At 37.3% G+C, this 72,089-nt stretch overlaps 1 long non-coding RNA gene across 1 annotated transcript; it reads left to right on the top strand.

The window, feature by feature from the left end:
* The first annotated feature begins 56,127 nt into the window (after positions 1–56,127).
* LOC113330545 lies at positions 56,128–57,919 on the top strand. The gene is made up of 2 exons (XR_003350310.1): positions 56,128–56,221; positions 57,618–57,919. It is a non-coding gene; the product is annotated as an uncharacterized LOC113330545 (long non-coding RNA).
* Positions 57,920–72,089: the final 14,170 nt, after the last annotated feature.

The following is a 72,089-nucleotide window of genomic DNA, read 5'->3' as shown; positions in this document are numbered from 1 at the left end:
TCCTGGATCAGACAGAGACACCGAAAAATTTGGGAAACAATTAAAATAAATGGACCTTCACATAAGGTGGACTCAATAATTCCTAATAATGAATCAGTGAATTTATTGTGTCTACAATCCCTGACACATAAGAGTACAAAATTATTTAATCCTGTCCTTGTCAATGGTTTTACGGCTATTTGGATTAAGCCTATATGAAGATAATTAAATATTTTTTGCTTATGATCTTCTATCATTCTAGGAGAGAAAAGCTCAAAATTATCATTCGAATCAATTATAGATATTGTCTTTTCTACAGTTTTATTTGCGTAATCGCTTCTGAATTGAAAAGATCCTTTTTATATACTTCATTAACTGGAACTTTAGGAATATTCCAATTTTGTAATTGTTTTTCAATGTCATGCATTATGACCTCTTCTGAATTAAGGGTTATTTTATTTTTCAAACTATTTTTCTTTGAAAACGATCTGACAAAGCTAGCCATAATTAGGGTTTATAAAGCTGTAAACGGTCAACAGGAATCAATGCTCTAATTTTTTAAAGAGATTTTATTTAACTACGAGCTCACTGCGACTAATATTTAGCACTTTATCTCCCCTTTTACATGGCTCTGATACCAAAACGTTCCCAGGTTTTATACAATCTTTATATTGAAACAGAACATATATATATAAAACTTCAAAACAGAATATATTATTAAAACTAATAAATAAAAATAGTGATTAAAAGATAATTTAGAAAATGATTAATAGAAAATTAAAAGGAATCTTCATAATTAAAAGAAATTTAAAACATAGATAACGGGTAGAGATACTTACAAAGTAGTCTTTTATTCCTTAATAGATAGCACACCAAACAACTTCAAACTCACACTTAGAACATGAAAACACTCACAAACTATCACTCTCAAAGCAGGAAACACTCAGAAACTTTCACTCTCAAACTTATAGACAATGACTCTTGAGAACTAAAAACTTGCCCTTTCCCTTTCCCTTAACGGGTATTTATATAGGGGAAAGTTTGCAAGAAACAAAAGAGATAAGATTTTCTTTTTTGAGAATCCTATCTATAATTACAACAACCTATAAGTGGTAGACAAGTGGAAGACATATCTAAGGTGGAAATCTTAGATAAGATTTACCTTTTTTCTTTTTTGGAAAATATTAAACCTTTTCACTTTTACTATTTTGAAGCAAATACGTGTCCTTGATGAATAGTGGTGTCGATTCTGCTTCCTGCTGGTGAAAAGTTGACCATTTTTTTTTTTTGCCGGAAAATAATTAGAATTTTCCTATCTTCTTCGAACCATTTAAACCCTAAATCATTCCAAAGCAATCATCACCATTTGCATTTAGGTCTTCTGTATTTTCCGATTTTATCTCTTCTTCCTCAAAGGTTTTTGACGAGGACGGTTGGGAACCCAAATCTTCGTTATCAAGTGCCTCCAAAATCTGCTTCTTAAATTCTTCCTTTGACAATTCCCCGTGCCTATGCTTTAGTGCGAGTATGTGGGTTGAGAATTCCATCGGCATTGAGGTGGTTGATGCCGATACCATAAGCTGAGCTGCAACAAACTGCATGTTAAATGTAGATGGTTGTAGATGTGCTGCATTATATCTATCCCACCATTTGATATATAATTGCCTTTCTAAATAAGGGATATAATCCCAATCAGGATCATTATCTTGTGGAATCGAATAATTCCATCTTAGAATCCATGGGATTTCATACAGTATAAAGAACCACTGCATTAATCTTCTTATATCATAAGATTGGCTATTAGCCTTGATAAACTTATTTAACATATCTACAATATATGCAGGTAAAATCTCCGGGCATGGCCCCAGCTACTTAGCCATGCTCTGAACCAATTTGGTAGCTCTTTGATTGTATTGAGTTTAAAACCAATATACCAGGAATGAGAGAATCTCTGAGTTTGATAGCAAAAATATGTGTCCATGCTTTAATATAATCAGTATAAGAATATGATCCGGTTTGATATGGGGGTGATCATTGAATTTTTTTAACCCATGAGGGTTCATTCCCCAATCTCGGTATGATAATACCTTAAGAATAACAAGCTTGGAGAACGCAGGAGGACCATTACCATTACTGTTGGCCGTGTTATGTGTTAAAAGGATAGATCCTGTCTCTATGAGTATTGTTTCATAAAACTCTATAGTTTTACCATAATGTGGTAAAATATGCTCTTTTAAGTACATGCTTGCAACTTCTGCAGGATCTCTGTTAGCATGTTCTGTTTCTACCGCTAAAAGCGGTATTGATGTGGACATTATAAATGCCGACTTTTCTTCTGAAGAAGAATATTGTTTTCCCTTATTTGGGTTTCCTTTAATCATAATAGGATTACTTTTGTTCCTTTTATTAGGAGATGGGTAAGAAAATTGAGGAGCCTTTCCCCTAGTTATCTGGCAGTCCATGCTTCCCCTGCAAAAATTCACGAGTCAAGAAATCAGGTAGAGAATTAGTTTCACCTTTTATATATTCAATTTTGAAATCAAACGCTGATAAAATGGCTTGCCATCTTGCAAAAATTTGCCGAGAGGCTAAATTTTTAACATCCTTTACCAATACTTCCTTAGCTGCCTGACAATCCACTCTAATAAGAAATTCCTGGTTTAACAAATCACTTTCAAATTTAGTAACACAATGAATTATTGCCAATATTTCTTTTTTAATGGTTGAGTAATTTTGTTGTGCCGATTTCCATACACCTGAGGTATATCTTACTAATTGCTCTTTATTATGAATCCTTTGTTTAAGGATTCCTCCATATCCGACATCTGAAGCATCAGTCTCAACTATTTTGTAGGCTGTTGGATTCGCTATAGTTAGGCATGGCAATTCTTTAGCTTTAGCTTTGATTTTTATAACAGCAGTTGTATGCTCACTGCTCCAATTAGCAGGGTTTTTCCGTAATCTTGCATATAGAGGTTTGCTATCCTTAGCTAAATCCTTATAAAAATCTGCTATATAATTTAAGCTTCCTAAGAATCTTTGTAATTGTTTTTTATCCTTGATTTCATCAGGAAATTTATCAGCAAAGGATATAGCCCGTTCTATAGGTATTATAGTACCTTTATTAATATTGTGACCAAGGAATCTAACCTGGGTTTGAAATATTTCATCTTTTTTGCAGATACCACTAATCCGGCCTGTTTTACTATTTTGAGGAATATTGATAAGTGTTTAAAATGTTGCTCAATTGATTCAGAATATATTAATACATCATCAATGTATACAATTGTAAAAGTTGAATAAGAATTAAATATGTTATTCATAATATGTTGAAATTCTGATGGAGCATTTTTTAAACCAAATGGCATAACATTCCATTCATAATGTCCAAAGGGAACCGTAAATGCAGTTTTATACTTGTCTTTTTCTGCGATTTGAATTTGCCAATATCCTGACTTTAAGTCAAATTTTGAAAATATGACAGCATTATGTAATCTATCTAAAAGATCTTTTTTATTGGAATTGGATACCTAATCCATCTTAATGCTTTATTCAAAGGCTTATAGTTGATGACTAATCTCGGAACTCCTCTTTCTAATTCAGCTGCTTTTTCTACATAAAATGCAGGACAACTCCAAGGAGAGTAACTTTTTCTAATCAAACCTTTATCTAGTAAATCTTGAATTTCAGATTTACATATTTCTAATAATCTATTGTTCATTTGAATTGGTCTGGCTTTTGTTGGAATCATTTTTTCAGAAAAATCTGGTTCATAAGGTAATTCTACTATATGTTGTTTTCTTTCCCAGAATGCATTTGGGATTTCAGCACAAACTTCTTTCACTAGAAGATCATTAAAATCATTGATTTGTTTTTGGAGTTTTGGGCAATTTAGTTTCTCTTCTATTTGCTTATATTGAATCTCCTCTTTTAAGAAGAACAAAAAATTTTCTTTGTGCTTGATTTTTTCTTGAACCTGGTTAATAATTTTTGCCTAGGTTCAGAGACAAATTCAAATAATATTTTATGTCCCTGAATGAGGGCTTCAATGCCCGTATTGTTAATACTTAACGGGTATAACATATTCAAGAATGGAGTCCCTAATATGCAGGATTGAGATAAATTCTTTACCATGATAAATGGTGTCGCTAGACAAATACCATTATTACACACCGCAGCATCAGATAATTTGTAATTAATTATCAATTTGTTTCCATCTGCAGTATTAAGAACTTGGGTTGTTTTGCTAAAATACTTTGTGGGAACTAATCCTTCATTTAAGCAGTTTAGATCTGCACCCGAATCTATGAGTGCCATAGTTTCAAAACGGTATTCTTTTCCTATGATTAGGGTGACTAAGGTGTACCACTTTTGAGTGATTACTTTATCTATTATATTAATGAATTGCATGTTTTCGATATCCTGGTTATTAGTAGGTGATTCTGGTTTATCTATATGTGTAGTAATATGAGCCTGGTAGTTTTGTAAAATTTCATCAAAAGAGTTTTCTTCTTGTGAGTCATACTCACAGTCTACTGGTTTATGAAGTTCCAATATCTGGACTCTTTGCTTAAGACTTCTTAATTCTTCTTTAACCTGATTAACTTCTGCCTAAGATCATTGACTGATGGTTCTTTTTTAATGTGATGATTTTCTACTCTTGCCATTATTTCCTTAAAACTATAAGGTTTGTAAGAAGTTTCGATTTTCTCTTGTTTTGGTGCTCTTTTAGCTACTTCAATATATTTTTCTAAAGCTATTCGCTTTGATTCTGGATTTTCAATTTTATCAATTAACTCTAATATAAAATTTTCTTCATTGGTGAGGACATTAATTCCTAGACTAGATATTTGTTTATGAAAACAATTTTTACAAGAACAACCATCTGTACATTCATCATCCTCCAATCCTGAAATTGTCCCTGAATCATTTTCTGAGGAGGATGATTCATCCTCTTCAGATAGATCGGAGTCCATTAAGAGGACTTGTTAATTGACGTTTGAGACCTTCGTCTAGATTAAGCTCATTTATTTTTTTTTTGTACGACACTTATTACTATAATGCCCAATTTTTCCACACTTGTAACAGACCGGAAGTGACTTATTAGTCTTTTTATTTAATTGTTGTGTCTTATTGTTGTTTTTCCTAAATTGGGTCGTTTAGATTTCAATGGATACCTATTAGGATACTAGTAGTCTTAGGATTGTTATGGGAAGGTGGTCGAGTACCTTTCTTCCTAGATAATAACGCGGATGGTGTATTAGTGTATCCAAATTGCTCACAAAAATCACCTAACTCTTGCTTTAGATAATTTATTCTTTTGTATTTGTCTATGTAGCTTTATGTCTGAGCATAAAGCTAAACCTTCACATACAATTTCGGAAGATAGTTGGCCAAAAGTATATTCGCCATACTCAATACGTTGTTGAATATTTTTTGATTTTAGTCTATTTCTAACCCTTTCAGCAAACAGAGGGGTAATCCTGAGACGAATTTCTCTTTCCAAAAATCAGAATTAGAGGAACAATCTTCTCTGCTAAACAATTTTGAGAAGAATACATCCTTGTACCATCTATAATGGGAGAGGGTAAGACATTTAAGATTAATAAGTAATTCCCTAGATATTTCCATTTGTTGGCTATTACTTCCTACAAAGTGCAGGCCAATGGTATAAAGTAGGGTACTAACAATATCTTCCTGAGAGTATTCAGTACCATCTTCTAGCTTGATTGGTTTTTTTGCCATATAAATGCTATATTTTGCCTGGTCGGACATATGGAAGTCCCACCATCCTTTAAGTTGGCCAGTAAAGCCAGTAACTATGGATTCAGCAATTTGTTTTTCTGGGTTTTTAATGAGTCTAGAAGCTGAAGCATACATCGACATTTGTCTTATGATATTTACTATTTGGTATTCTTTCATACCATCTATGTTCCACTCAACTATGGATCTTCCATCAAACGAAGTCTGATTCCAATTATAATCCTCTTCCAGTTGTAAATCTACCGGTGTTGGTCTAGGGTAATAATTTCTAGTAGGAACTGTCGGTGTATATTTATTTTTTCCAAAAGATATTTTATTAATGTCATCAGAGTTGTTGTTAATATTACCTATCTATAAGGTTATGAATACCTTATATAACTGTATGGCCTTTATAAGGTATTCATAACCTTATATATATATATATATATATATATATATATATATAATTACATTTAAATTTTGTTGTTAATTTTGTTCAATAAGGCCATAGGGAATTAGAAATCTATAAGGAAGTTTCAAGCAAGAAATCGAAGAGAAGAGTTAATTGTCAAGGTTCTACGAAGTTCAAGAGTTTATCATTAACAGTTGAAGCCGAAGAATTTCTATTGATCTCTATGAGAGAGTCAAAAAGAGATGCATATTGGTTGCTTTGTTAGTCCGCTTTCCATCTGGCACAAGATCTTTCTAACACTGGTTCAACTCATCACACGTAATTTGTCCAGCTGTGTAGCAGATGTCCCTCTCATCTTTATCTCTCTCTTAATCTTATCCAGCTGTAAAGCGGATGCATCTCATAATGTTTATCTAGCTGTGTAGCGGATATCTCTTTATCTAGCTATGTCTCCCCTTTTCTTTATTCAACTTTTGAGCGGATACCTTTAATTTCTATAGCATTCTAGTTACTTGGAGATTGGTTGAGAATATGTATGTCCTCATAGCTCTTTGAATACTTGTAACTAATTTGGAGTAAAAGATTTTGTGGGTACACCTCTGGTAAACCCTCCCGAGACTATAACTCGGCCATTAGGGCCACCTAGGGGTTTAAAGGCTTGTTTCACATGCTAAGTGCAACCGTGATACCTGCGACAGTGAGTTAGGATTCTTATTTTCATTTTAGTTTTGCTCGAGGACTAGAAAAATATAGGTTTGGGGGTATTTGATAGACACATATTTGTGTCTTAATTAATCCTGATAATATATATTGTTGGTGCTCATTTTTGTACTAATTAGGGTTATTATTATTTTTTGTAGGTAAATGAATAAAATGGGCTCTGGCGAGAAAAACAACTAAAATTGAGCTTACATGCAGAATATATGAGTTACTGGATACCGTGAAGAAAATGGACCCAAACTTGAATGTCAACATCATTTTCTCATAATATTTCTTACTAAAAATGAAAGTGGAAGAATGTTAAATGCGAACTTCATTCACAAAGATGCTTGAATGGGACACATGCACATGCGTCAGAGAATTATGGAAGAAGATTAATTAAACATAAAGATAATAAAACAGTATTTTCGTGGGTCCCGCGGAAATATCATTTCTTTCCTTTGGAGATCAATGTCCATGCATGTGACATTATGAGCCATATAAACAAATAAATGAGAATATTTTGTGGAGTAAAATCAAATATATTATGTGTGGCATAGATGATGTGGCATATTCTTATTGGGTTGATGATGTAATAATGGGAATTAAAATGGAAGTTAGGATTCTTCTGACCCTATATATACCGTGTTATACAATCAGAAGAGGACGCCGGTGTTCCGAAAAAAGAGTTGTAATTTAGTTTTTGTTTTTATTTTTATTTTTTCTTCTTTGTAATGGCTAGATAATCTTTCTACTAGGGCTAAGATTAAGCCCTTTGATGTACGGCGGATAATTCTACAATACTTTTTATAATAATTCTCTTGGTCCTAATTCTCGTTTAGTAACGATAATAACTCTCTTCATGTGTCCTGATCATGTTTTAATCACGATTTTATTTTCTTCTTAGAGATCAACATTTTAAATGAAGAGAGTGGTCAATATTTTGAGAAATATAATTGAATGTAACGATATATCTTCCGAGGGGTACAAATCGGTCATAAATTGTCTCGAGTAATATTTTGAGGAGTTTCGTAGAGAGTTATAGCCGAATCATCTAGAATACATAATAGTGGTGATGGTCGAAGCCCTGGGTTTTTCTTTATCTTATTATTATAACTTTAATTAATTTTTATCTTATATATTCTCTTTCTCACTTTGTTTAATTAGAAATTAAAGGTAACAAATTTAGTCCTTGTGGAACTAACCGCATTGTACACTGTCTTATCGGCATCCGTACGCTTGCGGCATAAATAAAATCCCATCAACCGACAAGTCCTTAGAATGACATAAAACCAAAGCCTTTTCTTATTGAAATTTAAAACTTAGTGGGTACAAGTGGGGTAAATAATATCATCTGGCCAGGTGATTGCAATATTTTGGTAAATCATATCTTCTGGCTCGGAAATGTATGAAAGAAATAATTGTTTCCATACTTTACGAGGTAGTTGCAGTGCATTACTTTGAAGCCCATACTTCCTGTCAAGATACACGAGGTAGGAATGCACCAGTATTCATGGCCAAAGAATATAACTAAACTGGTACACAATCTAAGGGAGCTTGTATAAGCCGCTTGCATCATAGAAATGATGTATGACGGTGATAGATTGAGCCTGGATGATGCACCCGTGGCATGAACAAGATCAGTGCAAGCTTTCAACAACGCCAAAGTGAAATAAGAAAGCTAGAAATATGCTTGAAATGGCCTACATGCAAGTCCAAGACATGTCTTATGCTTGTACATGACTCGAAATTCAGTTATGCTGCGAAATACATTAGCATATCCTGCTTTGTGGCCTTGCACGCTTTGCGAAACAATATTAAATTGGAACGATATGTAAGCTACATGTAATGCATCATGTTTTTGAACCATGCTTGGAAGCGCAAATCGACGTGTAATTGTCTGATCAATTTTGAAGTTTACGGTCCGGTCACTGCATCACGAGTGGCGCTTTGGAGTGTTCCGCCAGCAGGGCTTGCCGGTGGAGGCATAATTTTACAATTTGTTATTGATCCCTTGTGGCAAGGATCGATCCTAAAACCGAGTCCAAGTCAGGATTGATCTTGACAAAATCTGACTTATTTCTACATTTTTGATATGTTTGTTATCTTTGGGTTTCTGCAGACATCGATATGTACACGGGTTAGAATAGGAATGTTCAGAAGTTTCGACATAGTAAATTGAACATGCGTTAAAATCTAATATCTTATTGTTCAAGTATATTACTTTGATACTCAAGGCAAGATCCTTGGGACCGATTTTCAATACCTATTTTGGTGTCGAATTAAATGCATACCAAATTTCAGAGGTTTGCATATCCCTAGTTGTTATATTAGTAATATATATGAATGTGTGATGACTCATATTAGTTATCATCTATCAGATATATCGGTTTAATAATTGGAATACAATTGGTAATTTCTAATTTCGGAAAGAAACATTCACTGTATATCTTAAGGATTTTTAAAATCATAAGATATTTAGCGATATCAGTGCACATTATGAAAATCGATAATTGTTTTTAACTTCACAATTACATTTATGGAGGAAAAAAATCAATTTGAAACAAAGAGGGAACACGCTACGACAATTCATGTCATTCCCTTGGAAAAATAATTTTATATATTCCCCTCTAACGATAGGAAGATTGTCTCATCAAATGAGAACTCGAAATTATAGTTATTAAGAGATCTCCTGCCAAAGGTTTCAAAATGCGGATAATTTTCGGGAATCCGTATGCAACAAAACTACTTAATCGTTTTGATGACCCATTATAATACAATGTGGAGTCGTAATGTCACATATATAACACAACCAAAAATGCGTAAGAACACAAGTGTCAGACTTATAACCAGTTACCAACTGGTACACAAAAATGGTTGACGAATTGTGGGTTCTAAAACGAATAAGTGAATATGCGTGTAATATTGCATATCCCCCAAGTATTTATAGGAAGGTTGTTATGCATAACCTATCCTTGAACACCATTTATAACCTTTGATGGTACCCTCTGCGAGACCATGGAGTATAGGATCTTATACACTGATCCTATTAAATATGCAATATTCATCAAGTACATTTGATGTAAATATCTAGCATTGACAACTTTGATGATCCCTTAAACTGTATAATATGTGCTAGGATGGTCTCAATCCTTCGAAAAAAAGCATAATTTCTTGTGAACAATAGTTAATTCAACCCTTCGAAAAAAAGCATAATTTCTTGTGAACAATGGTTTCAAAAAAAGCACAATTTCTTGTGAACAATAGTTAATTCAACCCTTCGAATTATCACCAGAGCCATAAATCACTTAAATGGACCGCATTCTGCATGGATATATCCATAAATATCACCTTGTTTCTTTTCAAATAATGGATTGTTTACCATTTGCATCTTAGGATGGTCTCAATCCTGTTTACTGAAGAAAATTTTGTCAAATGAGTGACATGCTTTATTATTTTAAATCATAATTGGAGAGGAGGTGGTGGTTTTAGTACTTTAGAAACCGTTGATTATGAGAATTGCCATCACTTTGCATTCTTCCAGTCTTTGTAATTCTCATTTTATTGTTCGCTCAAAGAGTTCTTTCAAAACGGAACATCATGTGGTAACCAAAGTGTCGTCATGGTTATGTCAAAACCTGAATAAGTCAGCACCCAACATTATATTACCAGTGACAAAATGCATTCAATTATCCAAGTATTATTAGTGATTTATAGTTTAATAGACTGATTGGCTCATTATTTTCTCTAAAATGTTATTCCTTTCACATTTATTAGAGGTAATTTATAGATGCATTCCCATTCTCACAGAGTCTTCGTACGATAACCGTTTGCACAAATTTCGTAGGAACTTAACAAAGTGTGGTTAACTCTTAGTTCTTACAGTGCTCATGTAACTTTCAATTTTTATACAAATTGGGTAATAGAGACCGAGCATTTCTTCGCTCGGTTATACCTGTAATGATCCAATAATTGCACGATATTATATAAGGAAACAATTCAACAAGCAGTTTAATATATTTTCTTAAAAGCTTCGTGTAAAAAGTGGTGTGGCCTTATTACGTAAATTTTTTTTTATCTCATTTACTTTAGAGTGTTACATTTCATGAAGATGGTATACTTTTCATCATAATGTACGAAAGATCCTTATAACTCAAGTAGTTTTGAGTATATCTCAAGTGCTTTAGAGTATTTCAATCTCATGGAAATGATAGACTTTTCATTCCATGGGTACAGACAATGAATTTAATTTTTCGCAAAAAAAAAAACAAACTTTATTTTACTTTTAGAAAAAATACTTATTAAACCATCACATAATCAATAGTCCGGGATCAAATCAGCTGAATTTTACAAAATTCAGTTCAATAAAGATAATAAAAATATAAAATTTGGTAAGTGTATTAACTGACAAATTTCTAATTGCCATTGAAGTTGACAAGCAGGAGTATTATCTCCTTTTAGCATATAGTGATTTTGTTGTCACTCTTGTCCTATTTTCACTTTCCACTTTTCACCTAAATAGGATTAGCAGTAGTTACCAACGACACTGGACTAGCAATAGTTTCCAACGAGACTGGGCTGGCGGCAGTTATTGGTGTACCGCTTATCACGTGGTAGTTAGCCTATATTGGTGTCAAAATATTAGAGTACACATAATGCACAAAAATATCAACTCTTTAAATCATATAAACTTGAGAAACTTTAACCTATCTCATCCCTTTTTTCTCCAATGAATCACATCAAAAACCTTCTGCAATGACGGTTATCCTCAGCTTTCTCGAGACAAACTTTGGTATTATGACCACAATACTTAATACTTTCATTTATCTAATACATCTAATCTTTTGGAGAACCATTTATTTTATGCCTATCGGGTAGACATAAGATTAATTCCCTGTAGATGGTGGATTTTCAACAAGGGTTAAAATCATAAAACCGTAATTGTAATCCTGATCCAGCAATCAGATGAGTATTGAGGCTCATGTCTGTCATCGAAGCATGAAAGCTCATGCCGCATGAATTTCTGACTGAGAATATTGTCTCTCAGAGTATATATGGATGTGCAGTCTCTCAGCTGAGTCAACGGCGTATCTCATGAATACTGAGCAATTTCAGTAACTACTTCTATATAGAATCGAAATATTGAACGGCTCCTAGACAACTTGCCTGCTAGTATAGAGCAACAACGTCTTCAGGACGCAAAAATGTTTTCCCTGACTATATAAAAGAAATACGACGCTTCAACAAGCTCATATCTCTCAATTCTCATATAATTAATGCTCCTAGACAACATGCCTGCTAGTATAGAGCTATCAATTAATTATTTCTAATCGTTAACTGAATATTCAGAAATATCCTACGATTCTTCATAATATTTCGTCACTTCAATTTGTGGTTCTTCCCAGCAGAATTCCACGGGTTAGTGATAAATATTCAACATACGGGGATCTGAGCAGCTATCGAGTAAGCCCGACTAAAATGGTGCAAGTGTATTCAACAATAATGCACAAACGAGCATTCCAAAACACGAAGGAACGATAAACCTATGCAAAATAGGATGAAAAATAATAATAATAAAATATTGGAAAAGGCGTTGGGGACTGGCCTCACTGGCCAGCAGGTCACGCTGTGGCCAGTCCCACGCCCAATTCTATATTTTATCATGTTTTATTATTTTTCCCCGATCTCATGAAAATCCCTTCATTTTAACAAATCTCCTTCGTCTCAAGGAAACTCCCTAATCTCATGTTGTTTCCTCGTATCAAAGAAATAATAAAAATTAGGAAAGATGTCATGAGACCGGGCCCACTAGCCGGCCGGCTATGCCTTAGCCGTTGCTGGTCCCACACCTCATGGTTCCTTATTATTTTTTTATTTCTCTCATCCCATGAAAATTCCCTGATTTCATGATATTTCCCTCAACTCATCAAAATTATGTAAAATTAGGGAGAAAACTCACGGGACCGGGTTCATTGGCCGGTCGGCCGGCCATACCCTAGCCGTGGCCGGTCCCACACGCCCATGTCTTATTATTTTAATATTATTTTTTCCCTCATCTCATGGAAACTCCTTCACTTCAAGGAAACTCCCTATAGTTTCAGCAAACTCCTTGATTTCATGATATTTCCCTAAAATCATGAAAATAATATAAAATTAGGGAATGTGTCATGGGACTATGCTCATTGGCCGGCCGGCCATGCCTTGGCCATAAACGGTCCCACACTTCATGTCTTCTTATTTTATTATTATTATTTCCATAATCTCATGGAAATTCCCTAACCTCATGAAATTCCTCAGTTTCATGGTATTTCCTTCACATCAAGGAAAATACTTAAAATTACATAAAATTGAGAAAGGTGTTGCGGGACCGAGCTTGGTAGCCGGCTCGGTCATGCCCTAGCCACAGCTGGTCCCACACCTTACAATCCCCTATTTTATTAATTATTTTTTATCATCTCATGAAGATTCCCCAGTTTCAGCAAAACCCTGAATCCTTCGTATTTTCTCAAAATGTTGCTCAAACGCGCATCAGAAAATATCGAAACTCTCAGGACTGAGACACAGAAATTTTGGTGGCGTGGGCATGTCTCTTTGAATGACAAAGGACGGCCCTAGGGCTTGCAAATATCCGATCCCGCATGTTTTAATAATTTTGACCTAATTTCCCCAATTGCTCATATTGGGTCCAAACTTTTCTCAAACAACTTGCAGTTTGCTCAAACGACCATCAGTTGGTCCCACGATCACCAAGAGCCGGTCCCAATGCCCCTTGGTCGGTCCCTCATCTCTCCATAATCAGGTTTTACCACCTAACGCTCACACGAGCATTATTTTAATAAGTGATTAAACCAGCATTTAATCATTCTTTCACCAACTGGTCTTCAGGAGACTTTGGTATTTTGCTCATTTGAGCATCCGGGCGTTACATGGTCGACTTGTCATCCCATGTATCTGGTCCCTCCTTCACTCTGTGGTTGATTTTCAATAAATCATCAATTGATCAAAATTAGGGTTTCGGATCCAGAGCTCTGCAAAAAATAATTCTGAGCAGATTCAAACACCAATAATTTTACGTCGATCACGTGATCGACACTTTTATTATTATGCTCAACCTAGCTGTCAGTATCTTAAATTAATATTTTATTTGGTCATGCCACCAATAATTCATCAAATGAGCAACATTTGCTCAGACGAGCAATATTTTCTCAGACTAAGGAATATTGGTTCAACTATCAATATTCAACAATTCAACAACGTTTGCTCACCTTAAGTTATCAACATTTATTCGACAATATACCTTTGTCTCAGCAGACATGTTCAGTTCGTGAGTCTCAGAACATTTGCAAATCACATTCGACTCAACAATACAAGGACTCATCGTCCCATAAAGTCAACAACTGACTCCACAATCATGAGATGTCAATCGTGTCACATGGGGGATATTAACTAGGGTTTTGGTCTGGCAGTCTACGACACGTGTGTTCATACACACGATGAGAATGTGAGCAAGTCGTGCAATTATTTGGAGGAGTTAGGAAAGTAGTAGGTGGAAAATTAACCAAGTCTCCGCACAATGAGCAACTGGTTTTGACACGATTTCCCACTTCCCCACTCTTTGACTTCAACAACTGTCACACTTCATGGGATCAAGGTGTTTACAATTCTGGCAATATAAATAAATCTCTGAATCATGATTGAAAAATAAGAAAAAATATCTGGTCAAGCAGACAAACAAGATATTAAGAACCCAGCATTCGATCAATCAGAATTTATCTTATTTTCTTCACGTAGAATACACAACAAACCTACAATCTTTGATCACCGTTGATCCCACACATTTCTCAGCTTCCCTCCTACAGATCGACCCATCCTCTCTTACGATCGAATTGACTTTGGAACGGCCATTGTCTTGTTTTAGGCCGGAGTCCTACAGATTGATATCTCGAACTTAAAGCACTCCCTTCTTGCAGTACATCTGTGTGAGGTTGAGCATTTTCTCGATTCAAGGAGTCTTCTCCGCACGGTCATCTCCTCAATCCCGTAAAAACCAGCAAATTGTTTTCCCCGTCTACAAATTGGCGACCACAGTGGGAGATTAATATCTCGGTTGCAAGATCAATTCACAAAGATGGCTGGTCTTAGGTCTGGGTTAGTTACAGGTTCCAACACAAATGACGCTAGCACTAGCAACGATAACAATGAGGATATCCCGGAAACCATTCCCTCCTCTAACACTGACGGTGGTGATGTTATTCCTCCTCTTTCCAACATGGAATATCATCCCTTGTTCGGCCGACACCCTGAGGAAGTCAGGGGAAATCCACATACCATGGCTGATCTCATCAAGGTGCAAGAGACTCTTGCAAAGAACCAAACTGACATGGCTGCAACACAGAAGGAGCTATTCAATTATCTCAACACTCTCACTGAAAAGATGTCAGGAAAAACTCAGGAGAAAGGAAAGGGCAAAGAAGCAGCTTAAACTGTCGATCCATAGGTTGTTCCAGTCCATGTAGTTAACGATGATGGAGCCTAAAAACTGCGGAGAAATTGACATCAAAAGAACCTGCCGGTTTCATCACTCGTGAAGAGCTGGAACGCTTTATGGAGGACCGTGGGAAAAGCACCACGCCAAATGTCCATCGTCACCAACCTCCATACCCTGATTTTACGCAAAGGATCCCTCTTCCGAAAGGTTATACCTCTCCGACCTTCACTTTGTATGATGGAACAGGAAATGCTCGAGAGCATGTCTGTCGATTTCTCGAAGCATTGGGTGAACACGAACATAACCATGGTGTTCGCCTCAGGGAATTTTCAAAGACTTGGCAGGGCATACACCTGGTACAACAACATCACACCAGGAACTATCAACAATTAGGGAGAAATTATTAACGCCTTTTACAGAAAGTACTTCTTTGTGTCAGAGCAAATTACTCTCTCTGATCTTGGAAAAATGTTTCAGAGAAGCAATGAGCATCCCAATAACTACGTGAAAATATTCAGGGTTCAAGCCTTGGACTGTCATGATACAAACACGGAGAAACAACTTGTAGACTTGTGTATCAACGTCATGATCCCGGTCTACAGAGCTTTATTGGAAAATCTTCGTTTCCAGACCTTCTCAGAACTACATGAAGCGGCGAAGAGATCGGCAACTACTGCACCCGCTTTACTGGAAAGAACAAGAGCTACAAAAGTTGAAGAGCCGCGAGATACTCGGGGTAGCAGACGTCTTGTAAGGACTCTCAAGCTCGTCAACGCTATTAGACTAGTCAAGAGACGTATTAGCTGATAATAACTCGATTAGTTTAACATGAATGTTAATTAATAGGAATTAATCTAACAACGATTTAGATACAAAACTAGCACCGTTGGATAGATCTCGAAAAGTTACGCAGAATGGAGTACTCGAACATGTGAATCGGATATGGGACGAAGAAGAAAACCTCAAGACAATATGAAGGGTATAATCGTCATTTCCGGAAAAACGCTTTTGATGCAAGAAGGAAACATTGTGGCTTTCCCTTATCATATTCTTGGGTGACTTTAACAACCTCGGTCGGCCTTATCTTCACCACATTGAAAGAGAAACTCATTTTCCCTTCTTCTTTCCCTTTCTTCTTCTTTCATTTTCTTTCTTCTTCTTCTTCTTCATTCTTCTTCTGCCCTTCTCTACTTTTCTTCTCCGGCGATTCTGAGAGTTTCCTGGGTATGTGAGATCGATCATCGTAGGAGTTACACTATGGGTTGATGGTTGGTGGTGGTGATTGTTGTTTACTGTTTTGGGAAAAGAAGGAGTTGGTACTATAATAATATGAAATTAGGGTTTTTTAGATTAAGACTCGAATTGGTAAGAAGTTGTTAAGTAATTGAGTTGCTAATGGTTAAATAACGAGGGGTTTGATGTTTGATTGAAGTGGTGAGTTTATTTTGAAGTGGAATTGAGGAGTTAGGGTTTCATTAGATGAACCAAAGAAGGATTGGAAGATGAAATTGAGGCTTTAGAAGATTAATTGGAGATGGGTTTTGTTGAATTAAAGAATTAGGATGTTGGTTTGTGTTCGAATCAGAGAAGCTTTGATTTGGGAATTATTTTAGGGTTCTTCTGAGAATAAATGATGGGGATGAAGATTGTGAGTTGACAGCTAGGGTTCAATTCCGTTAATAAGAAGATGTTGTAGCTATTATTGGTGTTGATTCAAGACTCGGGAGAAAAGGGTAAGTTGAACTTAAGATTTCAGAATTCATTTGTCTTTATGTTATGTATATTTGAGTTTGAGAATTGAAGTTCCTTGGTTGGGTCTGTTGTGTATGTTTAGTTTGGTCTCTTATTGAATTGATGAGATGAGTTAGCTATGGTGGTGATGATGTTGATGCTACAGGAGAGGAGATGTGTATTGGTGGTAGAGCTATAATTGTAATTGAGTTGGTGATTTAGGAATGAATATTACAGTTTGTAATGAAGGTTTAGAATTGAAGTTGTTATGGTTTGGGTGTTTGAGTAGATAATGTATGAATGGGGGTCACAGGTAGTGGTGGTGTTATTATTGCTACTATGGTGTTGTGGAATTGGGGGAAGGAGTTGGAAGTATGTTAGTAGAGTATATGTGTAGATGTATGTTAATATTTTAGAGATGATAATTTTGCAGTGGCAGTTTAGTTGTGTTGGTGGTTTGAGATGATGGTTGTCTGTGTATGTAAGATTGCAGGTGTTGTGAAGAGAATTGTTGGTGAATTGTGATAGTTTCAGGTAAAGCCGTAATATAATCGAGAAGGATTAAATGGGATGGTGGATGTAGATTAAGCTTGTGTTTCCACTTGCAGATGTGGATGATATGCCTGAAATGTAAGATATGAACTTCCTGAAGTAATGATAATGTTGCCATTGAAGTTCAGATTGAGTTACATGGAGGTAGGTTGTAGCTAAGGTTAGTGGTAGTGTTGTATGGGATTCTCAGATGAAATCTGGTGATGATTTTGTTAGTTAGAGATGTTTTCTTGGATGTAGTAGTATGGCTTGAGGGAAGTCTCTATGAAGGCTTGTAACTGCAATTGCAGGTAAGCTGAATTGTGATTAAGAATGTACTTGTGAAGTTATTTGTATTCAATGTACTGTTCTATTGAATTGATGTTGAAATGTTAAGATGGTAGATGAAGGTGTAAGAATTAGAGAGTGATCTGTAACATAGTATGCTTAGTTAATCTTGTCTGACTGAATTGATTCAGTCTGACCTAGTTTGTGTTTTTGTCTGACTCAGTTTGTCTGAGTGAGTTAACTCAGTAACCAGAATTTGACCATATTCATGTTTGACTACGTTGACCTTTGACTTGACTTTGACCCGAACTTGGACGTTGACTGTTAGTTGAACCCTGTGACGGTTATTTTGACCGTTGTAGACTGTTAACTGATCAGTTTGACCAGGCCTTAGTTTATGGAGATGGTTTGTTGGGCTTGGGCTTATAGTTAGTTTTCTATTTTGGTTTATTGGACCTTTATGGTCTAATTTAGCTTTCATTCCCTTCTACAAAGTTGTAGATATTCATAAGACTTAACTATGGACTATAGAATCAATCTAATTGGATTAGTAAGCTCTTAGTCATGTTAAATATAGAGAATAAGATACCCTAATGGGAATAGAACCATTAGACAGTATTGTATGATTCTTGTGTGAGCCATTTTGGATAGAATCTTAGAGTTCTTGTGTGATTAACAGTTTCGATTCAAAGGATGAACCAGTGGATCGTGGATCTCGAGGTAGGAGAGGCTTGTCATCAAAAGAGGTGGGGATACATTTGACTCTTTTGTAACCATTGTTGTTTCTTTTACAAAAGTTTATGCTTAACAAACTCATGCATTGTCTAGTGTGCATTCCATGTTTTGTTTAAATTGCATTACTATACTTCTGTTGATTTTGTTAATCTTTCCATGGTTTGGAAAGGACTTGTAATGTTTGTTTGTCATATGAATTGTTATGGGAAATACGAATTTCCACTTGTGGTATATAGGATACGCTCCTTCACATTTATATCTACATGAATTCAGCTTTTATGCTTATATCGGTCGACAGTTTGCGAGTTCGGAATTGTCGACATCCATACTTACGATTAGGTGTGGATTTGCGAGTTCGGAATTGCACAACCATAGTATACATTGTTTGAAGAAGGAGTTTGTCCATATACATGTTTGTTTACTTCTGTGAGGATATACTCTTTCACATTTATATCTACATGAATTCATCTTTTATGCTTATATCGGTCGGCAGTTTGCGAGTTCGGAATTGTCGACATCCATATTTACAATTAGGTGTGGATTTGCGAGTTCGGAATCGCACAACCATAGTATACATTGTTTGAAGAAAGAGTTTGTCCATATTCGTGTTTGTGTATCTCAGTGACTTGGTCACTATTTAATGTCTGAGAAAACATTATTGTTTTTCTTAATCTTTTTTATGATTACTTAGAAGTTAAATGTTAATTATTCCCACTTTCAGTTTTCAGAGACAAATCAGAGTTGCGCAGCGAAAGCCACAAGTGTTGACTCTGTTAATTAGTTAACTTCTGCTATGTTTATTATGTTGTTTATTGTATCTGTAAACCAATTGACTATTGTATATGTATCATTTGAGGGAAGTTCATGTATATATATTTTGAGCGGGGTTAGTTTTGGGATAAGTTTTATAGAAGATTTCTTAATTGAATGTTTAAGTATTTGAATTAGATTCGTGGTGCCTCTTTATTTAGCTAATCTCTTGGATTAGTCAGCTGCTAGCTTAGGGGGGGCTACACGTCTGATCAACAAGCAGTACAACCTCCATCCTTCCACAAACGATGTTGTAGAAGAGAGCAAACGGAAAGCCGAACTGTCGCGCAAACATATCTCAGCTCCTTCAAAAGCACAAAGAAAGGATAAGCAAGATGCACAAACCCCTGACCAACGCGTAGGAGTCCCTGATCAAGAATCACCTGACTTTCCCTTTTCCACTAGAGAGGTGATCGAACTCCTGGATGTCTGGATCCAAGATGGTGCAATCAAGTTGTCATATGTCAAGAAAGAGCCAACTGAAGAAGACATGGAAAGTCCTCGCTACTGCCGCTTCCACGGGTTCGTCAATCATCCCACAAGTGACTGCAGAGTTTTGAAGCGCATATTCAGGGAAAAGGTTGAATCAGGAGATCTTAACTTGGGGGATGAAGGAGTACACAGATACCATCTCCCAGTCAAGACTTTCTCCATCTCCGAACAACCGGTCAAAGAAGCAGTTCAGTCATTGATCGAGCATGTCTGCGAATTGATTTATTTGTCTAAGGCGCAAAGGGGAGACATGTTCATGTTTTTGAACCATATAGTATCTGGGAAACGTCTATCGGTTCCAGAAGTACCTCCTGAACCTCCAGTCACTGACAAATAAATGTATGACTGGGGACTTCTCACCACAATGTATATTAAAGGAAATAAATTCAAGAGAGCATTCGTTAATGTTGGCACTGCCATCAACATCATTCATTTGAAAACTCTCAGAGCTGCTGGCATTACTCGACAAGAAGCTACTCATGTTCCTATGACAGTCAGGGATCACGAGGGGAAGCCCAGGGACGCATATGGCTATACCACCCTCAAGATCAAGGAAAGCTCGGTCTGCACTGAGACCAAGTTTTACATAATCCGGGAAGGTCCAGGATATAACATGATCATCGGACGAACTTGGATTCATGATGGAAAGATGGCTCTATCGCCTTCATCGCACCCTACTATTGAAGGAGACTCTGATTCAGAAGAAATAGAAGATACCCCACTATTTGAGCATCTGGAGGAAGTTAAAACCTTGATGGAGCTTAGACAGAAATCTGGAGAAAGTGCACACACCTTTGTCAAAAGGTTCCGTACTCAGGCAAGTCTTATTCCTCTTCATGCGCCAATATTACTAATGTTCAAATATTCTAATCTGATCCGGGGACTTCTCCCCACTAACAACTTAGCAATTACAAAAAGCTACGATTGGATAGCCTCACCTCAAAAATATTACACCAAATTGTTGAGCACAGAGCCTCTTCAAATTGATCATTCTATCAAAATATTTATTGCTGAAGATATGGCTAAGCATGACAGACAATACGCTGGATACTCCCCATGCATGAATGTCCATATGTACCGCAACCATGGAATCCCATCACACGAGGAATTCCGAATCAGCAGAAGATATTCAAGGCGCAGTCGACCAAACCTAACAAATTTCATGAAGGGGACCTAGTTCTCAAAGCAACTCAGCGCAACCTTCACTCTGCAAGAAAATCCAATTGGTAAGGACCATTTATGGTTGCTAAGTCCATAAACGGATGATACTACAGGTTGACCAACACAGATGGCAGGACCCTGCCAGAGATCCACGAGAATTGGCTTAAGGCGTTTGACGCTTGAAATTATTGGACATTTGAGATACTGGGCGTTTGAGCATTCATGACGTCTGGGATTTGGCATTTAGGATTTTATTTCATTGTATTTCAATTTATCCACAATGTTTGCAATACCTGCATTCAGTATTTGACTTCAGCAATTTATCAAAATTCAGTTCATTTTACTTAAAGAAAATCTCTATCAAATCCAAAAGAAGATCCTCAATCATCTACAGATCCAAATCCAATCAATATCAAAACCAAAATAAAACCTCACATCTCTCAGAAGTTCAGAAGTTCAAGAGATTATGAAAAAGGAAATCAAAGAAAATCAGCAAAGAAAGATTTTCGCTCATCTGCGTCCTTCAAGACTTGCAAAGCTGCTTTCTCCAGGTTCAGCTCCTCCGTCGGCTTAGCAATCTTGTCTTCTTTCTCCATCACAGCATCATTGGGAAAGGGTATGTTATTCTCACACGAGTTCTTGATAGCAGTCATTTTATTACGAAGCCACTTCACGATGAAGCCAAGTCTTTCAGAATTCTCCAAGTTGAACTCCCAATCGAAGAGTACATCTGGAGTCACAGTGTTTCTGGCCCTAGCGCATGTATCGCTTACAACACGCAAGATGACACTTACTTGCATTGTTAAATCATAAGCGTGTCCAGGGTCTCTGGTAACAATAATGTAACTAAACTTCCTCCATATCTTCTCGTACAAGCCTGCATATCCAATAGGAACGCTGAATCCGCCAACTAGTTCATGATATGGGAGTGATGCATCAAATGGAGGATCAAAAGAAACTCCTGCCCTTGGATATTCATGCACCACTATACAGTTCTCAATTACTGTATCAACTTCTATGGTCATAGCAACAGTTCCTTCAGTCTCCCCTACTTGTGGCTCGGTTTCTTCTACTACTGAAGTAGCAACAATCGAGGTTTCCATAACTTCAGTGACAACTTTATCATGTCCTTGAAGTGCAGGGATGGTTGTCTCTTCAGCAATAACTCCAGGGCTGCTTGAGTTATCATTATTGATTTCAGTATCCTCAACTTCAGTATTTGGTACCTAATACGAAGATTACATGAGGTTAGAGTAATTTAGACATGGAAACCAAATGAGATCATAAACTACAGCATATAATCAGTCCAAAATCATAAAAGTTCATCATTATGCATTCAATACATGAACATATAGCGTGAAAGTCATAAAAACACGTTTTGTGACATGCTCATCTGAAGAGATTTTACTCTGCCCTGTACAAGACGACGAACTGGGAGAAATCTACAAGGAATCTAAGGATGATTCATATACCATTCTCTTAGTATGGATTTCCTCTACAACATATCCAAATTTCATAACAATTGCATAAACAAACAAGGAGATGTGGTCAAAACATTGGACAACATACAGTCTGAAAAAGTTCTGAAAGTTTCCTGGAAGTCTACTGTTTCGCCTTTTTCAGGTCCTAAACATGCTCAAACCTTTAAAAGCTTCCTTTAATAAACCTTGGAAATTTTCCGTGCTTGAAGATACATATGCAGACCGTGAAAATCCGACTTCAGATGAAGATTTTATGGCGTTTTTGCTAAAAGACTGAGTTCTGAATTTTCTGGTGACGTATTTCAGCAAAGTTTTTAGTATATGCACATGTATTCTCGTTCATAAATCAAAAATTTTATGCTTCTATGGATAAAATTAAAGGGAAATACTTACTTGGATGGTCTCTGAAACATTCAAAGAATCAGAATCGCCCGTGTCAACATCAAGAGTCTCATTACTTCCATTCGGTTTTGAACCCTGAGAATTTTCTTCATCTCTACCCTCCGAGGATGAATGAGCATCAGCACTCTCCACTTCTATAGTGACATCCTCCTGGATATATGCTAAAATAATTATCATTTTATCTACGAAGCATCATATTTGATTATATAAAGAAGTACTCACGTCACTCTCTTCTTCAGCACTCAAGTCAGAAACCGTCTGCCCAACAACATAGAATTGAAGACCATCAATACTTGATGGCACAAAATTCTGTAACCAAATAACGAATATTGGTTTTACGATCCTAATAACACGGATAGGAAAGGGTCACAGCGGAAAAATATTGACAACTCACCAAATAAACAACTGGGGACTTTATGGTATTAGGCAGCAGCTTGCAATTCTTTTTCATGCCCTCTCCACCGTGAGTAACTGTTTCTGCTTCTAAGAAGTTTACTTCAATTCGAGGTTTCACAGTACGACCATCCTGAAAAAGGAAATTGATGTGATAATCAAGAGCAAGTATTTCAATTTTATGAAGATTATGCAAAATATATATACCGGTGAACACCCTGGAGATGTCTTTCGCTTGTCACCGCCCAGAAATATGTTTCAATCTTGGTCGAGAAGCAATATCTCAGCATAAGGAGGCTCTTTCACTAAAGGTTGGGCAACCATTACGAAATCGTCTAAACGCTCAATCTGTTGATACCAGAAGTCTATGTAACCCGGAGTCACGTATGTAATTCATTCAGAACAAGGGAACCAGTAAGAGCTTCCTTCCACATGTGTGCGATCTAAACAGATCTTGAGTTGTTCCACTGATGGTTTCCTCCTTCAAAAAGTTGGAAAACATTGATTCATACCCATTTTCCGAGCTGATCTATCGATGTTGTATTCTTCTACTGAAAAATCTCCATACATTTCTGATATCAAATTACCTGGGGTACAACTCAACATGAAGGATCTCTCACCAACACTCAAGTAAGCATCAGATTTCAAAGTCATACTTTCTTCAGTATTGAAGGTTCAACTGAGAAACATAAGAAGGAATTGACACCCAGGGGAAAAAATTAAACTCAGATTCATTGTCTAACACGCCAATAATACGTGTCTTGGATTGAGGTTGCTTTGAAGACCAGCTCATAATCCTGGCATTATCCTTCTCAGGAAAAATACGGCGAGAATCAGCAGCATTCATCCCTTATAAGATATTACGGGGAATGGGTGCATAATTCTTGAAGTGTTCCCACATCAAGGCCTGGAGAAACATCGTATTGGCGTAGCACTCAATCTTCATAAAGCCGTTCGAAACACTGGAGTCTATAACCAAGGAGTCCAGGTTAGAGTACAAAGAACCCAAGAATAAACTACCTATTAGAAGTTGTTCACCTTGAGTCATCTTAATGGAAAAAGGGATTACAAATGGCTTTAGCAAAGTTCCGATGTCTTCAAACACGTCCCTGGATAGACATAAACACAAGAAAACAACAATAGATAACATACCGTCAGGGTTGTCAAGAGGGGTATCTCGTGGCCACCAGTGTGTTAACCAGTGAGCATAACAACCTTTTCCAGGCGCCTTATTAATTTTCTCCATCTCGACTGTCAAGATGTTGGAAACAACTGTCTCCTCTGCTGAAAGCTTTTCAGGAAAGTTACCCGTGATTGGGAGATGCAACAACGCAACTATATCCTCCAAAGTAATGGTAAACTCTCTCCATCTGCATATGAAGGTATGAGTTGGAATGCACCAGCGAGCAAGTAGAGCTACAATACCTCGCGCATCATGAAAAATGAACAAGTCTCCAGATGTTTGGATAACCCTGGTCACCTGTGCTCTATCCAACATGGCTCTAACACGAGGAAAACCCAGCATGTGTCTAGCCCACCCAGAGAATTTTTCTAAAGGTCGTCGGGAAAGCTTGAATTCTATAATGGACGCAATAAAAAGTCCTCGTTCAAGACAAAATCGAATAGATTCTCGAGGAGTCACCAATTTCTTCTGAACAACCTCTCTGGGATTTATCAGAAGGAGAAATGCTAGAGTTTTGAGACGTTTTTTAGTTCCCTGCTGAACCGCGAATAATGCATCATTTATATTTGGAACGTTTTTGATCCCCAAGAGTTTCTTCTTCTTCTTCACCAACGGAAGTCTCGTCCATGCATGTATCGTCTCTGAAGGCATCATTTTCTTGGGAGTCGGACATCCTTGCGAAGTAGCTGTAATGTGCAAAAAATATTCTACTTCAGTATATCATTATACAAGATGCAAACTTCGACAATATGATGGAGTTATACAATCCGATGACAAAATGTTCATGCAAGCATCTACAAAATGGTAACTCTTAACTCGTACCTTTTTACCATTCCACTAGCAATAGTAATTTTAATGCAAGAGTTAGCACTTCAAAAGTTGCCCGTTTCTTCGAATATACAAAAGACGAGCAAAATTCAAGTTTTCATAAAATCATGAACACTTACATCATACGAACATTAGTCATCGGATTATGAAAACTAGACAAATATTTCATCATAAATAATTGTTTGCTGTTAATATTGCTCAAAGTCAGGCTTTGATTTTTGAAAATATATATATATATATATATATATATATATATATATATATATATATATATATATATATATATATATATATATATATATATATATATAAATAAAAACGTGATTAACTCACGTAAATTTTTTTTGACGTGATCACAGGCTCACGTGATTTTATCAAAAAAAAAATCTTTGTGGAGGCTCCACAATTTCATAAAAAAAAAAAAAAATCTCATTTCTTTCGTACAATCGTCTTTCTTTGAAATGAAGGTTTATTTAAATTTTGTGAAAAGTTCACACCTCTTAAGATAAAGTTTTGGTTTACATGAAATCTCATAAACAAAATTTTATCACTGGACACGGGTCTATTTCAAAATAAAAAATCTCTCGAGCTAGGGATTATTGATAGTTTCTTGAACTAACGATCGAACGAAACATACGTTTAATAAAACAAGGGTTTTTATACAAAACTCACACTCATATATGCACATGTATATAACTTCAACATAATCAAAGCATGAACAACTCATGAAAAATAACAAAATAGATTGACGTACCTGGTCGGCGCCGTAGTTGGCCGGAATTCGGTCGGCGATGGGTGGTGACGGTCGGCTCCGGCGTACGAAAACTTTTTCCCCTGACATGAGGGGATGAAGAATTGATGACGGTGGTGGTCGGTCTAGGTGAAATAAAAAAAAGGGATTAATCCTTTTTATATCAAATTTTATTTCCAAAACCTAATTTCACATGGATTTCCTTTTCGGGCCCGACCCATGAATCTTAAGTCGACCAAGGTTCCATCATTAAATCAGCGTTTCAACACCAATTTACGCTCATTAGACGATGCTCTGTCATGCCACTGAGATCTTTGTTCACGCCGTGTTTCGCTCGCGCGATCGAAAGTCTGGTAACATCTTATCCTACGATTAAGTTCAATTACTTGTTTCATTCATAACCGGAAAATCACCATTCAGTGATGACTGAGGAACTTGACTATCCCTCACTAAGCAGGGGACTTAATGTAGATGGTGTATTTTCAACAAGGGTTAAAATCGTAAAACCATAATTGTATTGCTCCTGATCCAGCAATCAGATGAGTATTGAGGCTCATTTCTCTCATCGAAGCATGAAAGCTGATGCCGCATGAATCTCTGATTGAGAATACTATCTCTCAGAGTATATACGGATGTGCAGTCTCTCAACTGATGCAACGGCGTATCTCATGAATACTGAGCAATTTCAGTAATTATTTCTATATAGAATCGAAAGATTGGACGACTCCTAGAAAACTTGCCTGCTAGTATAGAGCAACAACGTCTTCAGGACCCAACAATGTTTTCCCTGACTATATAAAAGAAATATAACGCTTCAACAAGCTCATATCTCTCAATTCTCAGATAATTAATGCTCCTAGACAGCATGCCTGCCAGTATATAGCTTTCAATTAATTATTTTTAATCATTAACTGAATATTCGGAAATATCCTACGATTCTTCATAATATTTCGTCACTTCAATTCATGGTCTTCCCAGCAGAATTCCAACGGGTTAGTGATAAATATTCAACATGCGGGCATCTGAGCAGCTATCGAGTAAGCCCGACTAAAACGGTGCAAGTGTGTTCAGCAATAATGCACAAACGAGCACCTGAATGCACAAACGAGCATTCCAAAACACGAAGGAACTATGAACCTATGCCGAATAGGATGAAAAATAATAATAATAAAATATTGGCACAGGTGCTGAGGACTGGGCTCACCGGCCGGCCGGCCGGTCACGTCGTGGCCAGTCCCACGCCCAATTTTATATTTTATCATGTTTTACTATTTTTCCCTAATCTCATGAAAATCCTTTCATTTGAACAAATCTCTGTAGATGGGGAAAAACGATTTGCTGGTTTTTATGGAATTGAGGAGATGACCGTGTGGAGACTCCTTGAACCGAGAAAATGCTCAACCTCACACAGATGCACTGCAAGAAGGGAGTGCTTTAAGTTCAAGAGATCAATCTGTAGGACTCCGGCCTAAACCAATACAATGGCCGTTCCAGAGTCAGTTCGGTCACAAGAGAGGATGGGTTGATCTGTATGAGGGAAGCTGAGAAATGTGTGAGATCAATGGTGATCGAGATTGTAGGTGTTTTGTGTATTCTGCGTAAGAAGGTTCTGAATGATTGAATTTACTCAGTTGAGAGTGATTGCTGAGACGATGAGTTCGTGTAGACGAAAGATTGTCTGTGCGAACTTTTCGAGAATTTTTGTCTGTTTCAATCATGATTCAGAGGCCTTTTATATTGCTGAATTGAAAACACCATGATCCCATGAAGTGTGACAGTTGTTGGAGTCAAAGAGTGGGGAAGTGGAAAACGTGTTGAAAACCAGTTGCTCGTCGTGCAGAGACTTGGTTAACTTTCCACCCACTACTTTGCTAACTCCTCCAACTGATTGTACGACTTGCTCACATTCTCATCGTGTTTATGAACACACGTTTCGTAGACCTCCAGACCAAAACCCTAGTTGATATCCCCCCATGTGACACGATTGATATCTCATGAATGTGGAGTCTGCAAGACAGACGTGTATTTAGTTAGTCAGTTGCTGACTTTATGGGACTATGAGTCCTTGTATTGCTGAGTTGAACATAATTTGCAAATGTTCTGAGACTCATGAATCGAATATGTCTGCTGAGACAGAAAATATCATTGTCGAATAAATATTGATAACCTGAGCAAATTGTGCTGCTGAATCGCTGAATATTGATAGTTGAACAAATATTCCTTAGTCTGAGCAAATATTGCTCATCTAATGAATTATTTAATATTGGTAGTTGAACCAAAATTCTTCAGCGTGAACAAATATTATCCATTTTAGCGAATGTTGCTCATTTGATGAATTGTTGAATATTAATAATTAAACCAATATTCTTTGGTGTGAGTAGATATTGCTTATTTGAACAAATGTTTCTCGTCTGAGAAAATGTTGATTTAATATGCTGGCATCTGAGCCGAGCATAAAAATGTTGACCACGGGATCAACGTAAAATTGTTAATGTTTGAATCTACTCATAATTATGTTTTTTGCAGAGCTCTGGATTCGAAACCCTAATTTTGATCAATTGCTGAATTGATGATTTATTGAAAACCGTTCATGATATGAAGGAGGGACCGGCTACATGGGATGATGAGTCGACCGTGTAGCTCCCAGATGCTCAAGTGAGCAAAATACCAAAGTCTCTTGAAGACCAGTTGGTGAAAAGATGATTAAATGCTGGTTTAATCATTTATTAAAATAGTGCTCGCGTGAGCGTCAGGTAGTAAAACCTGATTATGGAGAGATGGGGGACCGACCAAGGAGGCATGAGACCGGCACTTGGTGATCATGGGACCAGCAGATGGTCGTTTGAGCAAACTCCAAGTTGTTTGGGAAGAGTTTGGACCCAATATGAGCAATTGAGCAAATTAGGTCAAAATTGTTAAAACACGTGGGACCGGCTCTTTGCAAGCCTCAGGGCCAGTCTTGGTCGGTCAAGGAGATATGCCCGTATCACCATAATGTTCGTGTCTCAGTCCTGAGAGTTTCTTTATTTTCTTATGCGGGTTTGAGCAACATTTTGAGAAAATATGAAGGATTCAGGGTTTTGCTGAAACTGGGGAATCTTCATGAGATGATAAAAAATAATTAATAAAATAGGGGATTGCAAGGTGTGGGACCGGCCACGTCTAGGTCATGACCGGCCAGCTAGCAAGCTCGGTCTCGCAGCACCTTTCCCAATTTTATGTATTTTCCCTTATGTGAGGGAAATATCATGAAACTGAGGAATTTCATGAAGTTAAGGAACTTCCATGATATTATGGAAATAATAATAATAAAATAGGGAGTCATGAAGTGTGAGACCGACTATGGCCAAGGCATGGCCATCCGACAAAGAGCCCGTCCCAAGGCACTTTTCCCAATTTTAAAAATATGATAAAATATAAAATTGGGTGTGGGACTGGCCACGGCAGGACCGGCCGGCCGGTGGGCCCAGTCCCCAGCGCCTCTATTAATATTTTATTATTTATTATTTTCTTCCTATTTTGCACAGGTTCATCGTTCCTTCGTTATTTGGAATGCTCGTTTGTGCATTCAGGTGCTCGTTTGTGCATTATTGCTGAGTACACTTGCACCATTTTGGTCGGGGCTTACTCGAGAGCTGCTCAGATGCCCGTATGTTGAATATTTATCACTAACCCGTGGAATTCTGCTGGGAAGAACCACAAATTGAAGTGACGAAATATTACGGAAAATCGTAGAATATTGTTGAATATTCAATTAACGATTATTGATAATTAATTGATGGGTCTATACTAGCAGGCATGCGGTCTAGGAGCATTAATTATCTGAGAATTGAGAGATATGATCTTGTTGAAACGTCATATTTCTCTTATATATTCATGGAAAACCTTGTTGCATCATGAAGACGTTATTGCTCTATACTAGCAGGCACGCTGTCTACGAGCCGTCCAATCTTTCGATTATATATAGAAACAATTACTGAAATTGCTCAGTATTCATGATATGTGTCGTTGCCTCAGCTGAGAGACTACACATCTTCATATACTCTGAGAGACAACATTCTCAGTCAGATATTTTACGGCATGAGATTTCATGCTTTAATGAGAGACATGAGCCTCAATACTCATCTGATTGCTGGATCAGGAGCATGTATAATTATGGTTTTACGATTTTAACCCTTGTCAAAAATCCACCATCTATAATCTCCTTTGTCTCAAGAAACTCCCTAATCTCATGTTGTTTCCTCGTATCAAAGAAATAATACAAATTAAAGAAAGGTGTCGTGGGACTGGGCCCACTAGCCGGCCGGCCATGCCTTAGCCGCGGCCGGTCCCACACCCCATGGTTCCTTATTATTTTGTTATTTCTCTCATCCCATGAAAATTCCCTGATTTCATGATATTTCCCTCAACTCATGAAAATTATGTAAAATTAGGGAGAAAACTCACGGGATCGGGTTCATTGGTCGGCCAGCAGGCCATACCCTAGCCGTAGACGGTCCCACACGCCCATGTCTTATTACTTTAATATTATTTGTTTCCCTCATCTCACGGAAACTCCCTAGTTTCAGCAAACTCCTTGATTTCATGATATTTCCCTAAAATCATGAAAATAATATAAAATTAGGGAAAGTGTCATGGGGCCGTACTCATTGGCTGGACGGCCATGCCTTGGCCATAGCCGGTCCCACACTTCATGACTCCCTATTTTATTATTATTATTTCCATAATCTCATGGAAATTCCCTAACCTCATGAAATTCTTTAGTTTCATAGTATTTCCTTCACATCAGGGAAAATACTTAAAATTACATAAAATTGGGAAAGGTGTTGCGGGACCGAGCTTGGTAACCGACCGATCATGCCCTAGCCACAGCTGGTCCCACATCTTACAATCCCCTATTTTATTAATTATTTTTCATCATCTCATGAAGATTCCCCAGTTTCAGCAAAACTCTGAATCCTTCATATTTTCTCAAAATGTTGCTCAAACGCCCATCAGAAATATCGAAACTCCCAGGACTGAGACATAGACATTATGGTGGCATGGGCATGTCTCCTTGACCGACCAAGGCCGACCCTAGGGCTTGCAAATAGCCGGTCCCGCATGTTTTAATAATTTTGACCTAATTTGCTCAATTGCTCATATTGGGTCCAAAATCTTTTCAAACAACTTGGAGTTTGCTCAAACGACCATCAGTTGGTCCCATGATCACCAAGAGCCGGTCCCAATGCCCCTTGGTGGGTCCCCCTGATAGACACATTTTTGTGTCTAATTTGTCCCGATTCTATATATTGACATTGCCCATTTTTGTACTTATTATGGTGTTTTATGTGTGTGTAGGTATTTTTGGCCAATAAACATTTTTGGAAAAATCGGCTCTAAAAGTTGATAAAGTCATCCGAAGGAAGCGATTTTGGCACCCACACTCTGGATAGGGGCACCCCCTCTTCAAAATTCAAATTATCAAAAATGGCGGGAAAACTTGGCAAACACGCTGTTGAATTTGGACGTGAATTTTCGGGCAGTTTCAAAGAGATTCAATGGCCGAAATTGGTTTGTATGAACTCTAGAAGACATTACAAGCCCAGTACAATCAATTGGACCCGGAAAATTGGGCTGGAATACCCGTGAGAAGCAAAGAAAGGGAAAACAGAGTACGTGTTCTATGTTGGGTTTTTAGAATATTTTTGAGAGATTTCTGGAGGACTTTGACGCTGGATTAACATGTACATGGTCCTATTCAAGATTATGGAAGAGTTTGGTAGCTATTTTATAGCTAACATCACGTGAAAAAGCTCAACAGAAGCGATTATCGTTTCAACTGCATGAGAAGAAGAAAAAGAATAATCGCATATTTAGTCGAGATTTATGGATCTGTTGGGCTATATAAGTGTTGGTTTACATGAAAGAAAAGTTTAGAGATAAATAGGAGAGAGTTCAGAGCCGAAACGAGGAAGATATCATTGATTGTTGCTGTTGTTGCTGCTGTTCAAGGAGGAAGACGAAGAACGAAGAACAAACGCTTCTGGAGCGTCGTTCTTCAATAGTACCTACAACAGAATATTGTGTCGTTATTTTGCTGCAGTTCAGAAGTATCGCTTACAGGCAGTCTTATTCGAACATTGTAACAGTGACGCTGTAACATTTATACAACGTTGCAAAAATTCTGTTAAACACCATATCATCAATAAAAACATCTATTAAGCCATTTTGATCAAGTTTTTGATATGAGGAGCTAAACCCCTTATCCAAGGCGACGGAGGAAGCCATTGTTTCATATTTATTGGTATAATTCTAACTTTATTATTTATTTGCAATATTTTTACATGCTTATATGCATGGAATTTATATTGGATAATTGATTTTTATTGAATAATTGTGATTCGTATTGATGGAGCATGCTTAGTTTAAGACTTTTGATGTTTCATGCTTGGTGTTTACATTTATTACTTCAAAATTCTACAAAAGGCATAAAATTAGAATCACCCTAAAAGAAAAATTGCATGAATATTAATTATTAGAATTTATCAAATAATGGGTCAATGGTGGAATCCAAGTCTTGGTGTTTTTCTCTATAACTTTGAACAACTCTTTTTATTTGCTTGTTTAATTTAAATCTAAAAATTAGTTTTTTCACAAGTCTGAAAAGACCCCTTTTTACCACTACAACTACAATCACTATTGATTTCACATCAAATTTTTGGCGCCGCCGACGGGGATTTGTGTTTAGGTAGCATTTTTTTTAGATTTATTATTTTTTTATTTTTTGTTTATTTTTATTTGTTCCTTTTTACGTTTCTTTTTGTCTTTGATTTACAGGTTTGAAGTGAACACTAAGGACTTGGAGAAAAAAAAGCTTAAAGCGTAAAGAGAAGACAAAAACAAGAATTTTTTTTTTAGGATTTAGTTTTATTATTATTATTTTTTAGAATTGTATTAGGAAATATTTTGTAATTTACTTTTTGTTTTTGCACTTTATTTTTGTGGACTGTGGACTTTAAACTTTGGACATTTTTATTTTTATTTTATACCCTACGGAAGGGTAGTTTAAATACAAACTGTTTGCAGGGAAGGACGACGATTACGATATCGTCTCGGCCCCTCGGGTTCGCACACTGACAACGGAGTCAGTGGCCCGAGTCGACTTCAACGGTTCATCGCCCGTCTAGTACGGGAGGTAAGTCCAATCGAAACACTCGCGAATCCCCTGCAAGCGAGTTACTGTATTCCTTAAGGTGATAATTGTTTGAGGACGAACCGGACTGTTTTTATATTCCTAGTAAAGGGCAAGGCCTGGCCAAAACAAGATAAGGGTTCGGATTTCATCACCGTTCCCTTCTTGCCCGCCTTAGGAAAACGAAACCTAAAGCGAACCTAAGCCTAAAATTTGGACTAGAAAGAGACCTATAGGGTATCGAGCTTAACAAGACAATCATTCGAAAAATATTGGTTACTCTTTTAAGCACACCTCGAAGTTCTTGACGGTTTCTCCGAGTTGAATGCGTGACTGCGCCGCATTGGATCGGTGAGGTTTTGGGTATCAAAGCTCCACTGAGCTTCCCTCGCCTCGATTCAACTTGCTTTAACTCGGATTGATTCCAGAGGGGTTTGCTTAAACTGTAACGAATTCCCTTTCGAAGGATTAGAAGCTGGTCTAGAAACAATCTAAGTGGAGCCATCATGCTTGTTGTTTGCTAGAAATCTTTAGGTTTGCTGTGGTAAAGTCGAGTCAGCCTGTTGTGTGATTGCTAAAACCTTCCTGTTAGGATTTTTATTTCTTTTTGAATTCTTTTTAGTGTATACCCGATTTTGTTAATAGGGCTTGGAAAAGATATACTCTAGGTCGATTGATTAGCGAAAAACCTAGTAGTTCTTTTGATTTAAGCAGGGAGCTCGAAGACTCTTCTTTGGAGAGAAGGACCTTACCGATGAATTCTTGAAACTTAAGATGTTTCCCTTTTCCTTGAGAGATAAAGCCAAGACCTGGCTGAACAACCTACTGTCTGAATCTATAGAAACATGGCAGGAACTTATCGCTGCCTTCTATATGAAGTTCTACCCTAAGCATAAAACTGCAGCTGTTAGGCAGAACATTAGTACTAGTGTGCAACAAGAGGGAGATTCTCTTTATAGATTTTTAGAGAGATTCAATGATCTTCTATCCCAGTTTCCTCACCATGGATTTGATAAGATGAAACTTGTATGGATTATTTATAATGGTTTGGACTATTCGACCAAAGCTATGGTCGAATCCATGTGCGCTGTTGAGTTCACTAGTAAAAATGCTGAAGATGCTTTTACCTTCTTAGGAGCTATCGCTGAAAAATCCCAACAATGGGAGTCTTATGTTGAACCCCCTAAAAGACTCTTGGTCAATATAAATAGCACCAATGTGGTAGATACAAGTTTTTGTTCAGATGCTAAGTTAGTTGCTTTATCTAGAAGGTTAGAAGCTTTGGAATTGAATCAGCCTAAAAATAGGTCCCTTGTTGAACCTAATAGAGCCGCCCAAGTCTCTAGTTGTGGAATAGAGCCCGATAACTCATTCTAGGAAGGTCAGGTTAGTGAAGAGCAAGCTCATGTTGTATATAACAATGCTAGGTTTGAAAACCGTCAGAAGTTTGACCCCTACTCAGAGACCTACAACCCTGGTTGGAGAAACCATCCTAATTTCTCTTGGTCTAAGGGCCAGAATCAAGGCCAGTCTAGTAATTCTCAGCCTCCCCCAGGTTTTGGTTATACTAAGAACTCTTCAGGTCATACCCAGAACCCATCTGAGAATAGAATAGCTAGCTTATAGGAAACCCTTAGTATATTAAGGAAGAGCCAGGAGATGCTATCACAAAGCCAGGAAATGTTAGTAAAAAGCCAGGGTAATTTTCAAGAGGAAACCAAACAGAATTTTAAGAATAGTGCCCAGTCTTTTGCTAAATTAGAGTTTCAAGTCGGCCAAATAGCTAAGTTTATCAATGAGAGAGAAGAAGGAAGGTTCCCTAGTCATACTGATCCTAACCCTAGAGGAGAGAAATCGTACAATCATGTGAACTCCGTTACAACCCTTAGGACTGGAAAGAAAGTTGATAATAAGGTCGACATACCTGAAAGTGAACATGCTGTAGTTCACCCTTATGATCTAGAAAATGAGGAGACTGATAGAGTCTCCAAAGAGACCAATGAGGGTCCTGTTGAGCCCGGACTTTGTTCCCAGAGCCCCTTCCCCACTGCTAGTTCCGACTAAGAGGGAGTCCAACTTTAATGATATATTGGAGGTTTTTAAGCAGGTTAATATCAACCTTCCATTATTAGATGCAATTAGGCAGATTCCCTCTTATGCCAAGTTCCTTAAGGACTTGTGTACGCGAAAGCGTAAGCTCAGTGTCCAGAAGAAAGCCTTCATAGCTAGTCATGTGAGTTCTATTATTCAGAATACCACTACTCCTAAGTATAAAGACCCAGGGTCCCCTACCATTGCTTGTACAATAGGTAAGTACCGTGTTGAGAAAGCTTTGCTTGACTTAGGAGCCAGTGTGAATTTACTTCCATATCATGTGTACCTTAAGCTAGGACTTGGTGAGATGAAACCTACCAAGATGACACTTCAGTTAGCTGATAGGTCCGTTAAAATTCCTCGTGGTGTGATCGAGGATGTTCTCATAGAGGTTGACAAGTTTATTTATCCAGTGGATTTTGTTATCCTAGATACCCAACCTGTCCCTGACCCAGAGAACCAAATACCAGTGATTTTAGGTCGCCCGTTTTTAGCTACATCCAATGCGATCATTAACTGTCGAAATGGTATTATGAATTTGTCTTTTGGTAATATGACTATTGAGCTGAACATTTTTAATATTAGTAAGCTACCCTCTGAACTAGATGACTCGAATATAGAAGAGGTGAACATGATAGGAACATTAGTCGAGGAGTCATTACCAAACACTTTGTTAGAAGATCCATTAGAGAAATGCCTAGCTCACTTTGGGATTGATTTTGATGATAATAATGTGATTAATGAGGTGAATGCTTTGTTAGATTCAACCCCTTTGTTAGATACTAGTAATGGATGGAAACCTAAGTTCGAACCACTACCAGTTTCTAAGTCTACCCTAGTTCCTTCTTTAGAAGAGCCTCCTAAGTTGGACCTAAAACCATTGCCAGATACCCTGAAGTATGTGTTTTTAGGCCCGTCTGAGACTTTACCTGTGATTGTTTCTTCCGACTTGGATAGAGATCAGGAAAGTAGGCTAGTAACCGTCCTTCAAAACAACAAGGAAGCTTTAGGGTGGACCATAGCAGACATTAAGGGTATAAGTCCTACTGTTTGTATGCATCAGATCTATTTAGAGGAAGACACCAAACCTTCTAGGGAGATGCAACGTCGACTAAACCCCAATATGAAAGAAGTAGTTCGAACTGAGGTTCTTAAGCTATTAGATGCAGGCATTATCTACCCTATTTCAGACAGTAAGTGGGTCAGCCCCGTTCAGGTTGTTCCCAAGAAATCTGGTATTACTGTAGTCCAGAATGATAACAATGAGTTAATCCCGACCCGAGTGACCACGGGTTGGCGTGTTTGTATTGACTATAGGAAATTGAACAAGGTCACTAGGAAGGACCACTTTCCCCTTCCCTTCATCGACCAGATGCTAGAGAGATTAGCTGGACATAGTCACTACTGCTTTTTAGATGGCTACTCTGGATATAATCAGATCGTTATTGCCCCAGAAGACCAGAGGAGAAAACCACTTTTACCTGTCCCTTTGGTACCTTTGCGTATAGACGCATGCCTTTCGGGCTATGTAATGCCCCTGCGACTTTTCAGCGTTGCATGATGAGCATATTTTCTGACATGGTAGAACGGTTCTTAGAGGTCTTTATGGATGATTTTTCAGTGTTTGGTTCGTCTTTCGATGAGTGCTTGCATCATTTGTCATTAGTTTTGACTAGGTGTAAGGAAAAGAATTTAGTGCTTAATTGGGAGAAATGTCACTTTATGGTTCGTTCAGGAATTGTTCTAGGGCATATTGTATCTTCAAAGGGTATAGAGGTGGATAGAGCCAAAGTTGACCTTATTAAAACTTTAGGTCCCAAAAACCGTAAGAGATATTAGGTCATTCTTAGGGCATGCTGGTTTTTATCGTCGTTTCATTAAGGATTTTAGCTTGATGTCTAGACCTCTTTGCAATTTGCTTGCAAAAGATGTTAAGTTTGTCTTTGATGATGCTTGTTTAGAGGCTTTTGAGAAGCTTAAGTCATTACTCACTACCGCCCCCATAGTCCAGGCACCCAACTGGAACCTACCCTTTGAGATCATGTGTGATGCTTCAGATTATGCTATTGGTGTTGTGCTAGGTCAGCGAGAAAATAAGTTACTTCATGTGATTTACTATGCTAGCAAAACTCTGAATGATGCCCAGTTGAACTATACCACTACCGAGAAGGAACTATTAGCCATTGTGTTTGCCTTAGACAAGTTTAGACCCTATCTCTTAGGTTCTAAGATCATCATATATACTGATCATGCTGCTTTAAAATATCTTTTGTCTAAGAAGGATACTAAACCTAGATTGATTAGGTGGATTCTGTTGTTGCAAGAGTTTTCTCCAGACATTAGAGACAAAAAGGGTGCCGAAAATGTTGTAGCAGATCACTTGTCTAGGCTAGTTGTTAGTTCCCCAGATGATTCCCTTCCTATAAGGGATAGCTTTCCTGATGAACAATTGTTCTTTGTTACCCAATTACCTTGGTATGCGAATATAGTGAACTATCTTGTTACTGGTCGAATGCCCCAACATTGGGGTAAACAAGATCGTTCTAGATTTTTAGCTGAGGTTAAGCACTTCTTTTGGGATGATCCTTATTTGTTTAAGTATTGTCCAGACCAGATTATTAGGAGATGTATACCTGAGAGTGACCAGTCCAGTATTATTCCTTTTGTCATGATCATGCTTGTGGGGGTCACTTTAGTGCTAAGAAAACTGCTGCTAAGATATTGCAGTGTGGATTCTATTGGCCTTCGTTGTTTAAAGACTCCCACAGTTACTGCGTTACTTGTGAACGATGCCAGAAATTAGGAACCATTTCCCGTAGGAACATGATGCCCTTGAACCCTATTTTAATTGTTGAGGTCTTTGATGTGTGGGGTATTGACTTTATGGGTCCGTTTCCTAATTTTTGGTAACCTATACATCCTTGTCGCCGTAGACTATGTCTCTAAGTGGATTGAGGCGGTTGCGTGTAAAACCAATGACCATAGGGTTGTGATTGAGTTCTTGAAAAATAATATACTTACACGTTTTGGTACACCGCGAGCTATAATTAGTGATGGAGGGTCGCACTTTTGTAATGGGACTTTTAGGCTTCTGATGAAGAAATATGGTATTACACATAAGGTAGCTACCCCGTATCATCCACAGACTAGTGGTCAGGTAGAGGTTTCCAATAGGGAGATAAAACGTATATTAGAGAAAACAGTTAATCCTAATCGGAAAGACTGGTCGTCTAGGCTTACTGATGCCTTATGGGCTTACCGTACTGCGTTTAAGACCCCATTGGAATGTCGCCTTATCGGCTTGTTTATGGCAAGGCATGTCACTTACCTTGAGTTAGAACATAGAGCTTATTGGGCTGTTAAGCAGCTAAATTTTTCACTTGAAGGCAGGAGCCCATAGGAAACTCCAGCTCAATGAGTTGGACGAGATTCGTATAGATGCTTACGATAGTGCGAAGGAGTATAAGAACAAAATGAAACTTGTGCATGATAGAAACATATTACGGAAGTCATTTTCTCCAGGTCAAAAAGTTCTTCTGTATGATACGTTTGCATCTATTCCCCGGGAAACTGCGCTCGGTGGACCGGTCCTTTTGTGGTCCGTACTGTTTTTCCTCATGGAGCTGTTGAGATCGAGACACTGGATGGTAGTAGTTCTTCAAGGTTAACGGTCAGATTGAAGCCCTTTTTAGAGCCTTTTCCTACAGGTGATGTTGAGGAGGTCCCTCTGGAGGACCCTGTTTACCCTTGATTGACCATCGAGGCGATTTGTATGTTGTATAATTTTTGTATTCAGTTTTTGGTTTCACTTCACTCAGGTACTATCTTTCCGAACTCTCTCTTTACTATTTCCTCATGTTACTTATTGGTACTGTTCTTTCATGAGAAACATTGAGGACAATGTTAGATTTAAGTTTGGGGGTGGGGAAGAAACTTTTTGTTAGCTTTTAGTTGCAATAAATAAACTCCAGAGCCTAGAAATTTATGCCTATTGAGGATTGCACTAACTAATCTAAGTGGATGGAAGCATTGATTGTAGGAGTTTGAGGAACCAATCTGATTAGATGGAAACATCTAAAGAGTCTATTCATAAAAGCACAGAGCTCAGGTGTTAGAAATAACATGATAGTTTCACCATATCTCGTTGAGTCCTTTTCACTTCTATTTTATTTTATTTTGTTTTTAAACTATGTTTCTCTAAGTGATAGGTGGGCCCACGATTCAAGTTGTTACCAATGCTAGGGTGAATTAGAGTGATTGAGATACCAAAAAAAAAAAAGTTGAAAAAAAAAAGTTGAAAAAAAAAAAAAAAAAAAAAAATTGAGAAGAAGACCAGACCATTTGACCAAAAGGAATAAATTCAATAAAGTCGACCACTGGTACCCTTGTATATGCCAGTTGTGTTGACCTAGAGTTAGGTTATCGACCACTGGTACCCTTGTATATGCCAGTGTGTTGATATTAGTCAACTGTATCTCAATCCATTAGGATAGGTTCATTTTGGCGGAGGCCTTCAGACAGATATGGGAAACGCCGTTCACTTAGTAAACATCAAAACCATATATGTTTTTCTATATCCATCTTCTTGATCTATCCATGTGATTAGTTTTGACTCCGAATATGATGTCCATAGTGCAACTATCTGAGTAGAGATCTGTCACTTTATATGAATTTTAGTATGCTTGAGTGCAAACTCGTGTACAGTAATTGGAATTTCGCATCAGGTTACTTCTTCATGTAGTCAATAAGTATGCCAACCAAGGAGATTCTTTAGTGCCTTCCAAGGTTCTGCGTAGATAGCTAGGGTCTGGAATAAAGATTTTGTGGGTATATCTCTGGTAAGCCCTCCCGAGACTATAACTCGGCCACTAGGGCCACCTAGGGGTTTAAAGGCTTATTGCATACGCTAAATTCAATCGACGATGCCTGCGACAGTGATTTAGGATTTTATTTTGTAGTTTTGATTTGCTCGGGACTAGCAAATAATAAGTTTGGGGGTATTTGATAGACACATTTTTGTGTCTAATTTGTCCCGATTCTATATATTGTCATTGCCCATTTTTGTACTTATTATGGTGTTTTATGTGTGTGTAGGTATTTTTGGCCAATAAACATTTTTGGAAAAATCTGCTCTAAAAGTTGATAAAGGCATCCAAAGAAAGCGATTTTGGCACCCACACTCTGGATAGGGGCACCCCCTCTTCAAAATTCAAATTATCAAAACTGGCGGGAAAACTTGGCAAACACGTTGTTGAATTTGGACGTGAATTTTCGGGCAGTTTCAAAGAGATTCAATGACCTAAATTGGTTTGTATGAACTCTAGAAGACATTACAAGCCCAGTACAATCAATTGGACCCGGAAAATTGGGCTGGAATACCCGTGAGAAGCAAAGAAAGGAAAACAGAGTACGTGTTCTCTGTTGGGTTTTTAGAATATTTTTGAGATATTTCTGGAGGACTTTGACGCTGGATTAACATGTACATGGTCCTATTCAAGATTATGGAAGAGTTTGGTAGCTATTTTGTAGCTAACAGCACGTGAAAAAGATCAACAGAAGCGATTATCGTTTCAACTGCATGAGAAGAAGAAAAAGAATAATCGCATATTTAGTCGAGATTTATGGATCTGTTGGGCTATATAAGTGTTGGTTTACATGAAAGAAAAGTTTAGAAAAGTTTAGAGAGAAATAGGAGAGAGTCCAGAGCCGAAACGAGGAAGATATCATTGATTGTTGCTGCTGCTGTTCAAGGAGGAAGACGAAGAATGAAGAACAGACGCTTCTGGAGCGTCGTTCTTCAATAGTACCTACAGCAGAATACTGTGTCGTTATTTTGCTGCAGTTCAGAAGTATCGTTTACAGGCAGTCTTATTCGAACATTGTAACAGTGACGCTGTAACATTTATACAGTGTTGCAAAAATTCTGTTAAACACCATATCATCAATAAAAACATCTATTAAGCCATTTTGATCAAGTTTTTGATATGAGGAGCTAAACCCCTTAGCCAAGGCGACGGAGGAAGCCATTGTTTCATATTTATTGGTATAATTCTAACTTTATTATTTATTTGAATATTTTTACATGATTATTTGCATGGAATTTATATTGGATAATTGATTTTTATTGAATAATTGTGATTCGTTTTGATGGATCATGCTTAGTTTAAGACTTTTGATGTTTCATGCTTGGTGTTTACATTTAATTTACTTCAAAAATCTACAAAAGGCATAAAATTAGAATCACCCTAAAAGAAAAATTGCATGAATATTAATTATTAGAATTTATCAAATAATGGGTCAATGGTGGAATCCAAGTCTTGGTGTTTTTCTCTATAACTTTGAACAACTCTTTTTATTTGCTTGTTTAATTTAAATCTAAAAATTGTTTTTTTCACAAGTCTGGAAAGACCCCTTTTTACCACTACAACTACAATCACTATTGATTTCACATCACCCTCATCTCTCTATAATCAGGTTTTACCACCTAACGCTCACACGAGCATTATTTTAATAAGTGATTAAACCAGCCTTTAATCTTTCTTTCACCAACTGGTCTTCAGGAGACTTTGGTATTTTGCTCATTTGAGCATCTGGGCGTTACGTGGTCGACTTGTCATCCAATGTAGCCGGTCCCTCCTTTCCTCTGTGGTTGATTTTCAATAAATCATCAATTATTCAAAATTTGGGTTTCGGATCCAGAGCTCTACAAAAACATAATTCTGAGCAGATTCAAACACCAATAATTTTACGTCGATCCCGCGATCGACACTTTTATTAATATGCTCGGCCTAGGTGTCAGTATCTTATATTAATATTTTATTTGTTTCTGCCATCAACAATTCATCAAATGAGCAACATTTGCTCAGAGCTTTTGATCGTCGACGCCGTCTGACCACCGTCCGGCCATATTCCGACCGGCACTGACTAGGTAATTTTTTATTTTTTTTTGCTTATTTCATGAGTTGCTTATGCTTTAATTATGTTAAAATTCTATTTTATGAGTGGGAGTTTTGTTGAAAACCCTTGTTTTAGAAAACGTATGTTCGTTCGATCATTAGTTTAAGAGACTAGCAATAATTTCTAGCTTGAGAGAGATTTCTCTTTTGAAATAGACCTGTGTCCAGTGATAAAAAAAAATTTATGAGCTTTCATGGAAACCAAAATTTCATCTTAAAAGATGTGAGCTTTTCACAAGACCGAAATAAACCTTCGTTTCAAAGAAAAATGCTCATACGAAGGAAAAGAGATTTTTTTTTATATGTGGAACCGTGACATATAATAAAATATAATGCCATATATTTATTTACGTGAGTTTGCTCACGTTAGATAAAAAAAATTGAAATTTACATGAGTTATTCACGTTAATTATTATTTTGTAAAATCAAAACATGGGTTTTGAGTAACCCTCGAAATTAGACAATTTATTTATGATGAAATATTGTCTTGGTGTAAGTTTCATAGCTCAGTTGTGGATGTTTATACTATGAAAATTATGCTCATGATTTTATGAAAAATCGGGTTTCAATTTTCAAATGATAAGGCTTTATTGGTTATTGTAGGTTTCAAAGAACGAACTAATTTTGGAGTGTTAACTCTTATATCACAATCACTGCTAGTGGAGTTGTAAAGAGGTAAGAGTTAAGGATTACCATTTTTGTAGATGCCTGCATGAATATTTTGTTGTCAGATTGTGTATCTTCATCATATTGTCGAAGTTTGCGTCTTATATAACAATATTCTGAAATAATGTTTGCACACATTACATCTACTTCGCAAAGATGTCTGGCTCCCAGGAAAATGATGCCTCCAGAGACGATATATGTATGGATGAGACTTCCGCTGGTGAAGAAGAAGAAGAAACTCCTGGGATCAAAAACGTTCCAAATATAGATGATGCATTTTTCGCGGTTCAGCAGGGAACTGAAAAACGTCTTCAATCTCCAGCATTTCGCCATCTGATAAATCCCAGAGAGGTTGTTCGGAATAAACTAGTGACTCCTCGAGCAGCTATTCGATTTTGTCTTGAACGAGGACTTTTTCTTGCGTCGATTATAGAATTCAAGCTTTCTCGACAACCTTTAGAAAAATTCTCTGGATGGGCGAGACATATGCTGGTTTTTCCTCGTGTTAGAGCCATATTGGATAGAGCACAGGTAACCAGGGCTATCCAAGCATATGGAGATTTGTTCATTTTCCATGATGCGCGAGGTATTGTAGCTCTACTTGCTCGTTGGTGCATTCCAACTCATACCTTCATATGCAGATGGGGAGTTTACCATTACTTTGGAGGATGTAGTTGCTCTGTTGCATCTCCCCATCACCGGTAACTTCCCTGAAGAGCTTTCAGCAGAGGAGACAGCAGTTTCCAACATCTTGACAGTTGATATGGAGAGAATTAATAAAGCATCTGGCAAAGGTTGTCACGCCCACTGGTTAACACACTGGTGGCCACGAGATACCCCTCTTGACGATCTTGACGGTATGTTATCTATTGATGCTTTCTTGTGTTTATGGCTGTCCAGGGACGTGTTTGAAGACATCGGAACTTTGCTAAAGCCATTTATAATCCCTTTTTCCATTAAAATGGCTCAAGGTGAACAGCTTCCCATAGGTAGTCTATTCTTGGGTTCTTTGTACTCTAAACTGGACTCCTTGGTTATAGACTCCAGCGTTTCGAATGTCTTTATGAAGATTGAATGCTACGCCAATACGATGTTTCTCCATGCCTTTATGTGGGAACGCTTCAAGAATTATGCACCTATTCCTCGTAATATCTTGTAAGGGCTGAACGCTGCTTATTCTCGTCGTATTTTTCATGAGAAGGATAATGCCAGGATTATGCGTTGGTCTACAAAGCAACCTCAATCCAATACACGTCTCATCGATGTGTTAGACAATGAATCTGAGTTTAATTTCCGCCCCTGGGTGCTAATCCCTTCTTATGTTTCTCATTTGAAAACTTTCAATACTCAGGAAAGTATGACTTTGAAATCTGGTGTTGACTTGAACGATGGCGAAAGATCCTTCATGTTGAGTTGTACTCCAGGTCACTTGATATCCGCAATATATGGAGACTTTTCAGTAGAAGAATACAACATTGATAGAGCAGCTCGTCAGATGGGCATGGATCAATGCGTCCCAACTTTTCGAAGGAGGAAACCACCAGTGGAACAACTTAAAACCTGTTTAGATCGCACACGTGTGGAAGGAGGTTCTTACTGGTTCCCTGATTCTGAACGAATTACATATGTAACTCCAGGTTACATAGACTTCTGGGATCAGCAGATTGAGCGTTCACACGATTTCGTAATGGTTGGCCAACCTTTGGTGAAAGAGCCTCCTTCTGCTGATATGATTACTTCTCGACCGAGATTGAAACACATCTCCGGCGGCGATAAGCGAAAGATATCTCCAGGATGTTCACCAGTATGTATCTTTTTGCACATTCTTCATAAAATTAAAATAATTGCCTTTGATTATCACCTCAATTTCTTTTTTGCAGGACGGTCGTGCTGTGAGACCTCGTCTTGAAGTGAATTTCTCTGAAGCAGAAACAGTCATTCATGGTGGGGAAGGTAGGAGCAATAATTGTAAGCTGCTGCGTAACACCATAAAGTCCCCGGTTGTTTCCTTGGTGAGTTGTCAATACTTTTCCGCCGTGACTTTTTCCCTATCTGTATTATTAGGATCGTAAACCAACATTTGTTATTTGGTTACAGAACTTTGCTCCATCAAGTATTGACGGTCTTCAATTTTCTGCTGCTGGGCAGACAATTTTTGATTTGAGCGTTGAAGAAGAAAATGATGTGAGTATTCCTCTACATAGCCGCATATGATGCTTCATATATAAAATGCTAATTGTTTGAAAATATGTCCAGGAGGATGTCTTCATGGAAGAGGAGAGCACTGACGCCCGTTCATCCTCGGAGAATAGAGATGAAGCAAATTCCCAAGGTTCGAAACCGAATGGAAGTAATGAGCCTCTTGATGCTTACACCGGCAATTCCAATTCCTTAAATACTTCGGAGACTCCCCAAGTAAGTATATCTCCTGTAACCTCTTCATAGAAGTATGGAATTTCTGATTTGTGAATGAATGAATGAGAATCCATGTGCATATACGAAAAACTTTGTCGAAATTCGTTGTTAGAAAATTCAGAACTTAGTCTTTTAGCAAAAACGACATAAAATCTTCGTATGAAGTCGGATTTCGCGGTCTGCATATGTATCTTTAAGCCCAGAAAATTTCCAAGCTTTATCAAAGAAGTTTTTCAAGTTTTGGGCATGTTTAGGTCCTTAAAAAGGCAAAGCAGTAAACATCCAGGAGACTTTCAGAACTTTTTCAGACTGTATGTTGTCCAATGTTTTGACCATATCTCCTTGCTCGTTCATCGAATTGTTATGAAATTTTGATATGTTGTAGAGAACATCCATACGAAGAGAATGGTATATAAATCATCCTCAGATTCCTTGTATATTTCTCCTAGTTAGTCATATTGTACAGGGAAGAGTAAAATCTCTTTAGATGAGCTTGCCGCAAAGCGCATTTTTATGACTTTCACGCTACTTGCTCGAGTATTGAGTGCATAATGATGAAACTTGATGATGTTGGACTGATTGTATGCTATATTTTATGATCCTATTTGGTTTCCATGTCTATATTGTTCTAACCTCATGTAACCTTCGTATTAGGTACCAAACACCGAAGTTGAGGATACTGAAATCAATAATGATAACGCGAGAAACCCTAGAGTTATTGATGAAGACATAACCATCTATGCACTTCAAGGCCATGAGAGTGTTGTTACTGAAGTTATGGAAACCTCGATTGTTGCTACTCCAATAGTAGAAGAAACCGAGCCACAAGTAGAGGAGACTGAAGAAACTGCTGCCATGACCGTAGAAGTTGCTCCATCAATTGAGAACCGTATAGTGGTGAATGAATATCCAAGTGAGGGAGTTGTTTTTGATCCTCCATTTGATGCATCGCTTCCATATCATGAATTAGTTGGTGGATTCAGCGTTCCTATTGGATATGCAGGCTTCTACGAGAAGATATGGAGGAAGTTTGGTCATATATTGTTACCAAAGACCATGGACGTGCTTATGCTTTAACAATGCAAGTAAGTGTCATCTTGCATGTTGTAAGTGATATATGCGCTAGGGCAGAAATACTGTGACTCCAGATGTACTCTTTGATTGGGAGTTCAACTTGGAGAATTCTGAAAGACTTGGCTTCAACGTGAAGTGGCTTCAACGTGAAGTGGCTTCGTAAGAAAATAGATGCAATCAAGAAATCTTGTGAGAATAACATACCCTTTTCCAATGATGATGTGATGGAGAAGTAGGAAAATATTGCTAAGCTGACCGAGGTGCTGAACCTGGAGAAGGCGGCTTTGCAAATCTTGAAAGATGCAGAGGAGCAAAAGTCTTTCTTTGATCTCTTTTCATAATCTCTTGACCTTCTGAGAGATGTGAGGTTTTATTTTGGTTTTGATGTTGATTGGTTTTGGATTGGTAGATGATTGAGGATTTTCTTTTGAATTTGATAGAGATTTTCTTGAAGTAAAATGAATCGAATTTTGATTAACTGCTGAATTCAAATACTGAATGCAAGTATTGGAAACGTTTTGGAGAAATTGAAATACAGTGAAAGAAAATCCTAAATGCTAAATCCCAGACGTCATGAATGTTCAAACGCCCAGTACCTCAAATGCCCAATAATTTCAGGCATCAAATGCCTTGAGACAATTCCCGTGGATCACTGGCAGGGTCCTGCCATCTATGTTGATCAATTTGTAGTAGCCTACAATTATGGATCTTGCAACCATGAAAGGTCCTTCCCAATTGGAGATCCTTGCAGAATGGAGATCACACTTAGTTGCCTTAAAAACTAAATCTACTTCCTTGAATTTGTTAGGCTTGGTCGTCCGCGCCTTGAATAACTTCTGCTGATTTGGAATTCCTCGTGTGATGGAATTCCATGGTTGCGGCACATATAGACACTCGTGCAGAGGGGAGTATCCAGCGTACTGTCTGTCATGTTTAGCCATGTCTTCAGCAATAAATCTTTTGAGAGAATGCTCAGTTTGAAGAAACTCTGTATTCAACCATTTGGTGTAATATTGTTGTGGTGAAGCTATCCACTCGTAGCTCTTTGCGACAGCTAAGTTTTTGGTGGGAAGACGTCCTCGAACCAGAGCAACATAATTAAACATTGGTAGTATATGCGCATGAAGAGGAATCAGACTTGCCTGAGTGAACCTTTTGATGAAAGAGTGTGCACTTTCTCCAGGTTTTTGTGCTAATTCCACCAAGGCTTTAACTTCCTCCAGATGTTCGAATGATGGAGTATCTTCAATTTCTTCTGAGTCGGAGCTTTCTTCAATCGAAGGCATTAGAGTCAGTTTTCCGGTGTGAATCCAAGGTCGTCCAAGAATCATGTCATATCCGGGATTTTCCCGGATTATATAAAACTTGGCCTCACTGCAGACCGAATTTCTTCTGGCCTTGAGAGTGATGTGGCCGTATGCATCTCTGAGTGTTCCTTAGTGATCTCTGATTGACATGGGAGCATGTGTAGCTTCTTGTCGAGTAATGCCAGCGGATCTGAGAGTTTTCAAAGGAATGATGTTGATGGAAGTGCCAACATCAACAAATGTTCTTTTGAATTTGTTTCCTTTAATATGCACTGTGGTGAGCAGTCCCCACTCATACATTTCGTTATCAGTGGCAGGAGGTTCAGGAGGTACTTATGGAATTGGTAGACATTTCCCAGACACTATGTGGTTCATATCCATGAACATGTCTCCCCTCTGCGCCTTCGACAAATAGATCAATTCGCATACATGTTCGATCAACGACTGAACTGCTTCTTTGACTGGTTGTTCAAAGATGGAGAAAGTCCTGACTGGGAGAGGATCTCTGTGTACTCCTTCAGTCCCCAAATTAAGCTATACCGATTCAACCTTTTATCTGAATATGCGCTTTAAGACTCGGCAGTGACTTGTGGGATGATTGACGAACCTGTGGTAGCGGCAGTAATGAGGACTTTCCATGTCTTGTTCAGTTGGTTCTTTCTTAACATATGGCAACTTGATAGCACCATCTTGGATCCAAGCATCCAGGAGTTCGATCACCTCTTCAATGGAAAGGGGAAAGTCAGGTGTGTTTTGCGCTGGTCAGGGGCTTGTGCATCTTGCTTATCCTTTCTTTGTGCTTTTGAAGGAGCTGAGGTATGCTTGCGTGGTGGTTCGGCTTTTTGTTTGCCCCTTATGCGACAGCGTTTGTGGAAGGCTGGAGGTTGTACTGCTTGTTGATAAGACGTCTGCTACCTCTAGCGTCTCGCGGTTCTTCAGCCTTTGTAGCTTTTGTTCTTTCTAGTAAAGCGGGTGCAGTAGTTGCCGATCTCTTCGCCGCTTCATGAAGCTCTGAGAAGGTATGGAAACGAAGATTTTCCAATAAAGCTCTGTAGACCGGGATCATGTCGTTGATACACAAGTCTACAAGTTTTTGCTCCGTGACATTTGGATCTTGACAGTCCAGGGCCTGGACTCTGTATCTTTTCACGTAGTCATTGGGATGTTCATTGTTCCTCTGAAACATTCTTCCAAGATCAGAGAGAGTAACTTGCTCTGACACAAAGAAGTACTTTCTGCAGAAATCATTAATCATTTCTCCCCAGTTGTTGATAGTTCTTGGTGCGATGTTGTTGTACCAGGTGTATGCTCCGCCTTTCAAGGATTTTGAAAATTCTTTGAGGCGAACAACATGGTTATGCTCATGTTCGCCCAAGGCTTCCAGTAACCGAGAAACATGCTCTCAAGCATTGCATGTTTCATCATATAAAGTGAAGGTTGGAGAGGTATAACCTTTTGGAAGAGGAATCCTTTGCGTAGCATCAGGGTATGGAGGTTGGTGACGATGGGTATGTGACGTCTTGTCTTTTCCATGGTTCTCCAAGAGGCGTTCCAAATCTTCCCGAGTAATGAAATTTGATGATTCCTTTGTTGATGGATCATCTGCAGCTTTGCGGACTTCGCTGTCATCCACCATATGAATTGGAACTACTTCAGGATCAACATCTGAGGATGTTTCTTTTTATTTTCCTTTTCCTCGAGTCTTCTCCGACATCTTGTCAGTGACAGTCTTGAGATAATTGAATAGTTCCTTCTGTGTTGCAGCCATATCAGTTTGATTCTTTGCAAGAGTCTTTTGCACCTTGATGAGATCAGCCATGGTAGGTGGTGGATTCCCCCTGACTTCCTCAGGGTGTCGGCCGAACAGGGGGGACCTTCCATGTTAGCGTGAGGAGGAATAACATCACCGTCAGTGTTAGAGGCCGGAATGGTTTCCGGGATATCCTCATTGTTATTGTTGTTACTGCTAGCGTCATTTGTGTTGGAACCTGTAACTAACCCAGACCTAAGACCAGCCATCTTTGTGAATACCGAGATTGCAACCGAGAGAATGATCTCCCACTGTGGTCGCCAATCTGTAGATGAGGAAAAAAAATGCTGGTTTTTACGGAATTAAGGAGATGACCGTGTGGAGACTCCTTGAACCGAGCAAATGCTCAACCTCACACAGATGCACTGCAGGAAGGGAGTGCTTTAAGTTCGAGAAATCAATATGTAGGACTCCGGCCTAAACCAAGACAACGGTCGTTCCAGAGTCAATTCGGTCACAAGAGAGGATGGGCTGATCTGTAGGAAGAAAGCTGAGAAATGTGTGAGATCAATGGTGATCGAGATTGTAGGTGTGTTATGTATTCTGCGTAAGAAGGTTCTGAATGATTGAATTTACTCAGTTGAGAGTGATTGCTCAGACGATGAGTTCGTGTAGACGAAAGATTGTCTGTGTGAACTTGTCGAGAAATTCTTGTCTGTTTCAATCATGATTCAGAGGCCTTTTATATTACTGAATTGAAAACACCATGATCCCATGAAGTGTGACAGTTGTCGTATTCAAAGAGTGGGGAAGTGGAAAATCGTGTTGAAAACCAGTTTCTCATCGTGCGGAGACTTGGTTAACTTTCCACCCACTACTTTGCTAACTGCTCCAACTGATTGCACGACTTGCTCACAGTCTCATTATGTGTATGAACACACGTTCCGTAGACCTCCATACCAAAACCCTAGTTAATATCCCCCCATGTGACACGATTGATATCTCATGAATGTGGAGTCTGCAAGACAGGCTTGTATTTAGTTAGTCAGTTGCTGACTTTACGGGACTATGAGTCCTCGTATTGCTGAGCTGAACATAATCTGCAAATATTTTGGGACTCATGAATCGAACATGTCTGCTGAGATAAATAAAAAATCATTGTCGAATAAATGTTGATAACCTGAGCAAACTGTGCTGCTGAATAGCTGAATATTGATAGTTGAACCAGTATTCCTTAGTCTGAGCAAATATTGCTCATCTGAGCAAATGTTTCTCATCTAATGAATTATTGAATATTGGTAGTTGAACCAACATTCTTCAGCGTGAACAAATATTTTCCATTTGAGCGAATGTTGCTCATTTGATGAATTGTTGAATATTAACAATTGAACCAATATTCTTTGGTGTGAGCAGATGTTGCTTATTTGAACAAATGTTGCTCGTCTGAGCAAATGTTGATTTAAGATGCTGGCATCTGAGCCGAGCATAAAAATGTTGACCACAGGATCAACGTAAAATTGTTAATGTTTGAATCTGCTCAGAATTATGTTTTTTGCAGAGCCCTGGATTCGAAACCCTAATTTTGATCAATTGTTGAATTGATGATTTATTGAAAACTGTTCATGATATGAAGGAGGGACCGGCTACAAGGGATGATGAATTGAACGTGTATCTCCCAGATGCTCAAGTAAGAAAAATACCAAAGTCTCCTGAAGACCAGTTGGTGAAAAGATGATTAAATGCTGGTTTAATCATTTATTAAAATAGTGCTCGCGTGAGCGTCAGGTAGTAAAACCTGATTATGGAGAGATGGGGGACCGACCAAGGAGGCATGAGACAAGCCCTTGGTGATCATGGGACCAGTTGATGGTCGTTTGAGCAAACTCCAAGTTCTTTGGGAAGAGTTTGGACCCAATTATGAGCAATTGAGCAAATTAGGTCAAAATTGTTAAAACACGTGGGACCGGATCTTTGCAAGCCTCAGGGAAAGCCTTGGTCGGTCAAGGAGATATGCCCGTGTCGACATAATGTCCGTTTCTCAGTCCTGAGAGTTTCGATATTTTCTGATGCGCGTTTGAGCAACATTTTGAGAAAATATGAAGGATTCAGGGTTTTGCTGAAACTGGGGAATCTTCATGAGATGATAAAAAATAATTAATAAAACAGGGGATTGCAAGGTGTGGGACTGGCCACGGCTAGGGCATGACCGGCAAGCTAGCAAGCTCGGTCCCACAGCACCTTTCCCAATTTTATGTATTTTTCCTGATGTGAGGGAAATATCATGAAACTGAGGAATTTCATGAAGTTAAGGAACTTCCATGAGATTATGGAAATAATAATAATAAAATATGCAGTCATGAAATGTGGGACCGGCTATGGCCAAGGCATGGCCGGCCGTCCAAAGAGCCCGTCCCAAGGCACTTTTCCCAATTTTATTATATTTTCCATGATTTTAGGGAAATATCATAAAATCAAGAGGTTTGTTGAAACCAAGGAATTTGTTGAAATCGGGAAGTTTCCATGAGATGAGGGAAACATAAAAAATAATAACAATAAAATAAGGGGCGTGTGGGACCGGCTAGGGCATGACCGGCTGGCTAGGGCCCGGTCCCACGAGTTTCCCTAATTTTACATGATTTTCATGACTTGAGGGAAATTTCATGAATTCAAGGAATTTTCATGGGATGAGGGAAATAATAATAAAATAATAAGGAGTCATGAGGTGTGGGACCGGCCACGGTTAGTGAGCCCGGTCCCGTGACATCTTTTCTAATTTATTATTATTTCTTTGATACGAGGAAACACCATGAGACCGGGGAGTTTCTTCGAGACGAAGGAGATTTGCTCAAATGAAAGGATTTTCATGAGATCAGGGAAAATAATAAAAATATGATAAAATATAAAGTTGGGCGTGGGACTGGCCACGGCACGACCGACCGGCCGGTGGGCCTAGTCCCTAGCGCCTCGATTAATATTTTATTATTTATTATTTTCTTCCTATTTTGCATAGGTTCATCGTTTCTTCGTGTTTTGGAATGCTCGTTTGTGCATTCAGGTGCTTGTTTGTGCATTATTGCTGAGTACACTTGCACCATTTTGGTCGGGGCTTACTCGAGAGCTGCTCAGGTGCCCGTACGTTGAAGATTTATCACTAACCCGTGGAATTCTGCTGGGAAGAACCACAAATTGAAGTGACGAAATATTACGAAAAATCGTAGAATATTGTTGAATATTCAATTAAAGATTAGAGATAATTAAATGATGGCTCTATACTAGCAGGCATGCTGTCTAGGAGCATTAATTATCTGAGAATTGAGAGATATGAGCTTGTTGAAAAGTCATATTTCTCTTATATAGTCAGGGAAAACCTTGTTGCATCCTGAAGACGTTATTGCTCTATACTAGCAGGCATGCTGTTTAGGAGCCGTCCAATCTTTCGATTCTATATAAAAAAAATTACTGAAATTGCTCAGTATTCATGAGATGTGCCGTTGCCTCAGCTGAGAGACTACACATCTTCATATACTCTAAGAGACAGCATTCTCAGTCAGAGATTTTACGGCATGAGCTTTCATGCTTTAATGAGAGACATGAGCCTCAATACTCATCTGATTGTCGGATCAGGAACATGTATAATTATGGTTTTACGATTTTAACCGTTGTCGAAAATCCACCATATACAATCTCCTTCGTCTCAAGGAAACTCCCTAATCTCATGTTGTTTCCTCGTATCAAAGAAATAATAAACATTAGGAAAGGTGTCGTGGGAACGGGCCCACTAATCGGCCGGCCATGCCTTAGCCATGGCCGGTCCCACACCTCATGGTTTCATATTATTTTGTTATTTCTCTCATCCCCTAAAAATTCCCTGATTTCATGATATTTCCCTCAACTCATGAAAATTATGTAAAATTATGGAGAAAACTCACGGGACCGGGTTCATTGGCCGGCCGGCCGGCCATACCCTAGCCGTGGCCGGTCCCACACGCCCATGTCTTATTATTTTAATATTATTTGTTTCCCTCATCTCATGGAAACTCCTTCACTTCAAGGAAACTCCCTAGTTTCAGCAAACTCCTTGATTTCATGATATTTCCCTAAAATCATGAAAATAATATAAAATTAGGGAAAGTGTCATGGGACCGTGCTCATTGGACGGTAGGCCATGCCTTGGCCATATCCGGTCTCACACTTCATGACTCCCTATTTTATTTTTATTATTTCCATAATCTCATGGAAATTCCCTAACCTCATGAAATTCTTCAGTTTCATGGTATTTCCTTCACATCAGGGAAAATACTTAAAATTACACAAAATTGGGAAAGGTGTTGCGGGACCGAGCTTGCTAGCCGGCCGGTCATGCCCTAGCCACAGCTGGTCCCACAGCTTACAATCCCCTATTTTATTAATTATTTTTCATCATCTCATGAAGATTCCCCAGTTTCAGCAAAACCCTGAATCCTTCATATTTTCTCAAAATGTTGCTCAAACGCGCATCAGAAATAGTGAAACTCTCAGGACTGAGACATGGACATTATGGTGGCGTGGGCATGTCTCCTTGACCGACCAAGGACGACCCTAGGGCTTGCAAATATCCGGTCCCGCATGTTTTAATAATTTTGACCTAATTTGCTCAATTGCTCATATTGGGTCCAAACTCTTCTCAAACAACTTGGATTTTGCTCAAACGACCATCAGTTGGTCCCATGATCACCAAGAGCCGGTCCTGATGCCCCTTGGTCGGTCCTTCATCTCTCCATAATCAGGTTTTACCACCTAACGCTCACACGAGCATTATTTTAATAAGTGATTAAACCAGCATTTAATCTTTCTTTCACCAACTGTTCTTCAGGAGACTTTGGTATTTTGCTCATTTGAGCATCTAGGCGTTACATGGTCGACTTGTCATCCAATGTAGTCGGTCCCTCCTTCCCTCTGTGGTTGATTTTCAATAAATCATCAATTGTTCAAAATTAGGGTTTCGGATCCAGAGCTCTGCAAAAACATAATTCTGAGCAGATTCAAACACCAATAATTTTACGTCGATCCCGTGATCGACACTTTTATGATTATGCTCGGCCTAGCTGTCGATATCTTAAATTAATATTAAATATTTGGTCCTGCCATCAATAATTCATCAAATGAGCAACATTTTCTCAGACGAGCAATATTTGCTCAGACTAAGGAATACTGGTTCAACTATCAATATTCAACAATTCAGCAACATTTCCTCACCTTAAGTTATCAACATTTATTTGACAATATACCTTTGTCTCAGCAGACATGTTCAATTCATGAGTCTCAGAACATTTGCAAATCACGTTCGACTCAACAATACAAGGACTCATCGTCCCATAAAGTCAACAACTGACTCCGCAATCACGAGATGTCAATCATGTCACATGGGGGATATTAATTAGGGATTTGTTCTGGCGGTCTACGGCACATGTGTTCATACGCACAATGAGAATATGAGCAAGTCGTGCAATTAGTTGGAGGAGTTAGCAAAGTAGTGGGTGGAAAATTAACCAAGTCTCCGCACAATGAGCAACTGGTTTTGACACGATTTCCCACTTCCCCACTCTTTGATTTCAGCAACTATCACACTTCATGGGATCAAGGTGTTTACAATTCTGGCAATATAAATAAGTCTCTGAATCATGATTGAAAAACAAGAAAAAATATATGGTCAAAGCACACAAACAAGAGATTAAGAACCCAGCGTTCGATCAATCAGAATTTATCGTATTTTCTTCACGCAAAATACACAACACACCTACAATCTTTGATCACCATTGATCCCACATATTTCTCAGCTTCCCTCCTACAGATCGACCCATCCTCTCTTGCGACCGAATTGATTTTGGAACGACCATTGTCTTGGTTTAGGCAAGAGTCCTACAGATTGATCTCTCGAACTTAAAGCATTCCCTTCTTGCAGTGCATCTGTGTGAGGTTGAGAATTTGCTCAGTTCAAGGAGTCTCCTCCGCACGGTCATCTCCTTAATCCCGTAAAAACCAGCAAATCGTTTTCCCCATTCCCTTTATGAAAATTCCTCATTAATGTCTCTATTATAACATAATAAAATGGTGCGAGATTCGAAAACTCGCACTACGAGATACGACTCTCGTACCGAAGTCCATAAAAATATGAAGATTCCTAAATTTCTCTCGATAAAAAGTGTGCACGTACTTTCTGACGGCCAAAGGACTCCAAATATAGATTTTCCTTTTCAATATAAAATCTATATTTTTTATCTTCAAGAATTAGGGTCAACCACTAAAATCGGACATTGTATGAAGATTCCATAATGTTTTTTTATAGAATGACCTATAGCTGGTGTAATACCCTGTATTTTTAGTTACGGTTTCGGGTCGGGTTATACCCAAATTAACTAACCATGTGGTTTAGATCGTTTCTTTTGACTTAACCTAGGTGGGTTGCTTGAACTAGAAAATCTAGGTGTAAATAGAGTTACCTAATTAACTTTAATAATTAAATAAAATTAAGGGAAATGAAAAGATAAATAAAACAATTAAGTTAAATATAAATAGGGAGAAAGGTATTAGAGAAGGGGGAAAACTAAAAAGCTACGGAGAGGAAGAAGATGAATTGGATCTAGGGTTCTTTAGGAAAAAAATTTATTAGTAAAATCAGTGTAGGATCAATGAATTTGAGGTATAATGCGAAACCCTTTCTCTTTAGGTGTTTTCCTTTGATGTTCATTTTATATGATTTTGTTTTGTTATGATTAAGTAATTTATTTGAATAAATATGTATCTCTTGTTGACGATCAGGCTTCTCTTATTGATAGAAAACATGACTAGGTATCTCTTGTTAAAATTTGAGAATTTTCCAATGTTAATTCACCGTTGAATGTTTCTTGTCACTTGGATGATAGTTTATGAAAATTCTGGACAGTTTCGTGTTGCAGTGGTTTTTATGTTCTTAGGAAGTCTTGATGATGTTAAAATGATTTGAGGTCTTAACAAAGGTTATAGATAAATGTCTTATCTTTCATTTTGCATTGGTTTTGATTAATTTTAGATTAATATGAATTTATGGTGAATAGTTTGGTAAAATGATGTTATCTGCCTAGATTTTGTGATGCGTTTATAAAATCAATATCATTTGATTGAGCCATTAGTTTAATGTGAAATTTTTATATGTTTTACATAATTGTGTCAGAAATGTTACCTAAAGTTTTGAGGTTGATCGTATAATGTTATCATATGAAAATGATGATGTAAAATGTGTGTATTTAGCTTGAAAGAAATTTATGTTGTTAAGCCATGGTTGCTTGTGTTGTGTATAAAAGATATTTTAAAAATGAAATGAGTTCATGTTTTTCGTTACATGGAATATGGTTTCATGCTAACGGCGGGTAATGATCCCCGAGAGTTAAATGGGTAATGATCCCCATGGGAACTTGTGTTTCCCGACCATCGATGGCGGCTGTCCGTGTCGATAAACGATAGGTGGTGTACGAACCAAGGTTTTCGTACTTTGAATGAAACGGGTAATGATCCCCAAGAGCAGATGGGTATGATCCCCATAGGAACTTTTGTTCCTGACCATCAATGGAGGTTGTCCGTGCTGATAAACAATAGGTGGGTGTACGAACCAAGGTTTTCATACCGTGAACTCAAGGTTTGTTGGTGAGATGTTTTGAAATATAGATTAAATGATTTATTGGAAACATAATTGGTTTTATGAACTCATGAGTTGAAACTTAAATCCCAAAGGGATGATTAGTGTACAATAACAATGGTATTGTGGACTCGTGGTTTGTTGGTGACATTATTAATTTGTGAACCATGTGTCGAAATACAATTCAATGAATTGTTGAAAACATAATTGTGTTGTGAATCGATGATATTGTAAATTGGATTATTTGGATGATATATTATTGATATTTTGAGCTTGTTAATTGAACATATAATTGAATCCTCGAAGTTGTGCAAAGTCTCTTGATGTATGTTCTCTTTGATTGATTGATATTTCTTCGCATCTTTAGAGAATGGGGGTGCATTCTATTGAGCTGTCATCTCACCCCAATTGACATTCTTTGCAGATTTATTAGAGTTGCGCAGCGGAAGCTAGGAATGAGTATCTTAGTGATTGAATTGTTTATATTGTATTGTTTGAAATGTAATTTGAAATAATAAGTTTGTTGCAAATGTTGTTACAAATGATTAGAGAATACATATGTTTAGATTTATAATTGAAAGGATAAATTATGTTTGTTGTAATTAATAATTTATGAGAGTTATATGAATAAGTCTTTTTCCGTCCCGTAACGCTTCGAGTTCAGATCTCTATATGGATTTCACCCTGGTCCGGAACTCGGGGTGTTACAGCTGGACTTTTTTATGACACAAATTTAGTTCAAAGTTTTCGTATATTCATGCGTACTTCCGTATATTCAACCGTATAATGGGGATGCATATGCAATAGCGAAAGCACAGGAAGTAAAACTTACCAATTGTTCCTCAAACTGAGAAATGATTATTTTCCAAAATAACAAATTGAAGATCTTGATTAGTTCCGCAAACTTCCACACTGTCAACTTGAAAATCAAACTACTCACCTATAGAAACCTAAAATGTTGTCGTTCTAAAATATTTGTATCTTCATTGAAATTCATCGTTTATTCACTTGGTACATTAAGAGACTTGTGCTTGGATCCTTATTGGTTCATTGAGACTTGCCAAGCAAAGACGACACCCTCTTCTAGATCATTTTATAAAAAATCTTTGATGTTAGATAGTTGTCCCTTCTAGTAATTCCCAGATTCGGAATACATGTGGGGGACTCAATTCACACATACAAATGAGAAGCATCTCTGAAGTTCAACAATTTTACTAAGATTGCGATACACCTTACTCAACGAACAGTTGAATCTGTTGTGATAAAAAGCTTACTGATCAAAACCTTAATTTTAATTTGCCATTGACACCAAACATGCTTTTGGCATCCCCTAAACCTGCTTATCCAATATACACACACATGTGTGGCCTTACAAGATTGTTAATGCAAGCAATTCCTAAGATAAAATTTAGGTGCAATAAACTCTAAGTTAGAGTTCTCACGCATTCAAAACAGGATTTCGATCATCACAAGTTATTGACAAAGCGGTAACCCTATGAGATTAATCCAACTACATACCTCTCATGCCCTAGCATCAAGACAAAAATATGCTAATCAAATTCAATCCCAGATCAAGAAAGGCTCACAAGTTCTAAATCTCTCACGATAGGACTGCACAAGACCAAGTTGCGAACATGCTACCAGCTTACAACCTACAAGTTCAAATCAAGTATTTTCATACAAGATGAACTTTTTCGCAAGTAAAACATTGGCTTTGATCATGTATGCCTAGGGTTCTTCAGCAAGGGAAGATCAAATATTTTGTAGACGAGTACGCACCACCTATATGCTCACCATGCAACACTTATAATTCCATGTTGAGTATGATACTTAATGTAGATAGTGATTTTCTGACAACGACAAATCTAAGAAAAATGATTATTTGGGAGTTAGACAATTCGGTCTATAGTGCAATTGAGTCTCATGAACACGACTGAATTTTCACTCTCACAAACGCATCTCAGGCCCAAGCCTAAGATGAGACTCTATCCTAAGTCTAAGAAAAGATCGAGCCTAAGCCTAATATGACTCTCGAGCCTGAGCCTAAACCTAAGATGATACTCGACTATATGCCTCATACAAGATTCAAGCTTGAGCTCAAGTGGGAACTCAAGCTAGCCTCATGAGCGCAACCCGCGCTTCAACCACGACTAAGGCACGACTCGGCCTTAATTAAATAACGACGTTAAATCATGATGTTTAAAATTCACGAAACCGTGCTAGATATACTATGTACATCTGAACGTCATAAGAAGGCTCAAAACTCTACAACGTTTTCTGAGTCTTGAGCATATCTAAAGCCTATAACATATAAATCATGACATCTGAGATTCATGAGCTTATCTAAATTCAACAAAGTCTCTGAGTTGCGAACACATTCATGGTGCTCTACCTCCTTGTAGCTCGCAAGACCATTCACGGTACCCACAGAAGTAAATTAGGTTTATGCTCTCCTATAGACAGACATCAGGCCTCAGTTAACAGACGTCCTCGTCTGCGCTTTTAAAATAGGCGGACGACTGTACACTTGACCTTAGCCAAAAAAATCCTCGTGAAACGCCAAAACTTCCTCTGCTTCTATTGTGGATAAACGGCCATGCTAGGTTATCACTCGACCTCAGTTTAACTCGTGTCTCACACAAGATACATAAAAATATCCTATGTTACTTCGTGCTCTCCACATGGTCGACCATTATGTACAGGTATAAGTATTCCTCCTCCCCGGTCAACATCGACCATGAGAATATATCACCATATCAGATTCATATAATACATCACATGCGAAAGCTGAGTAAGTCACACGAATGAGGGGGCATCTTTAGGGTTTTGGTCTGGAGGTCTACGATTTGTGTAAGTATCAACCTAGTCACACAAAAAAGAATAATCGATGGAGGTTAAAAAGAGAAAACTACAGAGGATATACCCAACTCATTAATTTACCTTAGTTATTATACATGTAATCACAGATGAGGTGCTCGTAGATCTAAACCGACCCGAGACAGGGTTCGACAGCTATAAATAGACCAGCAATCGGTCACTCTAAACAGAACAACAAAACAATAACTTTAGCTACAACCTTCGTCTTTCTCGGAGCCTTCTTTGAACAACTAAGAGCTCTGACATCTCCCATCCATGTGGATGAAGCAGTCTTCGAACGTCCATAAACTTAGTTTAATGGAAGAGTGATCTTTCTCAACCTTCCACAATTCATATTAAACCCCAAAAACTTATCTTTAAACTTCAACCGTTTTTAGGTACCTATATGACATCGTTGTTGTCTATAATTATATTAATTATTGAATATTTTATTTTTATATATGCATCAATTCTTTCTATAAATTTCTTTTTCTTATCAAGTTTCGCCTCTTAATAATACATGGATTAATATCCATATAAGTCCGTTGCTAATTTGAAAACATTTTCAAGCATAATCTTACATACATAAGAGTGCAATTAGGTTCCAAGTCTACCTACAAACCACTACATGTTTTTTTCTAATATGAAACTAGTTTCAAGGATGTTGTAAGAGATTAAATTCCACATGGAATGCACAATTACATATACATGAAAAGAATTATTGTTACTTCAATATTTTCTAATTTCTTTGGAAAACAACCCCGACTGCAATTTTTTCACGCCTAGTTAGAAATTTAGCGACTTTTTGCCGAATTATTCCCTAATATTCACGAACTAATCTTTGCCATATAAAGTCTCCGTCCAATTGTAATCCAGGGTGATGAGCGACTAATACGAATCTGGGTATTATTCGGTCGTTGAATTCGTCTGCATAATCCTTACCCCCAAAGAGTTTTTTTCAAAAACTTTGACATGTGTACGAATTTGATTATGTGACCTGCAACTTCTTATGGTAAACCATCAACCACTGGGCCGGACTAGTTGGTTGGTACACATATCTTATACTCTTTCTGTATTTAAAAAAATAGATACTATCACTTTTTCACTCTGGCATATATCCATAAATCATGTAATCAACCAACGAACATGTTTTCCGTTCAATAATATATGCCGATTTTTTTTGTGACGCATTTGTCCATATAAAACGCATTAAACGTGAATTAACGAATTCCCAAACTACACCAGCATCACGCATTTTTGATCGCATAACCGATCAAATTCGCATTTTTCTTAGCCGGTTAATGCAATACTTTTACGGGTCAGAATTTTAGTCTAACGCCCAATTGCTAACTAGGAGGTTGCAGGGGGGCAAGGGATTTTTTTTTCACTTTCTTGTTTCATCTTTGATTGAAACCAAGAAATTCGAATCCTTATTATGAAATATTGTTTATTTATTAAGATGCCCCTGTGTCTAAGATTAGGGTTTACGCATCTTAGGAACCAAGTCTTCAATCTATACAAATAGAGGTTTAAGCCATTGTAATTTTACACACATGAATATAATTTCTCCCTTCTTCTTCCCCTATACTTTGTGTCTCTTATTCTTTGTCTTCTACTTCATAACAAGTTATCAATACGTAGTTCTAACCACTAAGTTATATATCATCAAGTCGGTATGTCTTGTTCCGAAACGAAGCTACTAGCTATAATCGACTTCCAAGATAAAGAAACCTTAAACGTCATCGTTAAGTACACCAAGCCCTCATCATAAAGCAGACGGTATGATCCATTGATTAACCTCAACATATCCACTATATACATAGTCCACGGTAAACTGTACATGCACAACTCCTTGTACAATAAATTTTTAAAGGTTTCATCTTCTTTATGTTATTAAATTAATTTTTTTATTACTATTTTATTAATTATATGTTGTGGTGATCAACTTAGTTAAACGAATAAGTTTGATTTTTCTTTCTTCTCTATTTATCTTTGTAGAGAAAGAAAAGTAAAATTCATCAGATGATGGTTTACGGTTTGCATTCTCCTAATGATACTGTAATCACCATACGTTGGTGTTGTCGTAATTTGACTACCATTACAGTAATAAATCACATGCATGGTTGAAAAACCTACGGCCAATTAAATTTGGTATCTTTATCCGTTAGATTTAAATCATGCGATTTTTATTTTTGGTTTCCATTTATTTATAAGAAACCATCCGTCAGACATAAAATGGATTTTCCATATGCAATGATGAAAACGACAATATCCTTTATTTTTCGATACATTTTTGTTAATTGTACAAGCCAATTGATATTGGTTTTTATCATCAATTCTCTACAACGAGATGTAAAAATTGGCATTCTAAGAACTTGTCAATTTTAATTACTGATTCATATTCCTTCAAGGAAATATTGATCAAACAAAAAGTAGATTTTTCTATACAAAGAATACAATAATTATTTCTTTATTTTTCTCAAAAGAATCATTTAAACCAATTGGAATTAAATTTCTCCATGGATCCTAAAAGGATGAGATTGGGTATTACGGTATTCACGATTGTAAACACCAATTGCTCCATTCCTGAGGGGTAATGAGCAAATTTTTTTATATTATTAGTATCTTCTTGGTGTGACTCTTTTTTCTGATGATAGTGTGTGCCCATGATGTAGCTGTGCCATGGATACATTTGGTGATCATGCTATCCATTGTGTGAATGAAATCGTCCCTAAATTCAGACACAATTTGGTTCGTGATGTGGTCATGGATATATGTAACAAAGAAGGTGTAGCTGCTAGAAAGGAGGCTTCTTTGGGATTTTTGGCGGATGGAAATGGCTTAAAACCAGCTGACATTCTTGTATATAACTAGGAGAACGGTCAAGACACTTGTTTTGATGTCACTGGGATTTCTCCCTTTACGGGTGGTGGTGTTCGTAGATTCGTTCCGGGACGTGCTGTTTCTGAGGCCATCAATCGCAAGCGCGCCAAATACTTGGACACATGCACATCTCATGGTTATAGTTTTGGGGTCTTAGTGTTTTCTACATTAGGCGAACTAGGAGATGATTTTTGTTGTTTTTTTGATCCGGGTGAGGAATTGCTTAGCTAATTATGATGTTAATTATTAGTATTATTTATTTATTTTTATTTATTTATTTTTTTCTTCCTTGTGCTAATCTCCAAGACTGAGATCGTTCAGCTTTATGTTCGAATACGGTAGGACATAAAATATCAATGGGTGCGCAGCCCATCTTGTTAGCCATTATCATTAGTGCTTGTAATGACTATATTGATATTGATCTTGATTTAATTTTCTTGATAAATAAAGTGTCCAATAACTTCAATCTAAACCATTATCTCGTTGGCCCTCGAGGTCACAAAATTATCGAATATTTGTTTGTATACTTTACATGCTTTTGGTTTTAACGTATAAGAAAAGAAAGAAAAAAAGTGTTCCAAAAGTAGTCCATGGTTGATGATAAATGTTTATTATGACTCTTGAAAAATCAGTATCTGTGGTACATTAAAACCCACAAATTATTATAAGTGTATTTCTTCGAGTAATTCAGATTATACTTTACGAAACTTGTTTTCGTATATGAGATGACAATTACTGCCAAAATCAGGGGGATACTCTATGCAATTAGAGGTTGGAATTAATTAACTTAAAGATTAAATCATTTCTCTCCATCATGATCAAATCAAAAAAGACTACCATTAAATAGGCGTGAAAAAAATCTCATTTAGCTTTCCAATAAGCTTATGCCTTTTGAAAAGGCAAATACAATCACATGTGGCAAGCATGTAGCATTTTTATATAGGTTACAAATATGCTCCAACAAATTTTATGATAATACGATTCACATTCTCAAAATTCATATTGAAAAGGCGAGGGTACCCAAATATACCTCAATCTAAAACTTTTCCTAATTATAAGTCCTTTCTCCGAAAGTGATTATCTATGGGACGAGTCGAGACAATACAACTAATCGATTCACACTTTGTGTGATCGTCTATGGATATGAGATCGAGACAATACAACAACGAAGTATGTTACTTGATAAAAAGGTTCGGACTTAACCAAACACAATAGGATTCACTTATCAAGTAAATATGAATTAACGTTCGTGTAGTTTACTTTAATTATAATAAAAAAAATTATAATGCGGAAATATAAAGTAAATGACACAACAAGATTTTGTTAACGAGGAAACCGCAAATGCATAAAAACCCGGGACCTTGTACAGAATTGAATACTCTCAGGATTAAGCCGCTACACAAAATTACACCAACTTCGTATATTTGAGACCAAGCAACTAAACCTATAGTTCACCTAGTTCCGTCTGTATTCCCACGCCTCCAACTTATAAATAAGTCACATACTTGGATCAATTCCTTTGGTTTGCATTCCAAACAGTAAAGGAACAACAAATTTGTTTGGTATCAAATATATTCAACCAAGTGATATGAGTTAGACAAAGGCTCTTCTGTTTATCTTAACATAAACTCCTTCGTCGGGTCCTTAGATCTATCTTATGTTCAATTACCGAAGTAATCGTTTAAGATTAAGCCAACAACATTCTTAATCCAAAGAATTATGTTGATTCCGATCTACTCAATTAATCAATCCAATCTACCACAAGTATAAACCGATTATTAATTGGATCCTCTTTTACCGAAACAAGTATTGTGCACACCAAAGATTATGAACCCACAAATCAGAAATCTTCAATATCTTCTTCGTCTTCAAATCTTCTTAGATCTTCAATATAAACCTGCACACAATCACTTGAATCTCTTATGATCAATCACGCACAGAACGGAGTCTGTTAACAATGGATTATCACAAGATCGTCTTTAGCACTAACAACAGTCTAAAGATCCCTGTCGAAATTTTGAACTAGTTTGAGTGAATCTTATATCAGAAGAGAAGATTCTCAAGCATAAACAAACTATGTGCAATCATATTTCAACCACTGTTAGTCAATTAAATCAATTAAAACAGAAGATAAACCGCAATTATCAAGTTTTCCACCAACGATACACACTAGAGCTTCTCAATCCCAAATAAGACTTTAAACTGAGCGGACGTAAGAGATTTCGCCTAATTAGGTTACTATCCTCTGCGAATAGGCGGTTACACCAGTAACCACAACAAAGAGGAAGTCTGTTGTTACAAAGGATTAGTTTGCTTGAAAGGGCAAACTTCAAGTATTTATAGACAAGGAAGTTTGGACACCAAGGAATTTCCAAAACCAAAAATATTCTCAGGATATTCATTAAAGCACAAATTCGGTTTCCACAATTCCTGGAAATGCTCTGTCCAAAAATAATGATCGAAATCTCTCGGAAAATATAATTAGTAAATGCACATTACCAATTCTTATATTTCCCTACAAAATGAAATTAATAACCTTAATTTAAAGATTCTTAACTTACTTATGTTTCGATCCCGGGATTTTCTTCCTTTAGCTATTAAGGAATAACTTTGAACAATTAAAGAAATAAACATTCACATCACGTGTTCAAAGTATGTCGACATCCTTACTTTGTAAGTTCTCTTTCACACTTACGACCTTTAAACCGATTTGCCACACTTCCAAACAAGTTTATAATTGGTCCATCCGACTTTCAAGAATTATGTGATTGATCCAACAAACATTGAATCACAATCATGGGTTTAATGGTTCTACCAAAACAAGTTTCGGTTCTACCTTCCATGTGAGTACTGTGCATGGTCACAATAGATTTCCAAAATTCGGTTGACTAGGTACTAGGATCGGTTACCCACATATATATGGTATCTAACTTATATGTGTTGCACATGTCCATAGGATCGGTTCCCATTTTCCTAAAAACGTGTTGCACATGTTCATAGGATCGGTTCCCCTTTATGTTATAAACCTTGTTGCACCCCATACAATGATCGGTTCCCCTTTTGTGATGTACCGCACCTCTTACAATGATCGATTCCCCTTTCCCAAGTTTGGTCAGACAAAACAAAAACCTGATCATACCGTCTCAGGTGATTACTTAAGATCGGTTTCACTAATAAAAGTCATACCAATACATAAGTCAGGCCTTTGTGAATAGTTCTACCAAGAACACAAACAAGTTGTGAGCGGTTATACTAAATCACACATATTGGTTGTTCATAAGATAAGCAATGAATAACAAAAATAATAACACCTGGCAATTTCCTTTTCGGTTCACAAACAAGTATATGAACTTACTTCCTTAGAACACATGTAAAACATTGTTCCCTAGGATGAAATCCTCACCTCATACCCATACATAATCACAATAGAATTCAAATGATTATGGCGATGTCTTATATACAAATTTTAATGGTTAAGCAATAAACCTCGTATTGTATTCCTTAATACTATGTCTATCTAGAGTTCAAATATGCTTCGCAGTTTTGTTTTCAATATGCACGACTTGAAAGATACGTCAAGGAATGAAACAGTTCAAGTCAAACATCACTAACCTCAAGTGGAAGGATGATTGTTGTCGTTGTAGCTCCCTGCTTTTTCACATCTTCAAGTCTTTGCAATACTTGTAATGTCTCATATCTTAATACTTTCAAGCTAACCTATACGAAGTTGACTCTAGTACATAATCAAGCGACTCTTAACATGAGTTTTGATTCACTAAAATATGACAACCAAACTTGACATACCAACGCTTGGTGGGTTCAACCGAGATATTCTCTAATAATCTCCCACTTTGTCAATTTTAGTGACAAAACTCTTACATCATATGGATGAACAAATTACAAGAATTCATTACACATAAGCTTGATTTCCGAATTCAACAACACAGTAAACTGCTTACATTCAATCCTTGAAAATGCCGGTGTTGACATTATAATAACAAAGCTAATACTCCCCCTAAGGAAGATAGGTAGATATTCAATCCGCACGTCTTTGTTATACCAATTCATATGACATGTTATTCCCTCTTAGTCTGTGCTTTCACTCTTTCGTTTAGATAAAACGTTTAAGCACCAATGTTCTTTTCCTTAGCGATACCAATCAATATAAAATCAATGCCAGTATCACTTGTTTACTCCATATATTTCTCCCTCTTTTTGTCACAAATTGACAAAGAAACGAAAAAAATAAAGGAAAACACGAAAAGAATCTTACAAATCTCAAAATAGACTTGCAATCTATAGAGTTAGGCGCGAGAGTTCCACACATCATGTTCTGATAACCAATATCAAAACCGAAACTACAAGTAGTTTTATTTTGATATGTTACCAAGGAAACAATTGTACGAAACAATTTTTCCAATTTAGTTTAGAAAAACAAAAATCAACTAAGCAACTAAGTCCCTTCGCTAAACCGATTGTTCAAAAACAACTGCTTAATTCGATAAGACTGAAATAAAGATAACTCTATTTTTCTCATCAGGTTCTAATTATCCACAAACTTAGACCTTTCAATTTTAAACAAGACAAGTACTAGGTTAGTTAACTAGTATTTCTTGTTAAGGCATTCGATTAGACTTGAATAACCGAAACCTCACTTCGATAAGTCTAACTAAGATCGGAATTAACTTAGTTTCTCTTATCCGGAATCGAATTGGACTAAACAACTCATCCAGTACACTTTTATTTCGTTAAACCATAAATAATTCATACAAACCAACATAAATCAACTTGCATAATTATTCACCTCAACCGAAAGCAACTGAAACAACATAGACATTAAAAGCACCGCAATTGCACCGAAGTTTTGTAAGCCTAAACAATTGATACCACACAATAAAGCAAGATAACAATAGTTTTTCTTAACCAAAACCGATTGAATCACACACATCCACACACACATCATGGAATAAACATCAAATGAACTGAAATTTTGTTAAGCAAAAGCAAAAAATATATATGAAATAAACTCGGGCTTTTCTTAAACAGGAAAACAATTAACTAACAAGATTGTTACCTCAAATTTCGCATCCACTTCTCCAATATGATTGCATCTTCGTCCAGGGAGAATTGATATCGAAATATCATCATGTTGTCATCCTTATGTAAAAATAAAAGAACAACAACAACCAACCTTTACCAGAGAAAGGTTGAAAATCGGTTTTAACAATTGCAAGCAAAAGTTGAAAACCGTCGAAACACATATGCTTTTATGCTAAACCAAAACCGTTTCAACATATTTTTCGCATATTGTTTCTACCAGAATCCCTAATGATTCTTTGATAAAGCCTACCAACATGGGCTAGAACTTAATCCTGCTATACCAAAAAGTCACCCAAACCACAAGGGTTCACAATATTATGAGATCGAATATCAAGGTCATGAAACTGAAATCAAACATCTCATAAATCAATTTGTAATACACCATAAATATTGAACATAAAATCAAGTATTGCAATTACCTCAATCTTGTAGGAAGTTAAATTATGAAAACAACACAAAAAGAATGAGGTCATTCCGAGTTCGGACGAAGAAGTTATGGACAAAACAGTTTTACACTTCTTCGTAAGGGGACCTCTCACTAGGATCGGTTCCCTCACCATGACATGGTACTAGGATCGATTCCCTCACCATGACAGGGTACTAGGATTGGTTCCCAAGACTTACTTGTGACAGATCACAACACTAAACTGTTTTCGACATAACTTTTGCATACGATGTCCGAATTCAGTGATTTTTGGCTCGTTTTAACCGTAAAAAAAAGAGATACACAAATATGATCAGTAGATATCAACATAATAACTCAAAATTAACGTTTCTATAAAAATATCAAATATATATAGATAAGGTATGAGTATATAAGAAAAGCAATCTCCCTAAAGATGTTAATTAGTCATATAATAATCGAGAGATCATGTGCTCAGTTTTCTCGTGTGCTTCTTCACCTTTCAAAATATTGAGCACCAAGGTGAGCATGCACATATCAACACAACTAGGTTGTGTTGAGTTGATCGTTGTCTTGTTTGTCACGAGTGACTAACACAAAATCATCATTCTTAACCTCTTGTTTGGTTTGTTTTCTCTTGTTCCATCTCTTGTTTTTCAACTTTGACTTGTGATGAAAAGTGTCATTATCACAACGTCCACTAGTACAAGAGATTTCAGACATAAAGTCTTTCTTTAGCCTTTCAAGAAGACTTTTGTAATTATTGTCACCAACAATTAACAACTGAGAGTCATTCTTGTGACTAACTTTTGGTCCCTTATTGGCTATGGAGGACTTCGGGACCCATTTAGAGTTGGGTTTCGCAGGAGAAGCTTTCTCCTTCATACCATTAGGATCATTGTCCTTTTGAATATTTTGTGAAACACCCTTTATCCAATTTGGAACATCAGATCTTGTTTTTGCATTTAAAACGTCATCTCTTTTTCTATAATTGGGTATTTTATGAGATGACATTGTCGAGTGATATGCAAAATTTGAACTATTATTATAATAATTCTTTTGCCTAAACTTAGGACAATATCGATCCGAGTTCTTACGAGGAGAAAACTTAGTCAATTCGTTTGATACAAAAGAAAGTTCATCTTGCATCTTACGAACTTTGCATCCCCATTGCAAGTGCCCTTTATTACCACAATAATAACAATGCTTGGTATAAATATACGAAGTATGAGTTTCAATGTTACCTTTTTGTGGATCCTCTTTCATTGGAGCTCGACGAGTTTTCTTCTTCTTTTTCTCTTTGTTTAACGTTGTTGCTTTCTTCGCATTAGTAGAAATGCTTTATTTGATTACTGCTGGTTGAACACTATTCTTAGGCTTGACAGACTTTTCTTTTTTACGAGAAATATGAGCATCTTTGTCATCAGTGGAAGCCTCTGGTTGAGAAGAATTTGTATCTTTAAAATTTTTTACCTCTTTGCTAATATTTGAAGCATCTATTCCCTTATAGCCCAATCCTCGTGTATCATAATGAATTCTACTTGCTTTTAACATTGAGGTTAACTTGTTTGAGCTTTCATTGGATTTTTTTAGTTCCAAATTTTCTTCTTCCAACATCTTGATTTTATCAAGAGCACTGGCTAGATCAGCCTCAATGCGTTTTTCCCGTGAGAGATATACACCTTCTTTCTCTTCAAAACTCTTTTGTTGAGAGTTAATCCTTGCATCAGATTCAACAAGTTTCTCTTCCAACAACTGAATTTTTTTCAAGAGCAGCGTCACGCTCCTTTTTTAACAGTTCTGCTTGAGAGAGACTAGCGTTTGCTTTTTCTTCAAGACCCTGAATTTGTTGAGAAGTATCTTCCCTCAATTTTTCGTTGTCTAGACGATGCCTTTCACATTCAGTAGTCTTTAATTGTAAAGTAACCAGAAGTTCCTTTATTTTCTCATTAGACACACTTAAGAGAATTTCGTTAGACAACAAGTGTTCACGATTCTCTTCCAACTTAGAGTTTGTAACCTCTGATTATGAAGGTGGTTTAACTACCTTTTGCGATACGTTAACTGAGTCTTTCAATAATTTTCTCTTTCGCTAAATCTTACTTTGACTCATTTCTTATAGGTTGGATCGCACCAAACACAGATTGTTAGATATTTTCGTGTTTGCCTGCTCTGATACCAATTGAAAAAGAGAGGGTTCCCAAATATACCTCAAGCTAAAACTTTTCCTACTTATAAGTCCTTTCTCTGAAAGTGATTTTCTATGGGCCGAGTCGAGACAATACAACTAATCGGTTCACACTTTGTGTGATCGTCTATGGATACGAGATTGAGACAATACAACAGTGAAGTATGTTACTTGATAAAAAGGTTTGGACTTAACCAAACACAATAGGATTCACTTATCATGTAAATATGAATTAACGTTCGTGTAATTTACTTTAATTATAATAAAACAATTATAATGCGGAAATATAAAGTAAATGACACAGCAAGATTTTGTTAACGAGGAAACCACAAATGCAGAAAAACCTCGGGACCTTGTACAGAATTGAATACTCTCAGGATTAATCCGCTACAAAAAATTACACCAACTTCGTATAGTTGAGACCAAGCAACTAAACCGATAGTTCACCTAGTTCCGTCTGTATTCCCACGCCTCTAACTTATAAATAAGTCACGTACTTGGATCAATTCCTTTGGTTCACATTCCAAACAGTAAAGGAACAACAAATCTGTTTGGTATCAACTCTATTCAACCAAGTGATATGAGTTAGACAAAGGATCTTCTGTTTATCTTAACATAAACTCCTTCGTCGGGTCCTTAGATCTATCTTATGTTCAATTACCGAAGTAATCGTTTAAGATTAAGCCAACAACACTCTTAATCCAAAGAATTGTGTTGATGCCGATCTACTCAATTAATCAATCCAATCTACCACAAGGATAAACCGATTATTAATTGGATCCTCTTTTACCGAAACAAGTATTGTGCACACCAAAGATTATGAACCCACAAATCAGAAATCTTCAATATCTTCTTCGTCTTCAAATCTTCTTAGATCTTCAATATAAACCTGCACACAATCACTTGAATCTCTTGTGATCAATCACGCACAGAACGGAGTCTGTTAACAATGGATTATCACAAGATCGTCTTTAGCACTAACAACAGTCTAAAGATCCCTGTCGAAATTTTGAACTAGTTTGAGTGAATCTTATATCAGAAGAGAAGATTCTCAAGCATAAACAAACTATGTGCAATCAGATTTCAACCACCGTTAGTCAATTGAATCAATTAAAACAGAAGGTAAACCGCAATTATCAAGTTTTCCACCAACGGTACACACTAGAGCTTCTCAATCCCAAAGAAAACTTTAAACTGAGCGGACGTAAGAGATTTCGCCTAATTAGGTTACTCTCCTCTCCGAATAGGCGGCTACACCAGTAACAACAACAAAGAGGAAGTCTGTTGTTACGAAGGATTAGTTTGCTTGAAAGGCAAACTTCAAGTATTTATAGACAAGGAAGTTTGGACACCAAGGAATTTCCAAAACCAAAAATATTCTCGGGATATTCATTAAAGCACAAATTCGGTTTCTATAATTCCTGGAAATGCTCTGTCCAAAAATAATGTTCGAAATCTCTCGGAAA

This window comes from Papaver somniferum, unplaced genomic scaffold, assembly GCF_003573695.1.
Source record: "Papaver somniferum cultivar HN1 unplaced genomic scaffold, ASM357369v1 unplaced-scaffold_118, whole genome shotgun sequence".
NCBI lineage: Eukaryota > Viridiplantae > Streptophyta > Magnoliopsida > Ranunculales > Papaveraceae > Papaver > Papaver somniferum.
Note: the sequence above shows the minus strand (reverse complement) of the source record. Positions and strands in the feature narration are given on the sequence as shown.